This window comes from Zalophus californianus, chromosome 8 (assembly GCF_009762305.2).
Source record: "Zalophus californianus isolate mZalCal1 chromosome 8, mZalCal1.pri.v2, whole genome shotgun sequence".
Taxonomy (NCBI): domain Eukaryota; kingdom Metazoa; phylum Chordata; class Mammalia; order Carnivora; family Otariidae; genus Zalophus; species Zalophus californianus.
In genome coordinates this window covers 32,788,347-32,860,435 of record NC_045602.1, presented here as the reverse complement: position 1 = coordinate 32,860,435, position 72,089 = coordinate 32,788,347, and the positions used below count along the sequence as shown (strand labels likewise).

The 72,089-nt window shown below is 43.4% G+C and overlaps 1 protein-coding gene across 2 annotated transcripts; it reads right to left on the bottom strand.

Annotated features, from left to right (window-relative positions):
• Window positions 1-12,942: 12,942 nt before the first annotated feature.
• Window positions 12,943-60,240, bottom strand: TMEM178A (transmembrane protein 178A). Of its 2 annotated transcripts, none has more exons than XM_027622212.2 (4): window positions 59,746-60,240; window positions 24,765-24,878; window positions 22,206-22,343; window positions 12,943-13,920 (listed from the first exon to the last, which is right to left on the bottom strand). In XM_027622212.2, exons 1-4 carry the CDS (start codon window positions 60,143-60,145, stop codon window positions 13,679-13,681), a joined length of 894 nt encoding a protein of 297 aa, XP_027478013.1. In that variant the 5' UTR covers window positions 60,146-60,240; the 3' UTR covers window positions 12,943-13,678. The 2 variants fall into 2 exon arrangements, with proteins under 2 accessions (XP_027478013.1, XP_027478014.1); XM_027622213.2 differs by lacking the exon at window positions 59,746-60,240 and adding an exon at window positions 56,158-56,172.
• Between the last annotated feature and the right edge of the window lie 11,849 nt (window positions 60,241-72,089).

Sequence of the window (72,089 nt, the reverse complement as noted above, 5' to 3'; positions counted from 1 at the left end):
ATTATGTGGTAATTTCCCCAGATCCTGACTCTATGCCTGGAATGATACCCTCAGCAAATGCAGAATCTCCACAATGGCTTCCAAACCATGGAGTAAGGGTGTCTGTTATTGGAGGACCAAGATCCCATCTTCCCCAGGCTGGCCCCACACGCATCCTACCAAAATGGCCAAACAAAAGCAATAATTCCTTTGTAGGAACTGCAACCATTAGTGCTATTAAGAAAAAGGCACAGATGCTTGATGGAATTCCTTGGCATCAGAAGGCAATCTATGTCACCTTTGGGTTTGTTGCTCTGACTCATTTACTTTTAATGGAGGCTTATGCAAGGAGGGACTCTCCATCTGGTCCAGGCCCACTGTGAGCAGCTCTGCATTTTTGCCCTTATGACTCAGGGGATCTCATGGTGGCCCAGAATGTCTGTGAGCAATCTGGATGCTGTGTGGAGCCTGCAGCAAGTCCTAACAGGGGAAGTATAGCTGTAGCCTCTTCGCTTTTGGAGCAAAGCCAAGCTCTCCTGTACAAGTAATTATTCTCCTTTTAGAAAGAACTCTTGGCTGGCAGCTGAGGGCTTGACCACAGGACACCAGGTGACTGTGTGACCTAACTGCCCATCTGGAACTGAGAGTGATTTTATCCGTCAATGAGCCCAGGCCAACAGCACATTCTAATCAGGTGGAAGCCGTGTATATCAGCACTGAGCTCCACAGCTGATGGCCCTCATGAGCTACAAGAGCAGTCAGCACCTTATCCTGCAAAGTGCCTCCTGCCCGCCACACTCCTACCCTCCCCCGAGACCATGGCCCCACGGGGGATTTCCTGATGAGCAGCTCACCAAAGAGGAAAAAAGTCCAATCTGGCTTACAGATGGTTCTGCAAGTTTGGCTGGCACCTGCTGGAGTTTAACTGCTGGGGCTTTTCAGCCCCACTGGGGCCAAGGGACAATGAGGAAAGGAAATTTCCCAGGGAGCAGAACTTGGAGTAGTCCACATGGTCCACTTCGCCTGGAAGGAGAGACAGCCTGAGAGGTAGATGCTCACCCTGTCATGGCAGGCTACCAGTCTGAGAGGCTGGCCGGTGACATGAAAGGTCAGGGAAAAGAGGATTGGGGTGGACATCTCAGGACAGGGCCCAGTATGGGGGAGTACTTGTGTCCCACCAGAATGGTCAAGAGTAGTAACTCTTGTTCTAAGGTTCTAAGTACGCAGGTGGAAGTTTGCCCGCCCTGTGCCTTCCCTTTTCCCTAGCCACCCTTGCTCAGGGCCTCATGCACAAGGTGGCTGTGGTTTCAGGAAGGGAGATAATGTACTGGCCCAATGAAGGACGTGTCACCGAGTGCCGCTACCACCGCTGATTAACTTTCAGCAGCAGTGACCACCCCTGAGACTTGTTATGATACACATTCGGAAGGGAAATTATAGTGGGGACCCCTTCCCTTGTGGAGAGGGCGATGACTGGGCTTCTCTGGAATAACTACTCATTCTAGATTTGGATCCTCCAGGCCAGCAGCACCTTTCATGGACTTACCAAACTACCTTATCTGTGGTTGTTTATTTCATGCAACAGTGCTTCCCAGCAGAGCTCAGTTACAGTGACGGAAGTGAGACCATAGGCCTATGCTCATGGGCTTTCTCACCACGTACGCCATCCCCTGAACAGAAGGCCTTGGGCTAGCAGTGCCAATTCCCGGAGAGGCCGAGATGCCTCCCTGCAGGACGCTGTGTGCACTGTGATCCAGTGACCAACAGATGGCGCTCTTTCTCCCAAAATCAGAATAAAGAGACCAATGGGTGAGAGTGGGAAGGGTACTCGTTACCGTAGCACCTCTAATTAAGCAGGCAACCAAAATGGAACCTACTTTCTGGAAGGGTGGCAGAATAAGCGTCGGGTCTCAAGGGTCAGCAGGGACAGAGGGCAGCATTCAGGGTCCACCGTCAGTGGTGCAAGCTGAGGTGTGGGTGTCCAGCAGAGGCTGCCAGGGGTCATTGTGGCAACAATCCCGTCATAGGGTTTGCATGGTGTTCCCGGTTATATGGCCAACCAGACAAATTTTCTGGCCCTCTTGAGCACCTTACTGTATTTTAAAATGAACTCCTTTTCTTCTAAGCGACCTGAAGTGGACTGCTGATCGCATCTGGGAACCCGCACACCTAAGTTTCTAAGCACACTCATGTTGTGCGGGTACTGTCTGTGTCAATCTCACTGGAGGGTTTCCGTGTGGTTTGCATTTTCCCTTTCGCCTTATTTTCCAGGTCTCAATTTTAATGTTTTGGCCTCAATGATTTTGAACAATACGGTCTTTTTTACTCTGTGCTGAAGCCTTGCTTTCATCTTTCAGAGAAAAAAAATCACATGTGGGGGTGGACATCTTTGGGTGTGTCACCAAGATGCAGCAAATGACAGATAGAAAAATGTGTTTCTTCAGTGACTTGAATGACAACGGCAGAGATCATCAGATGCAGTGGTTCTAATTATCTTAGTGTATTTCACAAGAATTAAATCATGGTTTCGGGTTCTGCTAAAGCATCTTTAATATCAACTGCATAAGGCAATAAAGCTTTTTGAGGATTTTCCAAACTTTGAGGTTATCTTCTAGTTGGAGTATTTTATAGTATGTTCCCCCCTTTGGTACAGGGCGTGGCACATAAGAACGATTACTATTTCTTGAACTAATTTGCACTGGCTCCTGCTAGAGAGGAACAAATAAATGCTTGTGATTCTGAGGGCAGTGAATCAAAGGGACACTCAGAAAGCCATGCAAGAGACAGACAGCTGTCAGGGGATTACCTACTTCCTCTATGACCTAGAAAGCTAAGTCTCATCGGGGATTTAAAATATATTAACTTTCGGGACACCTGGGTGGCTCAGTCAGTTAAGCGTCTGCCTTTAGCTCAGGGCATGATCCCAGGGTCCTGCAATCGAGTCCTGCATTGAGTTCCCTGCTCATCGGGGAGCCTGCTTCTCCCTCTGCCTGCCACTCCCCCTGCTTGTGCGTGTTCTCTCTCTGACAAATAAATAAATAAAATCTTTAAAAATATATATAAATTTTCAAGAGGAACCACTCACTTGGATATAAGGTAAATATGATTGTTCAAAGAGTTATGCAGGAAAGCCTTTGGACTAAAATTAGGTGAGATGGGAAGTCTTCACAGAGAAATCCTGGTCATTAAGAAATCTCAAGTGAGTCTGTTTATGCATGTTATACCAACGCTATATCCTATAGTGTATGTAGTGTAGCTTTTTCTATTTTCCTATTCTTTCACTCTCTCATTTGCTCCTTCATTCACTGAGCTATCAAGCATTGACTGAGTACTTTGTGTCAGGCTCCGGGGATGCTCCTTGGTAGACTGGCCTTGCCTGAAATGCTGCCTTGACAGCTCTCAGGAAAGAGAGGCTGGGGCGTGGGGGGGGGGGGGGGGCAGGGGGGGACGCCAGCCAGAAGTCTGAGTATAGGAGAGAGAGGATTATCCCTGACCGCTGGAAATGGAGGGATGAAACCTCTCCTTGAAAAACTCGACCCAGAAAGATGAAGGAAGTCCAGGAAAATGTTTGAGTGACAAGCAATGGATTTGTTAGGAGTTTAAAGAAACAACTGAAAACATGCCTAGGTACAAGAGCTCAGCTTTCTTTGTCTTTCAGTTAAATTCCATGAATTTATTATGTTCAAGAGAATCAGGAGATTTGAAGCATAATTTTGCCATCTGAATGCCATAATCATTTAATATTGTCAGTTTTCATCAAGTTCCTTCAGCAAGTAACTACTTTCTCGGGGATGTAACAAAGGAGAGCAATTACTCCAGGCCCCCCTCCCTGCCATCCCCCTCTCTCTTACTCGTTATTTCTACCACTTCGTGGTTACACTTCCGACGCCCTTTTGTGACTCTGCCCTGCACACCTGAACACCTCCACAGTCTGAGAGATTGAGTTCATCTCGGAAGAGTGGGCATATTAACCATGTGTTCTGCCTGTATGCCCCAAATGCCCAGTACCAGCCTCTTGATATTGACATGGAAACCAAGGAAAATTAATTCACTGAGCCAGAAGTTTTTTGTTTTTATTTTTGTGTAAGTCAGATTATACCACTCTCCTGCTCAAAAGCCTCCAATGACGTTTCATTTGACCTGGCGTCCCGATCTGCCTTCTAACCTCATTTCTAACACTCTCTTGCGTTCTGCCTCCTTTGCTGACCCTGCAATATGCAAAGCCTCGTCCCATTTCAGGCCTTTACACTTCCATCCTCTCTCCGGGGACACTTCCTCCCACACCTGCATTGTTCAGGATCTCCACTCCAATGTCCCCTTATCAGTGAGGCCAACCCTGACCTCCCTAGCTCAGTGACCCACCACCTCACCCTACATTCTTCTCACCAGCTCGATTTCTCTTCATAGCACCTTCCTCCAGCACAAGAGACATGTTTGCTTGTTGTCTGTCTCTCCAGCTCCTGAAGGGAGTGGCTTTGTTGATTTGCTCACTGATGATCCCCCGCACCGAAGTCAGTCACTGGCACACACTAGTCACTCAATATAGATCTTACAAGCAAATAACCACACACAGGTTACTTTTCTTGGTCATCTGCCAACCAAGTGAACAAAGCCATAAAGTTCCCGGATGCTAGACCCGAGCGCTCCCCTTTGCTTCAACCAAATCCACACATTCCAATGTCACAAAGAAAAAAAGAAAAAATGTTGACTGTTATTCCCTGAAGGAAGATTTTTTTTTCCTTTTTTTCTTTGTGACATCGGGATGTATGGAATCATGCAACACAGAACCAGCTGCTCAGTCGTTCCTAGGTAAAAGCTTGACATTTTCTGTGACACCCTTCTTGATTATGTAGGCGTATCACAGACCCACAGGCTGACTGCTTTAAAAATAATGAAATTACACTAACTTCCATCTTAACCCATTGCATTCTTCACTCATCTGGCTCCCTGCAGTAACTGGTATTTTTGACAAGCCTGAGAGAAGAGGGCGTCCACATGTCTGCTTGGCGTGGTTCCACGTGGTTCTCGTGGCTCTGCCCTTCAACCCACCTCACTCCACCTCCCGCATTCTTCCCTCACTTGGCTCCCATTCTCTTGAAAACCATTCTCTACTCCTGTGAACACTCTTTAAATTGTTACTTTATTTGGAAAACCCTTTGTTTAAGAACCTGGCTCATCCTTTGACTCAATACTGCATTAATCACTCGTGTTATCTCCCCCAGATTACCTTTCACAGTTGGTTTAGTTTCAATTCCCAAGTCCATTTTATTTGAGAAACATGTTGGCATGATAGCGATTTACTGTATCACCACAGAGGCGTTTAAAGCAGAGAGGCTAGTGCCTCATCGACGTGTTTGCAGGAATACAGATACTTATACAGATATGTGGACCTCAAAACCTACAGAGCTCTCTTGCTGGGGACTTAGAACACCTTGCCAGAGACTGGCCGAGAGATGCTAGGTTTCCTCTACTGTCGACGGGGATGAGAGCCAGAGCCTCCACATACCTCCCAAGGCTGTCTTGACATTTTGTTGTGAAGTCACTGCACAGGGACCAACCTCTCAAAGAGAAACGGAACATGACGTGCCCTCCTTGATGCGCACTAAGAAGCTGGGAAGATATCCTTATATTGACTCGGTGTCAGATAGCTTCATTTCATTGTTTGTGTCCTGTGCTTTTAAAATCAGTTCACATTACAAAAGATGAGTTCACGTTCAACTTGGAAACGAATATAAAAGTCTGTGGAGGCGTTCAAACTATTTCATGGGCTTGTTACACATGCAGCATGGCCTACAGGAAAACCCATCAGCTCCCGCATGTCTCCGGAGGCCCAGGAGAGATGATTGACTTTCAGGAGCACACAGCTACATCGTCACGAAACAAGGACTAAACGAGTCTCGGAGTTCCTAGCCTGTCTCTAACCACAAGACTACCTAGCCTTCTTTTTGGAGTAATTGCTTTTGCTTTCACTGAGTAATTTTTAAAAAGCCACCGGGGATGCTTTCACAGGACAAAGTAAGGAGGATCTACCCACTTAAATATTAATCTTTGAGCAGCCCTGGTGACATGGGAATTTCTCAGAATGTTCTGTGGGGGCAGTGCCAGGAAGGTAATTAAAATTGCTGTCATACCTTTAGGCTCCTGCAGAGGACAGGAGCTCCTGAAGGTCAATCAGTAAGGAGAGGTTCTGTGCTTATAAAAATAGGTCTGGCATTCTTTACAGAATTACAAAGGGCAGTATGTGCTCGGGTTTAGAAATGCAGCTCCTTGATTAAAAAGCGCAGAGCAGGGGCGCCTGGCTGGCTCAGTTGGAAAAGCATGTGACTCTTGATCTCAGGGTTGTGAGTTCAAGCCCCGTGTTAGATGTAGAGATTTCTAAAAAAATAAATTAACTTAAAAAACTGCAGAGCAATAACTTCCAAGGGGAACCACGAAAACCATGGGGCAATGTTAATCTATCTAGATGTATATAACCTGGGGGTGGGGGGAGCTCAAATATGGTTAGAGAGGCAGGACTGGTGTTTGTGCCGGGTCTCCAGTAGGATGTGGATGCTGTGTGGGAAAGTAGAAAGAATCACGACTTTGGAGTGAGGAGGCCAGAATCCAAACCTTGGCTCTGCCACTTAGTATCTTAGGGGAAGGTTATTTAATCTCTATGAGCCTTAGTTTCTTCATCCATAAAGTAGAGGCAATGACAACGAGACAGAGTTCATGAAGAGCATGGCCCGGCACTGAGGAAATGCTGTCAGTCCTACACGTAGCATCTCATCAATGCCCAAGAGACAGGACTGGAGAGGATTCTGAGAGTCAGAGCTTTCTTTTCCACTTCTTATTTATAGCTAACATTTACAAGGATGTAGGAACCCTCGGAACTGACAGGAATGGGACTCCAGCACCATCCTTTTGGAATCAAGTGCTTGAAAGAGAGAGGTGGTTTTTTGAGCACCAAGAGAGTCCAGAAGTAATACAAGCTTTGGGAGAAATGAGCAAACCTCAATGATCTCTGCAGTTTTCTGGGTTCTTTTTGTGCTCTTATGCTTACCAGTGTCAACCGGTATGAGGAGATGGGGTGTGTTTGCCATGTGGGGCATGAGTTTGAAGCCCACCAAAGCCACTGCTGAGCAAAGTTCAGTTCAGGCAAGTTTCTAAAGCATTTAAGTGCTCATCACAGCCAACTTGACTGACAGGCAAAGCCATGAGGCTAAAAATAAAAGGTGTCGGATGACTCAAGAACTAAACACCCTGATCTTGACATCTGGCTGTGATTGTGAGGTACCTGTTGTGTTCTGGGAAGGTAGTCAAAGGAGTCCCAGACCCTTCTTGTCCAGATCTAGTGGGTCCTCCATGAACCTGTTCTAGCAAGTCTTCCGTGTCCTTTCCAGAATTCCCAGAGAATGTCACTCCACATCTATGCCAATATTGAGGGAATTTACCTGTAAGGTCCTGTGTAGATTGAGGACATGTCCTAAGAGCCTAAGGCTACAGTTCATCCATCCTCACAACCCACCCTCAAGGCAGTGGCATCATCAAAGTCTTGGTCATCCAAAATGAGCAGATCACGGGGCAGTGGTCTGTGCATCTTGTGAATGTTGGCAATGCCGGCCTTAAGACATGACAGGAAGCATGGCCATTAGTCTATCAGGTATGATGTGAACTGAGGAGGCCAGTGGGTGACATCTGTCTTTTCCACTAACCCACAGTCACTACATGCATTCCCCTTGTGGCTGAACCAAACACTTCGCGTCATCACTAACTGATAAAATCCACACTCAGACTGAATAGTGCAACTGGCATAGACAACTTCTGGAGTACAACTAGAAATTAAAGAGGTTGAAGCTGGCAGTTGGATCAGGGAGGAGGTGCATTGGGGACCATATTCTTACCTATAGCTTTTCAGGCCTGGGCTCTACTCAGTTAAGGATAACCACCATCCTATGTGACACTGGGTTTACCATGACACTTAGTATCTCTCCCCCCTTTCAAATCCTTACCCCCTTTTGTTTTGGTTGGGTTTTCTTTTTAAAGATTTTATTTATTTATTTGAGAGAGAGAGAGAAGGCACAAACAGGGGGAGTGGGAGAGGGAGAAGCAGGTTTCCTGCTGAGCAGGGAGGCCCCAATGCGGGGCTCGATCCCAGGACCCTGGGACCATGACCTGAGCCGAAGGCAGACACTCAACCAACTGAGCCATCTGGGCGTCCCCCTTATCCTCTTTTGATTTAAGAATCATAATTTCCTTAGTAAATAACCTAACTGTAAAAACTGCTTAGTTGTCTTCCTTGATAATGTCCCTTTCTTCCCCCCTCCATCCCCTTTACCAGCAGGTCTTGTCAGCTCCATCTCTGAAATATATCCACCCTCTCGTCTCCATCTTCACGGCCGCCTTCTTGGTCCAGGCCACCATTGTGTCTCCTGGACTCCTGCCACACTCTTCTCCTCAACTGGCTTTTCCACCTCCACTGGCTTCTTCCAATCCATCCTCCATCCAGCAGCAACACTGACATTTTAAAACGACAATCAGATCACATCACTGTGCTTCCTTAAACACTCTCAATGCTTTCCACAGCCGGAGTAAAACCCAGCCTCCTTCGGGCGGCCGACACAGCTCTGCCCTATCTCTACGATCTCACCAGCTCCACGGCCCCCTTGTTCTTGCCTTTCCAGGCCCGGCGTCTTCTCTCAGTTCCTGTCTGTGGAGAGGCCGAAGCACAGCCCGAGACAGCAGAAGAGCAGGCAGTATTTTACCATATATGCTGGTGGGGAGGAAAAATAGGAAATAAGACCAGAAAAGCATCTTATAGCCAACAAATTTGCTTTCCTTTTATGGAAGCTACAAGAAGATATATGCTAATAGGTTTTAGAATAAGTAGAAATCTTGCTTTGAAGGTTGGCAAAATATAGGTTGTATATGGGCAGGGAATATATTGACAGCCAAGTTCCCAGTGTGATGGGTTACCCTGAGCATCTGTAAGCACTTGTGGTTGTTCTGCAGCAAGGACAAATTCCTCTCCTTCCAATCTAAGGACGGGGTCCTGGAGAAACTCAAATAATACAATTTAAAAAGGGCTCCTGGTCAGTATAGCTATTTGCATTCAAAGGAAGTCATGTTTGAAGCATTCCTTTCAGAATTCCAATTAGAGATTTAAAACATACCCACACATAAATGGGAAAGCTTTAAATGGAGGTGTAGAACCATATTGAGGTTACTAACTTAATACTGCTTGAGCCATTAAATAAATGTTCCATAGTACTTAGTTCATAACACATTTCAAGTTATGTCTGGGCTAGTTCGGGTTAATAGTCCCTTTAATTATTCTAATTCTAATGAGGCTTACTTGCTTGCCAAGCTATATTCTCATTCCTTTTAGCCTATTATACTACCGTATATTTTTTGATGGGCTCCCTACAATTGGTGCTAAGGGAGTCACTTCTGTCTGGGGAAGATGAAAGTTTATCTTTGTGATCTGAACTCATGCATTTATTCCTCAAAGATTTATGAGCACCTACTGTGTTCCTAGGCTGAGCGCTGGAGACAAAACACACACAGGACACAGTTTATACCCAGGTAGGGGTGAACAAGTGATTACCACGCAGAGTGTAACCGGCAAGGGGCAGGCTTCAGGGGTGTTGTATGGAAGCCGAGACCCAAGGAAAAGTCAGCCTGAGCCAGGCAGAGTGGGAGTGGGAGTTCCCCAGCAGGGGAAGCAGCCTGAGCAAAGATGGACGCGTTAGCATCCCAGATGCACCGACCTTCACTGGGTGGTTCATCCTGACCTTATAGCCTTCCGAGTCTCTAGGATCCTAGGGTCCTCTTCATCTTTAGCTCACGTAACCTTAAAAGTCCAAGAACCTGGGTTCCTTAGCTCAGGTAATTGAGGTCTACCTGTGCAGTCCACCTTTGTTCTTCTCAGTTTAAAGTTCAAATGGGAAATCTTTGCGAGGCCACACCCCCCCAAGTTAAATGTACTTTTTATGTAACTGAGGATAGATTCAAATAAGAATGATATGAAGTGAAATGTACAGCCAATGAAAAGTATAATTCAAAAGAAACTTATTTTAATAACTGTATTGAATTACTTTAATCCTGGGCTTATGAAATCATTTGGGGCTTGAAAGGGTAACTTTAATTTTTACTTGTACTTTACTGTATTTTACTAGAATTTTACTTGTACTTTACTGCATCTTACTACCTGGGTATACATTGTGTCTTGTTTGTGTTTTGTTTCCCGAAACTTTGTTCTCCTTCACAGATGTTTCCTAAGGGCCTAGAATAGTGCTTGGCCCCTAGTAGGCACTCAATAAATATTTGTTGAAAGGTATAGTGACTTTTATGGAGAAATTACATTCTGTGTAAGTTTCCTACATCATGGACTCTTGACTATCAAGGGTCCATAGTACTCCAATGAAAGAGGGGTTGGGGTTCCCTCAGAGTGGCCTGAAATAGTTCTAACATTACAAACAAACCAAGGATGACATTATTAAAAGGTGGGGCCTGTGGGGCTTATGATGATCTCATTAAGGTTTTGGATAAAGCTCTCTTTTTGGTACATGTTGTCTATATGTGGCAGATAGACATGACCCTTAGTCTACAATCCCAAGTGTTCGGTAAATCCACTTCCTAGCCTTATCCTGCAGGAGTGGGGGGAAATTGGCCCCCATTCGTTATTGGGAACATTGACACACCAATGTGCCAATATCACTGACCAAGGTTCAGACTGGCTAACACTGAGAAGCCCATTGTTTCAAGGGCCTCCGTTTCCCTGGACGCCCCACACAGCTGTCCTCTCTGTGGTCCTGATACCTTTAGGGAGTGTGCTGCCCAGCTAATCACGTGGTTGCCGTAATTTTCTCTTTCGGTCTCTCGGATGCCCTTTGAGCACTGTTAGCCCACAACTTCAGTCCTCAGCCTGTCCTCCTTTCTGGATCCACCGCAGTCCTCACTTCAATGAGCTCAACCACCTCTGCTTTCTGCCCTGCAGAAAAATCCCCAAGGCAAAGAAATACAGTCTGGGCACGGCATGCAGGTAGAAGTGGGACAGAGAGAACTTAAGAAGAACAAACAGATCGTCTCAATAAATTATTCTGCTCCATGCTGTACTGAGTGGCCATTTCCATCATCCTTCATTCATAAGCCAATGAAGAAAACACCCCTTAGAGAAACCCAAGGACTGGGGACCCAATGCCTGACTTTGGCAACGTTTGCTCACTCTTCCATGACAGTAAATAGAAAGCAAGGAAGGTGGGGCATATCACTCCTTGCTCTGAGCCCACTTTGGCTGGAAGGCAGGAAAGCTCTGTTTTTGCCAGCATTCATTTGAATGTAACTGAACTCCCCTGGCTTCTGGGCATCTTTCTGGTGTGTGAACCCTTCAACCTTCTGTCACTCTGAGGCTTTCTTCCATTCTCACCTCAAATCCCTAGGAAGCTTCTCAGAAACTTCAAAAGTCACTCACTCAGACACTGCTTTGGTGGTTGGAATATAAATGTTGAAGAGTCTTGACATCCTCTACGGGGATCTTTAAAGAAGACTTCAAAGAAACAGCTCTCCTGCTTTGAGAATTTCCCACGTAAGTAATAAATGAAAATAATTCCCCTTTCTATATGTCTCTGATCTCATCCAGAGGGATGGGTTTATTAAACAAGCCTAAGAGATTGCCGGGGAATCTCTCCACAGCTCTTGGGAGCTTGTGTGATCAACGGAATCACTGAACTGCTCTGAAAAGTCTCACGTGACAATATGCGGACACTGTCATTTTCAAGTCAGGCTTTATGTGTGGGAGAGGGGCACGGGAAGGGGTGGGTTATCCTTTCACAAGTACCAAGTCAGTTTTTTATAATAAAGGAGAGGGGCGCCTGGGTGGCTCTGTCGTTAAGCGTCTGCCTTCGGCTCAGGTCATGATCCCAGGGTCCTGGGATCGAGCCCCGCATCGGGCTCCCTGCTCGGCCGGAAGCCTGCTTCTCCCTCTCCCACTGCCCCTGCTTGTGTTCCCTCTCTCGCTGTGTGTCTCTCTCTGTCAAGTGAATAAATGGAATCTTTAAAAAAAAGATTATAATAAAGGAGAAATGGATCTTTCACGAAATTAAAATCTGAAACAAAGTCTTACTTCTGGATGTGGCATCTCCCCTTATTCTACAGAGCATCTTCAGCACACCACGTGTGTAGGGAACAGGATAATGTTGGAGTTAAAAGGAGAAACTTGGAAGTTAGCTGGTGCCAACCCTTCTATCTAAAGATAAGGAAACACAATGGAAGGATTTTAACTTTTGTCCTATACCCCAACATAGGAAAAAGGACTGAGAGAAAATGAAGCAAACGTTCTGAGCCTGATCCTCAGCTTCCTTACCATAAAAAATGGAATCATTGTACATGTCTCATCGAGCTTGTGAGAAGGTTAAAGGAAATCATACCTGGAAAAAAACCATAGCCCAGTTACTGGCACACATGAAGTGCTAAATAAATGTTAACAGCTGAGGAGACTACTGCAGCTCAGGCCCCGAACAGTGGCTCTCAATCCCTGCTGCACAGCAGAACTTTCTGGGATGTTGTTTCAAAAATGCTCAAGCCTGGGCCCAGCTGCAGACATTCGGAGTCCACTGGCTTGAGGAGGGGCCCAGTTTAGGTGTGGTTGAGGAATTCACCAGGTGATTCTTAATGTGCAGCCAAAATTGAAACCCCCTGGCCCAGGAGATCCAGGGACAAAGGAGAGACCATGCATCCTTAGCACTAGCCTACTACCAAGCAGACGGTAAAGGAAGAAAGAGAAGAAAAAATACCAAGGTAAGTTTTCTAAAGAAGTTTGAAAATGACATCTTTTGTCAACAGCAGGTTAATCATCAACCTAATTGAAATGAAGCAATTAGTAAGGCTTAACAGGAGTCTTACGGAAACAGTAGAGTTTCCCTCTGTCCACAAGGCTAAGGAGACCCATTGCCACCCCTGAAAGAAGACACACCCAAGTTAACAAGAGGGCAGTCGTTTAATGCAGAAATCCAGTTAACAGAAAGAGACAGAGGTTACACAACAGGTAAGACATAGAACAATACTGCATAGTGTCACGGATTAGCTCTTACACGGTTGGTCTGTTTTCCTTAGGATTCGGATTCCAATACGAAGACAGTGAAGAGACTTTAGTTGAAAATAAATAAATAAATAAGGCAACAGAAGAGGAAATCTTCCTGTTGACAAGGAACATCCACAAATAATGCACAGATATCTGGTGCTGATACAACACACCCTTAGGACAAGTTCCAAAGATACCGCATTGAAAATTGAACAAGCATGGTACGATGACAAAATTATACTCGCTTTGTTATGAATCCTTTTGCAAATAGAAATGAATCTCAGGTAATTGTTATATACAAACTCTCTGAAATAAATGGCAATCATACAAATTTTTTCCATTGCAATTTCCTCTTTTTCCTAAACCTAGGAATGTTCCATGGCACTGCTCCCAATGTCTCACAGTCAAAGCATAAATAGTCATTAAAGCACTTGAATTCCCAATAGTCTTGTCCATAGAAAGGTATGGAGGTCTTGCATGATTTTTCTATCAGTCATCCAGAAAGGGCTGGCAAGCAACAGGTTGGAATGTAAAAGACCGTTTTGTGCTTGGGATCCCAACTTGAATTCCACTCTGTTCCTCTCAGGAGCCGTCCGCACCGTGGACAGGCCACCAAGCAGTGAACTTGAGTCTGGACAGTCATACCGTGGAGTCCCTGCCAGACTTTAGATGTGCAATCTTGGTCCGGCTAATAAATGGATAAGCGATGCAGAGACCTCCAGCTGCCACAATAAAGCCTAAACTGCACCAGGCGCAAAAGATGGACCAGCTGTAGCCATGTTCCACATCATCAGGCAGGCTATAAATTAGCTTCGGGAGCCGGTTCAAATCATAGGCGATACTGGCAGCATACGTGCAGAGGGAAATGGTGCAAAATATCCCTACAAATAAAGCAAAGGGAACAGAATGATTGGTTACAGTGTTGCCTGCTACAAGGCACAGGCCAGACAGGACTTTGTGAAAATCAGGTCAACTGATGAGGGGGTCACTCCAAATTAGTAAAGGATCTATAATTCTTGCACTGGAATTAACTTGAATTCGTTCAACAAACGTTGGCCCAAACTTTATGCGCCAGACTGTACAGTAGGTATTGGAGAGTAAAGAACACGGGAGAAGACTCTGATAACTTGAATTATTCAGGATTATCTTGCTGGGATGGTATGCATATTTGAATTTATTTTTGGTTTTTGTTCTTAAAACAACGAAATAAAAATTCTGTTTTTAAGGAAAAGATCTAGAATCACTCACACCTAATACAAAAGTCTTCATTTCCCCTTGTTCTATACCCGATTTGACACATTTTTATATAGTTGCAAGCATCATCCAATGTCTGTTTTCCTTTTCAGCTACCATTATCGTTAGTATTCATCATGTTCCCTGTAAACAATACTTTAAATGAATTTTTCATGGGCTAAATTATGTTTTAAGGTACAGAGCATGGCACATACTAGGGCCTCAACAAATCATTGTGGGTTTTTTCAATGAATGAATAAAAGCTTTTTAAAAAAATTTTTATTATTTATTTATTTATTTGAGAGAGACAGAGCACAAACAGTGGGAAAAGCAAACTCCCCACTGAGCGGGGAGCCCGACATGGGGCTCAATCCCAGGACCCCGAGATCATGACCTGAGCCTAAGGCAGACGCTTAACCAACTAAGCCACCCAGGAGCCCTGAATAAAAGCTTTTAAATGATACAAATTAAATCCAGGATGTTGGAATTGACATAAAATAGCTGAGTAAGGAGATCACATACTTCAATCATTCAGAATATAGGAGACAATTTGGGTGACATAAAGAAAGTGGACAGACCCCCAATTTTCCTTTTTTGTACCAACACAGATATGTATAATTAATTGTCCTTCCAGAACACTAAAACCAGGACTGAAAAAAATTTCCCAAACACAGTATTTTTAGTACTTAAGTGATGCTCCAAGGATATAGATGTTTCTGTTCCACCACAATGGATCCCTAAGGATGCTCCTTTGGGATGGGCAGGGGATCAGAATGAGGCTGTTGCAGGAGATGGGTAATGAAAACAGAAATGCACACCCAATGAAGTATTGGAACGTCCAGTTTGTTCCAAATCCTCTGCATCTCTTCTTCATACTTTGGTTTATCCCACATACAATGGAGGTTGCATCTATTGGCCGGAAAATTGCTTTGGGGATATATTGAACACCTCCATAGGTAACAGAGACACAGATTTGGGGAATAAAAAGAGAAGACCAGAAGTAACAGATTTCCCCTGATCTTTTAATAGAGCTCTAGGGATCAGAAACACTAGCAGAAAACCAAATTCAGAGCAGGCAGCAATTGGGAGGAAATAAAGATGACCTCAGTGCCATTTTAAGTGCCAGAATTCTGCCTGCACTCAAATCACCTAAGGGCACATTGCCTGAACCCTTTTCCAAATGTGCATTTCAAAAAGAAATGTTTCAAATTAAAAGGACACGATCTGCGATAATCTGATATTTCCTACCCTTTGTCTAATTCTGTTTTTTTAAAAATCTAAAGTGATTCTGTTTTTCCAAAAAGGATAAAATCTTATCTTCTGAATTCCTGCTCCAGATTATTATGGCAAACATATCACTTTGAGTTTTCCAAAGATCATGATGGAAATAACTCTTTCATAAAGGAATGGACTCGTCAAAAAATAATACTCCTCTGCTTTTTTTCAAACCTGTGAAGAGCAAATGATCCTACATTTACATGAATGTTTTCACTGGCACCACAACAAAGACAATGTTTATATATAACAAGGGCCTTCTAAGGAATGCTGGTAATAGAACAATAAGGCAGTTAGAAAAAAATTGATCTCTGGAGTATCAACAGGTAAAATATAATAATAGAACAATGACCCGATCACAGGAAAAACAACTCTGTCCTGCATTCAACTGTCTGCACAGAGCTGAATGCCTAAAAGCAAGGCTTTTTACGAGTAATGTAGTTTTAATGACCTCTGATAACTTGAGTTCAAACTAAGACTTTTAAGCATCCTTTGATGTCCAAATGCATTGAGCTGAGATGCAGGAAATGTGTATTCTGATCCCCAGATCTACTGCTAATCACTGTGCGACCTTGAAATTACCTAACCTCTCTGAGTCTTAGTTTCTCCATCTAGGGAAAAAAAAATGGGGGACTTGGTTACTGAAAACCCTTATATGTCAAATTCCTGTGATTCTGTTATTCCAAAATAAGGCATGGAGCAAGAACACACCCCCATCCCACCCCTCCCCCAAAAAGAAGAAGAAAGCCATGTATATACTATACATGCTCCCTTTGATTTTATACCAAACGTTGATTTTGTTAGCACCTCTCCCCTGCCAACTCCGTCAAGTTGCTTTTGGCGAAATGAATTTTAGCAGAACACCACCAGTTCACACGGAATAGAAAAGGATTATAAGAAATAAGCTAACCTGAGGACTTAACCAGAAGGATGATTTTCTCTGCCCTAGGTGTCATGAATGATTGTGCCTTTGTCTGTGGACCTCAGGGTCATTGTGCACGATGCCTGATAGAAACTTCTGTCTCTGATGGAGTTGCTCAAACTCCCTAAAGCTAATCAGTGGCCCACCATGAGCAAAAGTTGGGCACTTCATGTCATGCTTTTCGCTACTGATCTCACCCTTAGATCCATCTTGCCTCCCAAACCTCATTGCTCCTTTGTCTTATTTGTATCACTCATTTCTATTTATTTTATGGTGATATATATGTATCTCTGTGCCTTTAAGTTCTTTTTGGAAGAGGGCACTTGCCAAACCTTGACAAAAACCTGCCTTATCGTCTGTTGCCTTTACTCACTCTGCTTCAGGTTGGCAGGGGTATTATGAGCCCACAAACATGCCCCCATCTACCCTTCACCCTTCCCACAGATGCCCTCATGGGGGTGCCCTTTGGTGACATTTTTAATTCTTCCAAGACACTTTTGAAGTTCTTCTGAGAAAGAGGAAAGCAAGAAGTAACACAAAAGCATAATATGCAAGAGTTCCTCTCTCTTAGACCCTCACATGTCTCAGAGTTTGCACACAGAGCTGCCACAGCTATTATCTGTGGGATGGTCAGGCCTGTTTCTGATTATTACCAGGAAACATACTGAGAGGAGAGAAAGCATTGTTTCCAACTTGCTCAACAAGATTTTGTAAAAGAGGCCTAACCCACTCAAGATATTTTAAAAAGGAAAAAAAAAAAATCCTCACTTCAAAGACACCAAGTGTGGTTTAAAATAAGGAAAACATCTTTGCTGTAGCTGGATTATTAGTCTTAGGTCATTGTTGATACTGCAGAATTCTATTTTAGCTCCATATGCACATCTCGCAGTGCTCATGTGTTTGCTCAGGCTGCCGTCACAAAGCACCAGAACCTTAGGTGGCTGAAACAACTGAAATTTTCTCACGGTTATGGAGGCTAGAAGTCTGAGATCAAGCTACTGGCAGGGCTGGCTTCTTCTGAGTCCTCTCCTCTTGGCTTGTAAATGGTGGTTTTCTACTTGTCTCTTCACAGTGCCATCCCTCCATAACTGTGTCCAAATGTCCTCTTCTTGTAAGGACACTGGTCATATTATAGGATTAGGGCCCACCCTAATGACCTCATTGTACCTTAATCACCTCTTTAAAGACTCTGTCTCCGAAGATAGTCACATTATAAAGTACTGGGGTTTAGAACTTCAAGCACAGAAATTTGGGGAGGGACACAACTCAGCCCATAACATCGTATTTGTGTGCAATGTATGAAGTATATTTCTATTTCTTTTATAGGTCTTAGCAAGATTTTACTATTTTTAAATGTTATTTAATCAGTTATTCAGCAATTAGTTATCAAGCATCTACTACGTCCCACCCCGGGTTCTGATCATCTTAGAGGTGGTTTTAATCAGTCCTCATTGGTCACAGCTGTGATTGGTTTGACGTCGCTGTGATCAGGAACCCCAGGTGTTCTTTCCATTCCATTTCACCGAATGCATCTCAGGGCAAGGTAGTAGACACCCCCTAGACTAAAGTTCCACATGGATCCTAATAGTGCTGAGCACATGGAGTCAACAAACCTGCCAAACAAAACTTGAGTTCTACAACACATTGAGTTCTACCAACCTAAGGATCCAGTCATCCCAAAATACCCCATGTAGGACTTACCCAGGGAGCAAGTTATTGGCAGATAACAGAGCACATTTGTCAGTAGCAATCCAGTTAATGCAAGGTATGGGGCAGGGGTATGAAAAGATAAATAAGGTATCACCCCTACACTCAAAAAGTTCAACATCTAACTATCCTTCCTGAAGATCCACAAGGAGAGAAGTTGCCTCTCCTCCATTCTTCTCCTAGACTCTCCTTCCCTTCTGCTCACTCCCTGACCAGCCAGGAGCCCCTGCGGCCAGCACTGATACTCTTCAGCCCAGCTTGAATCCCAGGCTGGGTCATGGTTATTGCTGGTTAACATCTTCAAAAGAGTGAAGAGTTACTGGTTTTGAATTCTAATATTCAGAATTAGAAGATACAAGGATATTGCAGAATTATAGGGTTGGAAGGGATCTATCTTTTCGGATCAGGATGGAAGTAAATTTATGCAGCCATCCCAGATCATCAACCCAATTTCCTTCCCTGAACTCCTCGAGGTGCCCGTGGCCAACTGGCGAGCTGTAATTAGGGTAACTAGGCCCCCTCTTCTGACCATCATCCTTTGATGTGCTTAACAGTGTGAAAGGAGTGGGAGCTGCTTCACCCTGGTTAGCCTGCTTGATAAATAACGCAACTGCAACACCCAAAGGCATAAACATTGATTTTTTTTTTCACTCCTTCAAAAGATGGCCTGCCCATCATCCTGGTCTCTTTGCTCTTCCAGCAAAAATGCCTCATGCTACTTTCACACAGATTGCTCGAAAAGCCATTCCTAAGTTGTCTTCCCTAAATGAATAGGCAAGAAACAGACAAAACTTTAAAAAATAAAATAGAAGATCCACAATCTGAAATTATTAAATCCAAAAAACATCCCGACTTTCCCTGAAAGATCGCAGCAATCTTATTTAATGCAAAGCCTGACCTGATGTGACATGAGGCTATTTATAGTCCTTATTGATCCTGCTTCGTGTGAATATTCATATGTTTTGCTGCAGAAATGTTAATGGATTTGATTTCAGACCCTGCTGAGGGTGTTAGATAATATAAGATCTATGCACCATATTTACCTTTCTAAAATGAAACTTAAAAATCCTGAATTCCAAAACACACCTGGCTCCCAGTGTTTCAACTCAGGCACTCAGGAACTGTGGTTTTAGGTCATAATCAATGGATAACCTAGATAATTCCATATATCTGCTATAGTGGTTTTCTTGTGTTTTTTGTTCATTTTGGGTTTTTTGTTTGTTTTTTTAATGCATTGAAGCAAAGGAAGGGATAGCTGACCGTGGGTGTTGACCATCCCTGAGCTTTGCTGGGCAGCCTGGTTCCTTTGAGAGGCCCCACGGGAGAGGAAGGGGCGAGCACCAGCACTGCCGGTCCACTTGTGGGTAATCAAGAGCTGTCTGCAAGCAATAAGGCAGAAGGAGGAAGACTGCTTCAAAGTTTCCATTTTAACATCTCAAACTGTCACATCACTGATGCTCTGCATTGAAGGTTTGGCTAATAAGTTCAGGCGGAGAATGAAGATGCCAGCGCATTAGAAGCGGCTAAGTTTAGCATCAGAAATCTGTGGGAGAGATGCTGACAAGGGCTGCTGAAGACACTTCTGCTTAATTAAAATCAATTCTTTTAAACCTTCGTTGCTCTCCTCTGCGGCTACCACACGTGAACATCCTCCAGCTAATTTATCTCAGGCAATGGATTCTTGTAGTTACCCGGTGTTTACAAAGGAAAGGTAAAGGCAGTATTTAAAACAGCAAAAAATAAAACAAACCTCTCTAAACCCAACAGAAAGGGAACAGATGAGCACAACACAGCATATCCACTCCCTGCAAGAGCAAGCAGGTCTCCTCTGTGCCCACCCAGGACTCCAAAACCGCTCTCCTCTCATCTAAAACCAGACTGGCCCATGACCTTCTCAGGAACTCTCGCTAGCCCTGGCTTTTATGGCCAGTGATTTATTTTACCGCTAATAATTGTTTTATATCTAAGAGCATCCTAAATTATTTATGCATTACCCATATTAAAGTATGTTTTAAAACCATCCCTAAGGCTTTCTTGTCTATAGCCCCCTCATTTTCCTGACAAGGGGACGTGATGTAGGCCTTTCCAGGGTTGGGGGTCAGTGAATCTGCAGTTCTCTGATAAACACCAGGACACGAGTCAGGAAAATGGGGGCTCAGCTAGTAGGGGGCAGGAAGAAAATGGACAAGATTTCTAATGACTGTGATGCCCCAGCCGCGGCTTAAAGGAAACTTCTGGGCAGAAACAGGCCTCTCTGCTTCTTTGCTACCCTGACCCACTCATTCTGTCTTTTGGGTTTTAAATGAGGCACCCAATGGCTAGGGTCGAGGGTTCGAATCCTCCTCCAAAACCTCAGGAACCAGAATTTTAGCCTCCTTGTGCTACAGTCCTAGCGTAGTCACCAAAATGTGAAGAGCTTACGTTGGTTTTCTGCTGAGACTCTTCGGGGGCCATGTGATTTCTGAATGCTCTGTCAGGGTGCTTACAACGATGACCCATGTTACTCACAGGGCGAGAAAGGGGCCCATGGCAGTTAGAAGGAAGGGTCTCTGCCTGTGACTTGGGTTACTCAGGCCTCAGATTGGCTGACCAGAAAGCAAAGCGCCACCTACCTGTCAACCCTGAAAGACAGGCAGACAGAAAATGGTGTCAGCCAATGATGTCAGGTCTTGCTGCCTCCAGTTAACGTGGATGTGAGTGAGGGGCCATTAAGTGAGAAGTGCTAGCAAACCGAGTCATGGGCACTTGAAAAATGGAACTCCAAAGCAGCAGAAATAGGCTTGTTCAAAATGGCTACGTATCCAAAGTGATATTAGCTCTGATACTGAGTATGCTTGTGAAACTGTTCATTTGACATTCGCTAATCACCAGTACATTAATTTTTTTGGTGAAGGAGCAGAAGGAAAAAAGATTTCTTCCCTGTAGCCACCTTCAGTGTTAGCTGTCAGCTCAGCTCCTGACTCCTTCACTTGCTAATCAAAAAGACCACAGTCATGTCTCCACACACCACCCCCTTTCCAATCCCCTGCTTTAAGGTCAAGTCTCTCTTCTGCTTAAAACCTCTAGGTGGTTGGGGCGCCTGGGCGGCTCAGTGGGTTAAATGTCTGACTTTGGCTCAGGTCATGATCTCAAGATCCTGAGATCAAGCCCCACGTCAAGCCCAGCTCCGTGCTTAGCAGGGAGTCAGCTTGTCCCTCTGCCTCTCCCCCACCGCTCATTCGCTCTCTCCCAAATAAATAAATAAAATCTTTTTAAAACACCAGTGGCTTCCATTACCCTTAGATTGAAATCCAAGCCACTGTGCATCTCCCTGCCCTCCAGCCACACTGGTCTTCTTTCTGTGGCTCAAAATACACCAACCCATCCCTGCCCGTAGGGCTTGGCTCACCCCACAGCACACTCCCAAGGGCTGGTTGCTTTTCCCGATTTGGCAGGGAAATTGCCACCTCAGCAAGTGTTCCCCGAGCCCCCTAATCCACCTTGTTTGTTTTCCTCAAAGCTTTTATTACTATCACAAGTTCTTGTCTCCCCACGATGAAAATGGAGAAGGATTTTTGTCTGCCTTACTCATTGTATCTCTAGTACTTAAAGTAGTGCCTGGTACATAGTGAGTCCTCAAAATCTATCTGTGGAGTGAAATGAATGAATGTTTTGTGTGTAAAAATGACCCCAAAGACACCATCACTAAGAGAAGTACTTTGAGTTGACTTCCAGCCCAGGGGGTGGTTGTGCTGATCTCTCTCTCACTCTCTCTCTCTCTCTCTCTCTCATGGCGAGCTCCTGATAAACAATGGCCAGAGCTTGCCAAGAGTCCAGGCCAAGGCTAGGGCCAGAGTGGAGAAACCAGGCCCGTATTAGGAACACTGCTGTTCTCTTTAAATTCTGTATCACCCACCAAAGCCAAATGGCCCCTGGCTGCTTTTCTCACAAGTGAAAGCAAAATGAGCAGAGCGAAGCAGGCTGCATGCAGAGCAGCCTTCCCTTCTGCCCGGAGGGGGGGGTCTGAGGGGTCTTAGGTGTTCAGCGTACCTGTCATGAGGAAAAGGAGTCCGGCCACGTGTTGGGTCAAGCTTTCCTCCCAGAAGAAACTGACCGTGGCCACGATGCAGCCACAGAGCAGGACAGCCACCGCCATGCCCAGGAACCCGGCGGTGATTCTTCTCAGGTCTACTCTCGAAACACAGACATTCGGAATGGGAAGGAGAAACAGCAGAGTTACTGAAAACTAGAGAATGAAGAGCTTGGTGTACATGGTAAACACTAGTCAGTGGCACAAGCAGGCCTGGGGTCTGCAGGCTTGGGGTGGTCTAGGGAAGTCTCTCCCAGGTCTCCCACCAGAGGACAGATGCGGTCAGAGTCTACCTTCTCTGCGTGCACGGAGAAGTCTGGACCACGCAGAGAGCAGAGCAGAGCAGAGAACGGTGCCCAGATCAACTTGGGTCATGGATAGCAAGTTACTTAGGAAACAGAGAGTGAAATATCTTCTCTTTCCTCAAAAGAGCAACGGGAATGTCACCTACCACCGCTGCAAGTGGCTACACTTAATCTGGCTTCGGAGAAAGGGCCTACAAGGTATGCTGCAGTGAAATACGGTTTTACCCGAGCGCCATAGGTGCCAGTTATCTTATTTGTCTTTGTCACAAAGACACAATCACGATCTTTAGGCCAGAAGCCCAGCCCCTCCCCCAGCTCTGAGGCAAAACCAAGACATGGACCAACGACAGGGACCCGAACATATTTTCACTCTGATTGCTACCCTAAAGCAGCACTCTGATTGCCCACCCTCTGCTATTTAATTTCTTCTATTTTTCTATTTCCTTCCTTCCCTTTTTTTTTTTTAACAAATTGAATTTTAAAAATTGTTAGCTAAATGTCTACGACCCTTCTTAAAATAGTAGATCCCAAGCATAGCTTAGCTGCCCCAGAGGCCAGTCAACAGCTCTGGGCCCACATGGACCATTCCTTTCTTTTAAAGGGGCTTCTCATTTCCAGCTCAGAGCATCTAAATGAAAGCAGAGCATCGCTGCCTAGAAGAGGAGGCACCTCAGGCCAAGGGCCAGGGGCTGTGATCATTTAAAGGGGCTGAGTTTAATGTTAAGAGGATAAGTCATTTTGCGACATCCACATCTGAGCAGAGGAAACGTCAAAATAGGTCAGCCATTGTTGTCTCAACTTCGTAAATTCCCTGTGGTGTAAGTAGTAATTCTATTGTCTATGACCATGAAAAGGCACTAGGTTCAGATATAATCTAGATGGGATTTGCACTAGTACCAGACATGTTAAGCTTATCTGGTAAACCTGGTACAGATCCCCAAATGTGACTTTCTTAGAAAGAGCATATGCATGCAAATACTGAAAATGTCTTTCTGTAAGAACCTCAAAAAAGATAAAGAGAACGCTCAAATACTGTCTTGCTGGGCAACAGCAAGCCACAAACTCCTCCAGTAAAGAGGCAAGGTTCTTTCTCAGGCTCCTATATTGATCTTTTCTCACCAGACTTAAAACCAGTGACTACGGGGCTTTCTGGACTGTTGATTAAGACAAAGAACTCCAAAGATGCTCCTGAAGAGTTCAGACATAAGAACACTTACACAAAACTAACTCAGATCTGCTGAGAAATGCTTGTTAAGATCAGCCAACAAGAAAGAATTTTCAGGAAGTCATACCATTAAGAAATAAACCACATTTCAGGCAATGACTTTCCAAGTCCTAAATTTGCCAATCCTAATATGTATAGCATGAGACCACTGCTAAAGCAGTATCATAAGAGCTTTCATGTATATGTTTGAGATTCAAAACAGTCTTTTGATCTGCAGAGACTTCCTCACAAAATGAGATTCTGCTTGGTTTTCTGCAGCGGCTTTGGTCACCAAACAAGATCCCCAAAGTCCTTGCTGCTTATTTCATTGGAAAATGACAACGTCGACCTCTGACTAGGGTCTAGTTTTTTGCTTTCCTGAGTCATCTATCACCAGGCAGCATGAATCAACAATTTTCAGGTAAATATCGGCCCTCTTTAGTGTCACACTGCATGATCCTTTCTAGATTTTCACATTTTCCTGACAGTGAAAAAGAGCAGTTCCCATCATCGAGATATCCTCTAATGACAGACATCCTCTGAGAAAATTACAACATACACACTCATAAAGACATTTTAGCAGAAATACCAAGGCCTGAGATAGACATGGTGGCTAAAATGAATATTGTATAAACAAAACAAAACAGAGTACCTAAAGTATAATCTCCTTGGTTTACTAAGATAAGTGGCAGAGCAGGTCCTTGCACCCGATGACTTGGTAAAGAAAAGAAGCAGGAGGCCATTTGCGTACAGATGCCGCCAGGGCAGAAACACACACTGCCCTGTCTCACAAAGCCTCAGGACTGATATTCACACATTCCATCTGTAAACAAGTTTGACCGCAGCATAGTGAAATGACTCTCAGAGTCTCTGACCAAGTTGGATTGGGCCCACAGGCCCACAAAAGCTCAGCACAACATCTCTTGGTTCAAACCTGAGAGGGCTGGTGGGAATACTCTTTGTTCAGAAAGACACCATTTCCTCTCTGACCCCTTCCCAGAAATACTCACGAAGCAGGTGCCATTCATCTTGCTGAATTGTCTTGGTTAAATTGAAAGGAATGTTTCGTAAGCGGATTGGCTGAGAAAAGTGGTACTTGATAGCCGTGCATCTCTGTGCAATACCTTGAAGGAAATAAGAAATGCGATTTACTAGTCTGGGCATTTGTAATACAATTCTGGAGACCTACGGCAGAGTAATGTATCCTAAACTGGGTTGAATGGGGGAAGGGATAGGAATCTCTTAACCAACTGAGCCACCCAGGTGTCCCGGGATAGGAATCTCTTGATGACCCTCAGTAATACAGACAAATCAGAGCAGGAAACACCTAAAACATGACATAATTTTTTAAATCATGTTTCACTTTTGAATGTGTTAAAATTGATAAGGATCTAAACTCTCCTAATTGTTCTTCAACACTAAGTTTGTATTAACTAAACACAAAACTCCACAAGGAGAAATGGCCTTAAAGTATAGAGATGGTTGGGGGAAATCGATTTAAAATTTTAAGTTAACCCAGACAAATTACATGTGTCTGAACTCAATCCAATCTCAAGCTCTCAGACAGGTTGCATCAAAAAGTTCATCAGGAAGTATATTATTTGGAAACCGGAAGACATCATTCCATTAGGACAACCTTCTGGTTGGTGGTTTAGGTGGTGATTCAGTTACCAGACAAACCTCAAGAGCCTATTTAACCCCAGAGCAGCTGATGTATTTCCTTAATACGAATTTTGCTGACCTAAATTCTGGGCCCCAAGAGAAAGAATAATATTATAGGTGGAGAGGGGGAAAAATAAAAATAAAAGTAGAGAGGAGAAAGAAAAAAATTCTCTCTACCTTTTCTGGTTGCATGCCCAGGCCTATGTGCAATATTTTGAAATGGACAGGTGTACCCATTGCTTTATCTGGTACCTTCTCCCACCCTCCCTCCCAACCCATGCTTTTATTGCATAAATAAATATGGGCTTATTTTCCCCCTGAAATCTCCTGAGTCCCATGATTCAGCCTGAATCCTATGCATGGCAGTGGTTATGTGGTCTAAGGCATAGGAGTTAGGTGTTTATAAGACAGAAAATGCCTGTGCTTACAAAGAACAAACAATCTGTTCTGTGAGAATAATAGCAGATAACATGCTGCAAATGTATTAATAGCTTGCATTTGTATTTTTCAAAACTGTCATTCCACTTGATATTCATCTTCAGGCTGACCTGAGGCTCCATGTAAGCAGGGAGTGAAGGCTAAGGCAGAGTTTTAAAGACATGTCCAACAAACACACAGAGCCCATTAGCAAAGACTGGGACTTATAAGTTCCAGGCAGCTAAGGACATTTCTGTCCATTAGCTTCACACAAAGCTAGTCAAGCAGAGACTTCAGGGGCCACATATGACAAAGAATACAGACTTTATAGAATTAGTTAAAGAAAGACACTAAAAAACCAATGGCAGCAACACAAAACAATAACAAACCCTGGGGAGGAGGAAGAATCTAATTTCCAGAGTTGCTACATAATATTATTTTAAATACTCAGTTTTTGATAGAAAAGTACAAAACATACAAAGAAACAAGAACATATGGCCCATGCGTGAGGAAAAAAGCCAGCCAGTAGAAATTATCACTGAGGAAACCCAGATGTTGGACTTATCTTGACAAAGACAATAAATCAGCTGCTTAAAATATGTTCAGAGAACTAAAGGAAATCATATCCAAAGAACTACAGGTAAGCATGAGAATGATGTCTCATCAAAGAGAGAATATTAGTAAAGTGATAGAAAGTATACAAAGAAAAAAAAACAAATAGAAACTCTGAACCTGAAAAGAATAATAGCTGAAATGAAAAATCCACTAGAGGGGCAGAAGAAATAATCAGCAAACTTGAAGATAGGTCAGTTGAGATGATCCAGTCTGAAGAAAATGAGGAAAAAAGAGTGAGGAAAATAAACAGAGCTACAGAGATCTTCGACACCACCAAACCAACGTAAGTATAATGAGAATCCCAGAAAGGAGAAAAGAAAAAAAGGGGCAAAAAGAATATTTGATGAAATAAATATAAAATATTTGATGTAAACATACATTCTTACATCTAAGTTTGATGAACTACAAATAAGATAAACTCACAGCAAGCCACACCCAAATACATCATAATCAAACTCCTGAAAGCCAAAGAGAGAACTGTGAAGGAAGCAAGAAAAAAAGCAACTTATCACATACAGGGGTTCCTCGAAAGCGTAGAAGATGATTTCTCATGAGAAACTATGGAAGTAGAAGGGAGTGAGAGGATTTATTCAAAGCACTGAAAGAAAGATAATCAATCAGGAATTCTATATGCAGCAAAGTCATCCTTCAGAAATGAAGGAAAAATTGAGGTATAATAAATGTATTGTTTGTGTTTTTTGTAACTTTTTTTTCTCCTATCTGATTTAAAAGACACAAAGCATTAACCAGTAATTATAAATCTGTGTTGAGGGGCGCCTGGGTGGCTCAGTCGGTTAAGCATCTGCCTTTGGCTCAGGTCATGATCCCGGGGTCCTGGGATGGAGCCCCGCATTGGGCTCCCTGCTCAGCCGAGAGCCTGCTTCTCCCTCTCCCACTCCCCCCGCTTGTTCCCTCTCTTGCTGTCTCTCTCTCTCTCTCTGTCAATTAAATAAATAAATAAAATCTTTAAAAAAAAAAACTATGTTGAGGAACCATACAATGTAATTTGTATGATAACAACTGTGCAAAGGACAGGAGAGGGAATGGAGCTATAAACCAGCAAAGCTTTTATATACAAATGAAATTCAGTTGGTATTAACCCAAACTAGATTGTTATAAATTAAGATGTTAATTGTAATTCACAGGGTAACCATTAAGAAAATAACAGAAAATATAAATAGAAAATAAAACAAAAGGGAATTTATTTTTTTAATATATTTTTTAAGATTTTATTTATTTATTTGACAGAGAGCTAGAGAGAGCCAGACAGCACCAGCAGAGTGAATGGCAGAGGGAGAGGGAGAAGCAGGCTCCCCACTAAGCAGGGAGCCTGATGTGGGGCTCGATCCCAGGCTCCTGGGATCATGACCTGAGCCAAAGGCACAAACTTAACCAACTGAGCCACCAGGCACCCCAACAAAAGGGAATTTAAAAGATTACTAGAAAACATTTATTTAACACAAAAGAAAATAGTAATGGAAGAATAGAGGAACATACAGATAACAAATAGCAAAATGGCAGATGTAAGTCCTCCCTTACGAGTAATTACATTAAATCTAAACAGATCAAACATTCCAATCAAAAGACAGAGATTGGCATTATAAATAAAACAACATGATCCAAGTATATAATGTCCATAAAAGACACACTTTAGATTTAAAGACACAAATAGGTTGAAAATAAAAGTATAGAAAAAGATACACCATGCAATCACCAAAAGAGAGATAGGAACGGCTATCCTAACACCAGACAAAATAAACTTCAAGACAAAAATTTTTACTAGAGACAAAGGCATTTTAGAATGATAAAAGGGTCAATCCACTAGGAATTTATGAAACTGTAAACAGATGCACCTACCCACCAACAGAGCCCCCAAAATACGGGAAGCAAAAACTGAAGGGAGAAATAGATAATTCAACAATAATAGTTGGAGACTTCAATATCCCACCTTCAATCTGGTAGAACAACTAGACAGAAGACCAATATGGAAACAGAAGACTTGAACAACACTCTAAAACAAATAGACAAAATAGACATCTATAGAACACTCCAGCCAACCAGAGCAAAATACACATTCTTTTTGAGTGCACATAGAACATTCTCCAGGATAGACCACAAATCTCAATAAATTTAAAATTATTAAAGTCATATAGAGTATGTTCTCTGACCATCCTACAATGAACAGAAGAAAGTTTGAGAATTCACAAATTTGTGGAAATTAAGTAGCACATTCCTAAACAGCCAATGGGTCCAAAAATAAATCACAAGAGAAATTTCAAAGCACCTTAATGAAAACAAAAAACAAAATCACAACATACCAAAATTTATGGGATGACACTAACCTGCTTAGAGGAAAATTTATGGCTGCAAATGCCTACGTTAAAAAACAAGATGTCAAATCATTAACTGTCTACCTTAAGAAACTAAAGAAAGAAAAGCAAACTAAACCCTAAGCAGAAGAAAAGAGATTATATAATTACAGTAGAAATAAATGAAATGGAGAATAGCAAAATAAGCAAAACCAAAAATTGGCACTAAGATTAATAAAATCGACAAATCTTGGGTGCCCGGGTGGTTCAGATGGTTAAGCATCTACCTTCAGCTCAAGTCATGATTTCCGGGTCCTGGGATCGAGCCCCACATTGGGCTCCCAGCTCAGCAGAGAGTCTGCTTCTCCCTCTCCCCTCTGCCTCTCCCCCCAGCTCATGCTCTCTCTCTCTCTCTCAAATGAATAAAACCTTTAAAAAATAATAAACATAAAATTGACAAATCTTTAGTTAGACTAACCATGATAAAGAAAGGGAAGACTCAAGTTACTAAAATCAGGCATAAAACAGAGGACATTACCAATAATCTTATGGGGAAAAAAAGTTTAAGAGAATACTATGAAAAAATTATATGCCAACAAATTAGATTATACAGATGAAATGGAAAATTTGTAGAATGCCACAAACCACCATAACTGGCTCAAGAAAAATTAGAAAATCTGAATAGATCTATAATAGGTAGAGATTGAGTTAGTAAATAACTTATTAAAAATCTTGAATGTGGGGGCACCTGGCTGGCTTAGCCAGTAAAGCATGCCACTCTTGATCTAGGGGTTGTGAGTTTGAGGCCCACATTGGGCATAGAGATTATTTAAAAATAAAATCTTTCAAAAAGAAATCTTCCAAAGAAGAAAAGTCCAGGACCATATGTCTTCACTGGTAAATTTTACCAAATATTTAAAGAATTAACAATCATTCATAAAATCTTAAAAAATAGAATTCCCAAATCATGGTAGGAGGCCTGTATTACCCCAATACAAAAACCAAAATATCACAAGTAAAGAATAATTCAAAATATTCCTTATGAATAGGTACGTAAAAATCCTCAACAGACACTAGCAAAGTGAATTCAGCAACACAGAGAAAGGATTGTACATCATGACCAAGTGGGATTGATGTCATGAATGCCAGATTGCTTCAACGTACAAAAATCAATTCGTATAATAGACCTCACCAATAGAATAAAGCACAGAAACCACAAGCTCATCTCATAGATGCAGAAAAAACTTTTGACAAAATCTATCTGATATTCACCCACAACCCTACGAACCAGATTAAGAAAAATAAAGTATGATTCACTCCATTAAGTAGGTAGAAAACTCAGAAGTTCAGAGACGTTAAGCAACTAGCATAAGGCCACAGTGCAAAGTAGTAACCAAGCTTTAACACGTGAGCTGTTACCCAAATTTTGTATACTACTCAGTCAGGAAAATTAGAAATCCTCATCTTTTAGAAATGCATCTTAATTCTGTGGGCGGTTAGAACTGTAGTTATTAAGCAAACTATCAATGTGAAGTGAAAAACACATTTTTTCAGTTTAGTAACAACATACACTCTTCTGGAAACAAAGCTGATACGTAATCGAGGCTTCTGTCTATACATTATCCACACCTTTCAATAACGTTATTTGGAGACTGGCTTGGCTCTATGGCTGACTCAGTAACTTCATCCTACCTACATCTCACAGAAGCTGCTTATGGCTGGAAATGGGGTGTGGACCGGGGAGAAATTGATCTCTGAGAGTCCGAGGGGCTGGCCCCAGAACAAGTTCTGTGCTAGGGAAATGTATGGTTCCTTTTACATCGTTGCAGACATTCTCAGGGCTCCTCTCCTCTGCCCCTTGCTGGGAACAGGCATGATCCCAGGAGGAAGACAGCAGAAAAGGAGGTAGGCAGCCGGCCAACTCTCTCTTGCTTCCCCAGGGGGCATCCGGCATGTGCCAGGAGTGAGGTAAGCCGCACACACAGAGCCAAATTACCTTTCCTTCCCCACTAGGCTCCCAGGCTAAATTTAAACTGCCAAGAGCTCTGAAATGAGAAGAGAAAGGAGTGTGGAGAGTGGCAAGGTCTGAACTGGATGGTAACAAGCAGTCCTGCACAATCCCACAGATTGGGAGCCCGGTGGCGAGCCCAGAGCATCTCAGCTGAGTTGGCAAGAAAACAGTCTACAGCTCCTGCGCTTCACTCCCTTGGAAGATGATTAGAGGCTCCAGGCAGAATTAGAAGAGAAAGCGGGAGTGAAGGACAGATCAGCAGCAATGTCAAAGGCCTGCGCCGTTAGCCGTGTGAGTTCCTTGTTCTTAAGGACTCGTTCCGCTGCCATAGCAAAAAGTCGGACAGATTCGAAGGAGCAAGTATTTTATTAAGGTCTGGCTTCCTACAGCATACACTTTAAAGTGACAAAATGAAATTTGACAAAAATCACACAGGAAAAGACCTGCAGTTGCTTGACAGCTCGCCAAAGACAAATGAGGTCCTTTTGATGAAACGACAAGTGTACCCATATACAGGGATGATGGTAAAGACAGAGAAGTTCCATGCGGTGTTCTGTTCAAGAGTGATACTGTGAAAATCCACAAGGAGGCATTAGATTCAAATTTTTTCAAAGCCGTGCATGCAAACTTTGAAATCAACTGGCTTTCTGGGTAGAGAGAGCAATATATCTGGCTCCCTGAAAAGGAACACAAAAAAGCATGAGCTCATAGCACCAGATGGCATCACACAATGGGGGGAAGAAACATGCAGAGGGTTGAAAAGAACAAGTTGTGATCTATATTTAGTGATTAATTAGCTTCTTAAAGGGCCAAGTAGAACCATGTTAATGATGATATAAACCACAGAAGAAGACACATAAATATGCCGCACGGAGGTTAGGAATGGGGCTTATGGTCTGGTGAACTTCTATTGTTTCTGGTGCTTAGAGAGATGAATCGAATTCTATGCTAAGTTACAGAAACCCATACTTAGGTTAAATGAGGGAGAAACGTGAGAAACAGAAGATGCTCTAAAAAGTCATTGTGTACCAGTCAATGACAAGGCAATATGTGTGGTGGCTAACGGCCTTGCAGTCAGTCAGACTTGGATTTGAATCCCGGCTGTGTGACTTTTGGCAAATCACTTAACCTCTCTGAGCCTCTGTTCCCTCATCTGTAAAAGAGGGGAAAGAATGGCAGATACTTTATTCTGTTATTGTGAGGAAGGAAAGAGGTCATTCAAGGACTTAGCATGGGATGAAGCCAGTCCAAGCACTCAAGAAATGTCAGCATCTGGTTATGAAATATCTCTTGGCATCTGCTCACATTCACCATACAGAACTATTGCCACACGCTAGGAATCTGCACCCTAAATGTGCATCGCAGATTAACCCGAGGGTACAGAGAGAGAAACAGACACGTGCAACCCCTGCCTGAACAGGTGTATAACCAAGGGTTCTCGTGTGCCCTCTCCGCTCAAGCTCAGGGCAAGACTCCCATCACTTCACTCCTGAACAGGTGACCAACTGGCTTCCTTGCCACTGTTCTCTCCACCCTCCAACCCACCCTCGGGCCACTGTTGGAGAAATCTGCTGTGTGAAGATCTGGAGCCTCGGTTGCCCATCTGTAATGGAGAATATGAAAACCTTTAAGATGTTTGTTATATCCACCTATCATTTACAGTATCGTGCACTTCATATGTTCCTTTACATTGATCACTCGAAGTGGGACACAGTTTTACTTCCCATAAAGTAATTATGTATTTATTGTAGAATTATGTATTTATTTAAAAATAAAGTAGCCGGCACCTAGTAAATGCCCCATAACTGTTTATTAGATCGCTTCAATGCTGTGCCAATGTACCAACTTCCACACTGGAGCAAACAGAAGATGAGAAAATCTCTCGTGGTCCCTGAGAGCAATAAAGCCTGAGGTTTCCATCATCTGGCTCTGTCTTGCCTCAATCCAAGAACGTACCGTTGGCTTCCCTGTAATCAAACCCAGGTTCTAGACCCCTGTCATTTATCCCTGCCCCCAGCTCACTTGCGCTCCGTGCAACTGGTGCCCAGGGTTATTCCCACCCCTCCCAGACATATGCCTTGGCAGGGTTATGCCCATTTCTTTCTATAGCTATATGGCCATCACCTTGGAACAACCCCAAATCTCCTAAGCACCGCCCACCCCACCCCCACCCCCCAGGCTCAATGCCTTCATTCAAAATGCCTTCCAGAAGGAACACTGCAACCCATGAAGCTCACTCCGTTCTCTGGCTTTGTTGTGACGTCAGAGGCTGAGCCTCCCAATCTGGCTCTTGATTACTTAGTCTTTGTCATTTCCTAATAGATCAGAAACTCTGCCTCCCTCTGAGTGTCCCAGGTTCCTTCAGAGCCGAGGCTGTGACTTCTTTCTGGGTCCCTGATATTTCAGAGCTCCGTCAGCCACAGTTGCTGACAACAACAGTCTAATTGTTGCTTCAGGTTCTCCAGCAGATGAAAGGGTCAGTGAACAGTCTGCATTGTTTCCTAAAACATTTCAAAGCAACTTGGAATTCCAAAACTGGCCCATGGACAGAAAAACAAAGGACTCTTTCCCACCCGCTCTGCCCGCACGCATGCCGGTCTGAAAGGAAAGATCCCTCCTGGAGCCACAGGGCAGGGTGGCTGCCATATTATTGCCAGAGAGATTTAATTTCAAAGGGAATCAGGGGCCAACCAGACAAAAGAAAATGTTTTCCTCGTTACCTCCTTTAAGGGGTATGAACAGCCCTCACTTAGATAAATAAACCAGATACAGTGAGTTCAGGGGCTGTTGTGTGACTAATGCTGACTTTTAAGCCCCAAATAGCCAAAACCAGTCCTGAAGTCAAGCCCCAAGTGCAAACCCATCATCAGATCTCCAGAATTGAGAGGAGAGAGGTACAAAATTAGTGATGGGAGAGTGGCACTGTCCAGTAGAAATTTAGAGAATTTGCAAGTCATATAGAGAATTTTAAATTTTCTAATAGCCATGCTACAAAAACAAATGGGTAAGATTAATTGTATTATATTTTAATTTAACATACAATCAATATTTTGGAAATTATTAGTGAGGTTTTTTTAAGTTTATTTATTTTTTAGTAATCTCTACACCCAACGTGGGGCTTGAACCCACCACCCCAAGATCAAGAGTCCCATACTCTTCCGGCTGAGCCAGCCAGGCACCTCAATTAGTGAGATATTATACATACGTTTTTCACACTAAATCTTTGAAATCTGGTGTTTTCCACTTACAGCACAGCTCCTTCCATGTAAGTCTCATCCCAAACATTCAATAGTCTCACGTGGCTGATGGCCACTATACCGGAGCAGATGAAGGTGAATAAGATTCAAAGTAAAAGCAACTGAGAGCAAGTGTTTGATCTAGGAAGTGCCTGAAAGGTGTGAACGTTGTTCTGTGTTTAGACTCTCTCCACAATATACTATCTTGTTCTGCTATCTTTGTCTCTTATTAGTAATGGAGAATCAGCTTCTCACTTGTGTGAAATTGTATCAGTGTTCACGCCATATTCTCTTTGAAGCAAGACGGGCTGGATTTGCCTTCCGGCTTCACCACTCACTAGCTGCGTGTTCTTAGCAAGCTTCTTAACCTCTCCGGGCATCAGTTTCCTCAGCTGTAATATATGGACAGGGGTAGTCCATTTATCTCAGAGGAGAATTAAATGAGACACATCCTACTATTGGTGTTAGCTTCCATCATCATCGTCATTATTATAATAATTATTATTACTGCTGCTACTGCTACTTCATTTACCTGAACAAACCCTGACAACTGGACTCCTCCTTAAAGGCAAGACTCTGGTGAGTTCCGTGAACGGTAAACACATGATCTCTAGGGGCCAAAGAGGGAGGGTCCAATGACAAGCCTGACAGATTCAGCCTACTGCAGAGACAGTAAACATCATCACGGGAAGTTGAAAAGAGGAGGGGGCAGTAGGGCAAACCAGAAAACAGTGCTCCCACAAGCACGATCCTGTACACGGGTGGAAACTGTCATGGGGTTAAGGCAGTGCATGACCACCGGTTTGGCTGAATTCATTTTTTTAAATTTCCTTTAATGGAGTTATGATGTTATATCTACAGTAAAAAGTAATACAATTTTGAAAAATAAAAACCAGGGATTCTCAGCTTCTCAGAGCTATCATGGCATGCAGCTGGTGATTAGCTGGTAGGACAGGGATTCACGATTGGAGATTAAAGAGAGGTTGTGATTTTATGGGGCTTATGGGGGATTTCAGCCCAGCTCAGTGCACTCGGCTTCTCCCTCCCTGCTCTTTCTCTCCTCCTTCCCTTTACCTTCTCTCTGGCAGGAGGCAGGTTCTAGTCCTTCTTCTTCGCTCAGGGTTGCCAATGTGGGCAAGGGGGATACGATCATGCCACTGGCAAGAAGGCAGACACAGGCAAGAACCGACACCCTATCCCATATCTTGCTCCCCGGGCGCTGACTCATGTGAAACCAAACAGCCATTGGCTCAGTGGATGCTCCAACTTAGTACCCTGGGGTATTTTCCTTCCCCTGGGGGATACCGTGTTACAGGGACGGGCCGACAGTTGCTGCTGGTTACTCTTGGCTCTGGTTCTGACATGCTGACCTCAGAGAGATCAATACAGTCCGAACAAAACCTGTCTTAATTGTACACGAGTCTAAAGCTGTTGTTAATACACACCTGACGTTCAAATCTCCTGGATTCTGGGAGGCATCCAGTCAGTGTAGGAAGCAAACCTAAGCTTTATTTCCTCTCCAGTATGACTTTTTCAATTAGTATGGACATCAATAAATATGATTTTTTTCATTGGAAGTTAAACCTGTATATTCCCAAAGACTGGGAGAAACTTGGGAATATACAGGTTGGGTTTTGGGGTTTTTTTTTACACTTAATATGTGTGTCTTATAAGAAGCAGCATCCAAGAGTGTAAAGGAGAATATTGGCTTTGGAACCAGCTGTGTGACTTAGAGCAATAAATTCAACCACTCTGAGCCTCCATTTCCTCATTTGTAAAGTAGAGGTAATACAATCTCACAGACTTGTTATGAGGACCGAATGAGATCATATATATCAAGTGTCCTAACAGTGCCTAGTCCCTAGGGACACAGTCCATCCACTCCCTCTTCCTGCTCTCTTTCTACGAAGGACCAGTAAAGTGTGAGTCCTGACCTGCGGGACTGCAGCCGGTGTAACTTCATCCTCACATCTAGCATTTGGGAAAAAAATCAGGGGCCAAGTATCAATCATTACCTTTTGCCACCTAAGTCAATCACATCATCCTTTAATCTTTCTTTCACTCATTCATTTATTCATTTGTTCAACAAACATTTATTGAGCGAGTACCTTTTAGACAGAGGACCTACTTTCTGAATCTAGAATATTTCCACAAAATATGGTTTCCACAAAGAATTGTTCCACAAAAATGAAAAACTAACAACTTGCAACTAAACCATGAGTCTGAAACAGGGAGGGTGAAGGGAGGGATGGACAGAGAAGGAGAAAGAGAGGTCCCCCACCTGCCACATGGGGACCCATGAACTCTGATGGCTTGAGCGGTTTCCCAAAAACTCAGAAAAGAGCAACTTGCTGGAGAAAGATGGGCCATTCTGGAGTGGGCTGGCAGTGTTCCAGGGCAAATTATCCTTAAAAACAGTACACTCGTGGCCCCTTCCAGGTGGCTTGATAGACTCTTTCTAATTGAGCTACACTTTCAGAAGTTTGTTTCCTTTATGAAAATGAACCCCAGATCAAGCTGAATTGACTAATTACTAGTGTAGATGGAGATTAGGAAAGCAATGTTTGGTAGAGCTAATTTATGGCGGTAGAGACAAGGGTAATAGCTCTGCTCAAACTGTGAAAAAATTTAAACATATTTGCTACCATGAACAATGTTCTTGTGTCCCCTTCACCAGATGGGCTGCTGGATTTATGATGAGACGTGTCACAGATACATATCAAGATAAATGGAAACTGGGAGCCCTTTAGAGCCAGCCTTCAGGATCTATAGAGAGTGCCTGTTCTATTGCTGGCTCGATAATTGATAGAGTTGTCGTCCTGGACTTTGGTAGGCTATTGGAATCAATTTCAAAAAACAATATGAATTGATTTGAAACAATATTTTCAACTTTTTCTAAGTAATGATCATGCCTAAGCAATGATCAAGCAAAACTGACAAGTCCGATTTCATTTCCTTTCCCTCCTCCAGCCCCCTCATATTTAGGTGGCCTGGCAGACACCATAGACAAGAAGTGAAGGGGGATAAAATCTCCAAATTGAATGAATTATCAAGGATTCACGGCAAGGAGAGCAGAGGATGGCACTCACCACCTTCCAGCGGCAAGAACCCTATGGTATAGGAAAAAGCCAAATCCCAAAGCCGTTTGCGGCAGTGGGAGGAAGACGGCAGTCCAGGCAGGACCCTCTGTCTTCGGCAGCCTTTGCCACTATTCCCTGTGTGCGCTGGCTCCTCCAGCAGCTCCACAGGCATCCCTAAGTCAGGGCATAAATCTGTAGCCAGACAAGCACACTTGTGAGACCACCGAAATTGCTTTAGCGTGGTTATAGGAAAATGATCATCATGCTTTTATTTATTATGTAGCGTGTTATGCTGCGTTCAGAGCCTCGTCACACATCCTTGTAAGTTACATAAGGAAGACATTCTGTTCCTTTTACAAATAAGAAGAACAAGGCACAGACTCCTTACGTGGCCTGCCCATGGCCACATAACTAAATGGTTGTGATAATAATTTACTGAAGCCTTGTTATAAGCCTTGTTACATGCCTCTGGGCTCAGAGCTCTACTCACATTTCCCCCAGGAGACAGGTTCCATCATTACCTCTTTTTTACAGAGGAGGAAACTGAGGCTCAGTGAGCTTAGGTCATCTGTCTGCAGTCCCATGGTTAACAAGTGACAGAGCTGGTATTGAATTAGCATCTCCCTCCAAAGCCAATCTTAGATATCTTAACAGACTTTGTCAGGTGAGAATCACTACGACTACACCTGATCATGCCTAATCAGTCCTCTTAAAGGGACAAGCACAGAGCAGGCAGGCATGGGTTGACGTGTGGCATTGCGTTTATCACAATATTCTTTGTATATTTCCATCCCCTTGGCTCTCACACTGCACTCTACCCACAAGGAAACAGAAAGAAAGACTTGAGGAAACCACTGTCCAAACCTCTGCATGCGAAGATTTCTTTCCCTGCTTGCTGAGCACGTGGTCAGGTGCCTAAAACCCCAGACTAGGGCTGAGGAAAAACAGGAGGAGGGGCACAGGAGAGGCTGAGGAGAGAGATGAAGGTGGGGAAGGATGGGGGCGGGGGGTGGGGTGGTGGTGGCAGGAGGAGGACCACAAGGGGTAGAGAGCAGAGATCGTATCTCTCTGTAACCCAAGAGCCCTAGACACTACATGAGCCCCAGATTGACAGGGTGGCGCTCAATACCTAAAGCGAGGATCCGATCGGAAGGGAAAACCTTCCCCTTGACCAGGTGGAACTGCCGTCCATTTGGGAATCTCTGCGTGGGGAGGGCCCGCCGCACACTCCAAAGTGAAGTTCCCATTCTTCCTCCTACCAGAACCCACCCACCTACCCACACAGTTCCAACAGTCAAAACAACCATCAGGTGCTTGAGCCCGAAATATAAGCGTGCTTCCGGTCCAGCTCCAAGGACAGCGTGCAGCCGAGCTGCACTTCTCTTCTGACCCCCTGTGCTGATCCCATGCAGCCCTAAGAAGCCTCGGCGGGGACACGGGGGACATGAAGGGGACAAGATAACTCGCAGCTGCACCTCACCACTGTCCCCGTTGGACCTCATCACAACGCGCCCGCCACGTTCCAGCCCACATCTCATCAGAACATGCCCACACTATGTTTCCAGCCCTCATTTTACATCAAGCAGCATGAGTGACAGAGACAGCCAGACAGGAAAATTTAAAAAGGGCCAATAAGCAGTTTTGCTAAGCATCACTTCAATCCTCTATTTGAGAATACGGTGTTTACAACCGGGGAGCAGGCAGGGTCTATCAGAAATCACAAAAATTAAAAATTAATGCTCAGCACCCCTCCCCATTTCACCTGGTGGGGCCAGCCACCCTGCCCCCTTGGGCAGCGAAGCGGGGCGCCCTGCAGGCCCTGAGCCTCTTCTCTGCTCCCCACCCCGCCCCCAGGCCCTGTGCTCAGTGAGGCCTTTCCCTCCCGCTACCAGCTCAGCCCAGAGCCTCGGCCCATTAGCATTCCTGACACTCCCCACAACCCAAGGGGAAAACTTCCAGCTGCCTTGTACTTAAGCATCACCCTCGGCACCAGAAGCCTGCGCCTGTGCATAATTGACAAGGAATATGTTGATAAGGAATGGGACTGTTCCAAGTTTCTGAAGGATAACTAGGTAATTAAAAGGAAAACCTAATTTAAGAAAATCCTGGAGAAATTTTTTTTTTTTTTAACTCTCTGGCAACATCCTTTCTGGATTATTCTCCTTTGCCAGAAGACTTCTGTTTTGCCTTTGTTGGGTTTTCAAAGCCCGGGGCTAGATAGCCTATGTTCAGGATAGGGACCCCACAGTTCTTGGCCTCCTCAGGGCAGTGACTTTAAAAACCTTCGTACTAGAAGTAGAAGGGCCGCCTGTTTCCTTCAAGGGCTCCTGAGTACCTGTTTTCCCAGGCTTGGCACCTGGTGATTTCCTCCCCGGGACCGGGCACAGCGCCCTCTGAGGGCCCTGGCATCCCGGCCAGCAGCCGCTCCCACTTGTGTGGGGCAGTGCGAACGGACTGGGACGACACCATTCATTGCCAGGGGCTCAAACGCGCGGAGAGGAAATCGGCCTCTGCGGTGCTCCCTGCTTCCGGCGGCACGTCTTTGCGGCCCGACTGGTTTAATACTGCACGATGCGCCAGCGAGCTGCCAAAACGCAACCTGAGACACACAAAGAAACACGTGGGGCTCCACACAGCACACCAGGAGCTCCATCACTTCTTAGACCGGCCCTGTCCTTCATGCGACTTTGCCTCCCCCTCCTAGAGGTCAGCTTAACGTTAACTTATGGCCCTACCCCCTGCTATCTTTATGAAATCCTCGGAGTCGTAGTTAATCTGTAAAATGGGGCTGATAATATTGATTTCATAATGTCTTCCAAGGACGATAAAAGAGCGGGCACTTTTATACAGGGCCACCTTCAGTCACAGGTCCTGCACTGCCCGACAAGATCGCCTCTAACCGAACCAGTCTTCTCCAGCCCGATCTGTTGAAGAGTTTGTTTAACCTCAAGTGTTGGACACTGTGATCTTCCTCCTGTCCAATCCCACCTCTGTGAATGAAGACGAACAGAGGCCCTACCCTCAGAAAGCTTAGAGTCTACTGCAGGACACTGGCATTACTGAAATAAGAGCACAGGTAGATGCAAAATGCAAGCCTGACATAAAGGAGAACCCAGTGTTCTGGGACCATCGAACAGGATGCCTGAGCCATTGCCTGAGCCATGAGGAGAAGGTAGAGGCAGTCCAGGGAGGCTGAGGTCTCAAGGAGGGGCAGGAGTATCCTTGTGGGGCAGAAGGAAGGGCATGGACAGGGCTTTGAAGAGGAAGCTCTGTGGTACTGGGGTGCAGGGTGGGGGGTGGGGAGCTGTCACTAGAGAGGAAAGTGGGGCTAGACCATGGAAAGCCCGGAGGTGGGTTGAGACTTGCTCCTTATCATAAGCCTCAAAAGAAGTCTACCACAGATTAGAAATGATCAAAATTGATGACATGACCAGAATTGATTTTTTTGGTTTGTTTTTGAAACAAACAGGCATGAAACACGTCACTCTTGCCTTAGCGTGGGGAACGGATTGGGGGGGGGAGGGCCACATCATTTCTGTGATGCAAATACAAGCAAGCTGCTACAGAACCATCCCGAGAAACACATTCGTGGTGAGGGGGAGTCTGAGAGGCCCTCCTAGGGTGAATTTTAAAACTGGGTCCAAGTCAGCCCGGTCAAGGGTGGTGACATTGGGGGAGGAATGAGCATTCCAGACGGAAGAAGAGCAAAAAGCAAAAGTGCAGAGGTAAGGAGCGTTTCCAGGGGCTGATTGGACAGGAGGTTCGGTGTTACGGAGCGTAAAGTGTGAGACGGTGAGTGGGGAGGATAAGGAGCTTCCCCCACAGCCAGGCCTCATCTGAGAAGTTATCAGGAGCCACAGAAGGGTTTAAGCAGGCCCGCGATCTGATCAAGTTTTATTTCAGATGCATGATCCTGTCAGTTGGGCCAAAAAAAGGGATATGAGGACATATGAGAGTCGGAAAGAATAAATTAACTAGGAGGCCAGGCATCCACACGTTAAAATACTATGGAGATATTAAAAATGATGAAAATTGCAAAATGCTTGTGGCTTAATGCTGGATACAAAGCAGTATATATTGTGTTATCTCAAATATGTCTTTGTGTGTATATTTGCATAAATACTGGATGGAAAGAAATCAAACTTTCACAGGCTTACATGACTAAGTTGCAGGGTTATAAATGATTTTTGTTTTCCTCTTTTCAGATTTCTGCATTGTCTACAATGAGCATATGTTTATGGAAGTTCATAATGAGAAAAATGTAAAGATTTAAACAACATAAAGTCAGCATGGATGGTCCTATCAAACTGGTAGCAACAATTTACATTTTGCTAGTGCCTGATACCCAGTGACCCTAAATCTTCAGCCACAAGATAATATCATTCTCTCTGTGCTCACAGAGAGGAAAATGAAAAACAGGGAGGCAAAAATGATTCATTTGACGTGACACCAAGGGCTAGAGGTAGAGCAGATAGAAGCTAGGTAGATGGGTATACTCTCTTGAGCTGGTCCAATTCTTTTTGCTGAGAAATTATTTGAACAGAGCAGATCATGCACAATCCAATAATTAAGATAGCCAAAATAATTAGAAACAGTCCAACAGACTGCATGATTATCAGCCCAAATCAGTAAAGAAGACGTCAGTCTGAAGCCTTGGATAAATAAGGCCCCAGGCTATACTGTTCCAGGGATTGTCATTCCAGAATCCCGTGCTCCAGTATGACAGTATTTTTCTGGAAGTGAGGAGGGGCCAGCGTTAGTCGGGAAGAAAGCAGAAGGTGCTCCCACACCGTGCCCATCGTCACCCACGCTAGTTGTAAAAGAGGAAAAAGCTAACACAGGGGGTACACAATCGTGGGCCAAAAGGGATGGCCCAGGCAGTCCCATTTGTTTAAGACTGGTCATCTCAGGGCTTTTACTCCACACCTCCCTATCACACTCAGGAGTTAACATACACAAGATCCTGGATGAAGCCACCCATACAGATTTTAGACCTTCCTGCTTCCCTCCTGCCCAGGATGAGCTCCCGTCCTCCACCTGGGCAAGGGAGCTGTGGTCCCTTGTGGTGGATAACACCAAATCTGACTGCTTTTCTGACTGCACCCACAGATCACAGCAAAGAGAGCCCTAAGAGAGACTGACCTATGTGATGCTTATTAATTAATTAGTTAATTAATTTACATCAGAAAAGCTTTAAGAAACCCAGTGGTATTTTGTAATATGGCTCCTGTTGCCTAAAGCAACATTCTTGGCTTTGTTGGATGGGTGAGGTGAGATTATGGGGAGGGAGGGTGGGGGATATAGGAGCCTTCCCAAAATTGCCAAACTTGCAAGATTAAACAAGTGCAAATTAGCCAGTGTCCAAATTTATACCGAAATGGAAGATACTGTAATTTGCAAGCTAATAAAGTGGCATTTCCGTGTAAATGCGCAGCAAATGAATCACCAATTTACATTTTCTTAATCTACTACAAGTGGTCTTGAGGATCAATAGGGTGACAATTAACCAGAAGGTCGGCATCCATGGGTCCTAATTCAGCCTTGCCGCCACCAATCCCCTGTATCTGCTTTATCTAAAGGAGAAAGTAATGGGCTGTCACGGTGGAGAAGGGCGGGCAAGACAAGGCTGTGAACAGGATGACTGTGTGGGATGCCCTACCCATGAGACCCAGCCATGCCTGTCCGTCACCCAGACACGGTCACCGATCTGCCCATCTGCCCTCTCGGTGACCTCTTCCTATTTCTGAGCCCTCTTGGCATTCTTGCTCTCTCACCATTCTCGATTTCTCTGTAGGAAGAATGGTCACAAACTTGACATCGTTCCATAAATAGTATCTTCGTACTGTACTTACACAAGGCTTGCTTCTTGCCACACAGAAGAGGCCCCCCCCCAAAAGTCTCCCACAGTGACAATCACGTCCTGCAGAGTACCTCCTGAAACCTCACCTAAAGACTATTTGCTCTAACCTCAGACCTAATTCCTATGTGTTTCATCTACAGCCCCCTGTTCCTAGCCCATTAGAAGCAGCAGAGTGGAATATATAAAAGGACAGCTAGAAGCAGACCACAGAAGCAGAAGGAAGTGATATTTAGAAAGGCAGCTAAGCGTAAAAAAAAAAAAAAAAAATCAGAGCAACACAATTTTTTTAAAGAATAGTAGACTGTGTTATTTAGTTTTGAGGCACAGAGTTCTACACACCTCTACATTCCCTAAGGGTACCTAAGTATTACATCATCATTCATAAGGATGACCTGACTCATGATGCAAAGTTAAATTTGGTGCTCTCTGTTTCAGAAGGCAGGGATGTGCATCATGCATTGAATAAATACACCCCTCCATTGAGATGCACAGAAAGGTAGGTTTTAGCTATATGGAAAACTCACCCTGACTTCCTGATGCTCTAAATAAATCATAAAATGTAATAATTTGGAAAACTCTTAGAAATCATGAAGTCTGACCCTTCACTTTGAAAACGACCAGCAGAGATCTAGAGAGGTTTACATGACTTGTCAAGGTCCGACATGCAGCAGGAAGAGCCAGGGCTAGGCCAGGAGCTCCTGGTGCCCAGGTAGGTCTCTGCATCTTCCCCCCACCTCGCAGGCTGCACCCCCCACCCCTCACCTCATCCCCCCCCCCCACCATCACTGCATGAACACATCCCCCTCTGTATACAAATGATAATTACCAGCAGTTCCAATGTCATTCCCCTGGACCACCTAGCTTATTACTCAGGGAACATGTGTCCTTTTTCTCCTTGTGAAAAGCTGCTTTGAGTGATGTGGAAGGAATGTGCTATGTACCTTTAAGGTGCTTTTTTAATACTCCATGAGTATCACACTCCTCGTCATATGGCTACTACAGAAAAATTTCACTTACTTGTTCATAATCTCCCAGGGATTGTGTAAGACTCTTGTATAACTGTTTGTAAAAGGAAGCAAAAACAAAAATCCCAAAAGAGTGAGGAAACTTTCTAAGCAATATATTCCCAAACTAGGAGAGCAAAATTAAGACCGCTATGTGATGATGGCTCTCCTCTCCTTCTCTGTGGCCTTGCTTCTCTCCCATCTTCCCCACCACCACTCAGTGTAGGTTAGTTAACCTTCCTTGAACAGGTTTATTTTCCTCCTCTTAGATTATCTTCTAAGTAAGTCTTCCAATTAACCCAATGCTTATGACAGGGGCAAGGTGAGGTGTACTACCTCAATACCCTAGACTACATACAGTCTGTCTTCTGGAAGTCATGCTCTGGCTCCCTCAGTAAGAACCAGCCTGATCCTGGTGGAAACGTTGCAGATGATTGGCCTGCCTACTTAGTCTCTGGCTTGTGTGGAAAGATTTAAGTAAAAACAACTGATCCTATCAAGGATCGGAAGTTGGGTGCCAGATCAGCCATTATAATCACTGCAATGGATGACCAAAGAGGTTATCTAGGTATATCCTTTCCTCTGCAAAGGAGGAAACTTGGGGTCAACGAAAGTCATATCACGTTCAAATTTTCTGAATAAGGCTTTCGGTAAAATTAACTACTATGCCTGTTACAATATGTGGCAAGCCACTGAAAATATCATTTGAGGGGGAGAAAAAGAAATTGAAATGAATAATCAGAATTCATAATATGAATTAAATTAAAGTGATCAAATATAACTTCTAGGTATTTAACACAGTGGATTATTAAATTCAGAAAGCATATCTTTAAAACTTTTGAACAAAATGAAGCATCACACATAATTGTAGACTTCTCATTGACTTCACATGGATTATGAGTCTTAAATACTCTTCGAAGCAAAGAAGGAATAAAGCTAGAATTTTTCCTGTAGTAACAAAAAAGTATATGATTTTTTCCTTTCATCAAAATCTTTTCAAAACTTCCTCAGACATTTAAAAATGAGCGAGTAAGACAAAATTTAAATTATACTATGCAATGTTCTCAAGGGTACTCCTTTTTGTTCTCTATTGTAAACTCTGACTCAAGTCCCTAAAACCAGATCTACCTTATTATTACCAATTCCCTATGAAATCATCTAAGAAGAAAAAAAATTATACAGTTGAATTCTTCCAACCAAATGGCTAACATTGCTCCCACAGAAGAGAATTCCTAGAACAATATAGACAGTCCTGCTTTCTCCTTTGAAATCCTCAGGAAACGAAAAAGAAAATTAAGCACTAAGAAAGCCTGTCACATTCAAAAAGCAAAGAAAAGACATATGGGTGAACAATTTGAAAACAAGAAAAGGCTCTCAAATTTGGATTGTCCTAATGCTTGCTTACCTGCTTCTAGAAAGAACTGATCTTTTCCTCTCCTTAACACTTTGCAGAGTTAATTAAGCTGCTGTTTTCTGGGCATCCTATAATTATAGCCGGTTAACGCTGAAAGAGACCCAACAGGTTACGCTGATCCAATCTCTGTATTTACAAATAAGAAAATGAGGCTCTGGAGAGGTCAGGTGACTTGCCCAAGGTCACAGAATAAGTTAATAACAGAGAGAGAAGATGCCCCAAGTCTGCTGACTCCCACCCGTCTCCTCAGAAAACTGCAAAATAAACTTGCTGGGAGGGAGATCACTTCAGAACACCAGCAAAGCCACTGGTCTCTTGGAGAGCCACCTCTGCCAGAGAGCCCTGTGAGCACTCTTGTATCCCACGCGATTCTCCAGCGGACCGAGAGCCTCCCGAGGAATGAGCCCACTGCAGCAGAGCAGCTCCGGAAAGAGCCTGATGAAGGGCAGCAACCAAGAGTCTTTCTGCAGTACATTCCAGCTCTTCTGCCGTTTGGCCAAAGGAAGTAAATAACTGGACTTGCAACAGTTTTATTGAAAAAAAAGAGTATTTAATATACCAAAACTGTACAAAGAAATACTTGGAAAGAACTTTGCAAAACACTCTATGTGTGCTGAGTTCCTGGTATTTCTAAAGCCCCCTACTAGGTCCTGTGAGAGAATGGAGACACCAGAACAGATCCTTGAAGGAAGGGACTTCCTGTGGAGATAAGCAGGAAGACAAGAAAACTGCAATAATAATACAATTCTTTAGTTTGGAATTAAGAACATTTTATGAGGAAAATCCCACATAAAGAAACACCCTGTTAATTTTACACTGATTCTTTGAACACTTCAAAAATAAAAGCATAGCATAAATGCTTTTTTTTTTAACATCTACTACTCTCACTACTTTTTAAAAAATGCCAAGGATTTTGTCTTTTTTGAATTAATTATTAGAGTCCTATGCTTTGAAAACTGAGAATAATTCTCCCTTCTCCTTCTCCTTGAATTGAACAAAAAATGATGGAGTGGGCGAGAAGAAAATGAACCAGATAGGATGACCGTGATATGAGTCAAACCAATGCAATTTTTTCAGCAGCCATTCTATGGGAAGATCGCCATGTGCCAGATACTAATCAGGTGGCACCTGTCCCGGGCCTTAAGGTAGAGAGAAAAATGGACAAGGAAACAAGCCACAGTACAATGTAGGAAGTACTGTCATAGAGGATATATCAAGCATACTAGGGTCTCGGCTAATAAAGCAATTAACTTTGCAGAATGAGGGGCTGAGGCTAGGGTCAAGGAAATAACTAGGGCACAAAGCTTTCAAGGAAGAGAGCCCAGATGGACAAGAGGGCATGGTATTTCCAGCAGAGGAAACAGGATATGCAATGACACAGACGATGAAGGGCATATGTACTGAGGGAATAGCAAACGGGTTGGTGTAGCCTCATCCTAGATTTCACAGAGGAGTGGCCAGGTATATCACCAGAAAGGTAGTTGGAGCTACACGGTGAAGATAATTTTATGACTTTTTATGATCTACTGAGAAGTTTAGACTTACAGCTGTGAACAGTGGGAAACCATCCGAGATTTTTTTTTTTTTACCCTTTTAACCATTTTTAAGTGAACAATTCCATTTCATTTAGTACATGGTATAGCCATTTCCCCTTTTTTTCAGAATATTTTTATCAACCCAAAAGAAAACCCATTAAGCAGTCACTACCCCTTCCTCCCTCCTTGTTTTCTCTATGGGTTGGTTTATTCTGGATATTTCTATAAATGGAATCATGCAATACATTGCTTTTTGTGTCTGGCTTCTTCCACTTAGCATAATGGTTTCATGATTCATCTATATTGTGGCATGAATCAGCAAATCGTTCCTTTTTTATGGCTGAATAATATTTCATTATATAATATACCATATTTTGTTTATCTGTTCATCAATGGGTGGACATTTGGGTTGTGTCCACATTTTGGCTCATGTGGATAGTGCTGCTGTGAACATTTGCGTAGAAGATTTTGTTTGAGTCCCCGTTTCAATTCTTCTGGGTATATTCCTAGGAGTGGAATTGCTGGATCATTTGGTAATTCTCCGTTTAACTTATTGAGGAAGCCCTCAGACAGAGACTTTTAATAAAAGGAAAGACATGATAAGATTGTATTTTATTGGTTTTTTTTGGGGGGGGTTGTTTTTATTTTAGTTTATTATGTTATGTCACCATACAGTACATCATTAGTTTTTCAGGTAGTGTTCCAAAGATTGTATTTTAGAAAGATAAATGGACTAATAGATATTTAAAGAAACAAGATCCCCATAGATGGTCCTCCAAAGAGTCACCAAATAGCTGCTCATTTGTTCCTTCCTGCTTTCTTTTCTTTCCTGCCTGCTCTCTTGCTTTTTTTTTTTTTTTTTTGAACCTACAAATTGGCATGCAATCTGGTGGTCCAAATATATGTCCACCCACATACCTTGTGGCTCTACACCATCTTCTGAGGCTTCTGTGCTAAAATCCTGCTAGCTCAGCCCATCTGTAATGGTTCAGATTGTTTTCTCGCTTTGAAATTCCTGCTCTAAAGAGGTATCTTTAATAAATAGGACTCTCAGTTTCAAATGAGACACCCAAGAGGAGCATAGTAATTCCACCAGAAAATGTGAGGTGCACTGGAGTGGGTTGGCTTGAACATGCCTGATGAGATGACTGGGGTTCATCCTAACACAGTCTCCTTCCACCCCCTCCTCCAAACCCAAGATCACACACAGCCAAACAACTGCTTCCTCATGTGGCCTTCTGGGTTTACAATTTTGAAAGCAAACAGTTCTTCACAGAAATTTCTTGGCTTATCCAAGCCCTAAAAAGACACTAGTAACATGTCAAATTAGAATTGGTTAGTTTCTCAGGTTTTGAACATGGGCCTCTACCAACACATCAGGACATAGACAACAGCAGGGGGATTTGCTAATTCCCCTATCACTATAACAATTATATTGTTATATATTATTATATATATTATAGTGCATCACTATGATGCAATTATAGTGATAGATGCACTTGGTAGTTGTAATAATGGTCACTCGGTTATCCGTCCAGGGATGAGAATGAAACATGTGATTGTCACTGTTGTTTTCCTATTGGAAATGAAAATGAGTCATATTGTGGGGTGAACAGATTTTTATAAACCAACCTGGCTCGGGGTGGGGTCAGGCCTAGTCAGAATAATGATCTCCACATAGCTCTTCTCTGGTGTGCATGGAACTTCTGTGTGTGTTGCGGGTGAGGGGAACAAATGTTGTACAACCAGGAAGCACTGAAACACTGACCTCACCAAACCGGCGTGTATCAGATTTATAGCAACTGCACTATCAGATCTTAGGATACATCCAAATCCACTAAAATGCACAATTTTGGACATTTTGCATTCCATTTTTAAAAGTGTAATTGTCAATAGGCCTCCTTAGAAACAACCACAAAGTCTTTGGATCACTAGAGATTAAAGAATCACAACGGGCTCCTCACAAAGGCACCAGGCTTTCAAGGCACTTCCATGTGCCCAAGAAAGGTAGCAGAATATGCTACCCTAAAATATGCTACTTTTGCATAAGGATTACTGTGAGCTGAAGGCAATTGAGAAGAAGTAGATATAAGAAAAATTCTCTGCTCTCCTCCTTCCCCTTTCTACCAGGAAGGATAGAAGCTAATCACCAGAGAAAATTCTAGACCCTTATCAGTGCAGAGACAGTACCAGAGGAATCTACATTAAAAAAAAATAAAAATTGCTGAAACTAGTTCTTATCTATCCTTAGTTTCCCTCATATATTTGCCTTCCCACAATTTGTCAGTCCTAGAAACTCAAAGTCCTTTTCCTTTGTATGGTCTCTTCTAAAAAATGTATTATTCTTTTGTTATGTTACTATATAAGCCCAAGTTCTAACCACCACTTTGAGTTACTTATCTCTGAGTGCTCCCATGTATATGCACCATGCACATGTTAAACTTCTGTTTGTTTTTTGTTGTTAATCTGTCTTCTGTCAGTCTGATTTATAAGGTCCCAACCAGAGAAGCTAGGAGTGGAGAGGGGAAAAAGATGTTTTTCTTCCCCTATGCCCATCAGGGCAGAATGTGGAGAGACAATACAGCATATTTGGAAAAGCTAGCAGAAAATCCAGGTTCTCCTCTCAGTCCTGATCTACCTGCAGCATGACCACAGGCAGGACAGGACTGCCATTTGGAGTTCCCTGCTGTGGCAGGCACTATGATTGTATATACAACAGCCGCATTTCCTCAGCTGACAGAGACCAAATCTTGTTCACCTGTCAGGCAGCCAAATGCTTCCCTGGGGAAATTGGGCACTTCTCCAGGGCCAGGGGAAAACCTTATTGGTCTAAGGGAATTATGCTAATCTCATTCCACTTGCCAAGGATTGGTTTAGGAATGGCCATGTGACATTGGTCTCATCAATGAGACCAGTGAGAAGTCTGCTCGGAGACCTTTGAGAAATTACACTTATTATAAAAAAGGTTCACAAAACAGGGCATGGCCTCCCTTCCTTCCCAGCCTTTGAACTGTCGCTGTGTAAGGAAGTGACTCATGGTACAGCTGTGACCAGGAAGAGACAAGCCTGAAGGCAAAAATACCCATGTTGGGACTACTAAAGCCCAACAGCACTGAATCTTTAATCAGCCCGGGTACAGGCTTCCTCCAGACATCTTGTTATGGGAGATAATACATTTTCTTTGTAGGTTAAGCCATTTTTATTTGGGTTTTCTGTTATTTGGCACTAAGAGATCCTTAACTGATAAACCCACCTATGCAGGTAGATGTTTATCAAGCACTTTATTAATTGCATTTTTAAAAATTAGACCCACAGCTCAAATTATAATGTTTCATACCTAATCAGAAATGCTGCCATACCTGACCTTTTCAGAAATACAAACAACTCTAGAAAACTACATATATAGAATACTTGGCTAGGTGGCGGTGGGGGGGGGGGGGGTAGTGTGCCATTTTAACCTGTAGGTAGAACTAGAAGCGAGCTAAAACAAAAACACTGTCATAGTTTAGAAATAAAAACATGCTCTAAAAAGTACCCATGCCACAAATTTCCAAAATGAAAATCTGGTGCCTGTTTGTAAGAAGTGCTCAATTTCCCCCATGGCATAATCAAAATATTACTGTAGAATCATCTGTATGTATGGTTTAGAGACTAGGGAATGACTCTGTTTAATGCCTCTCAGGGGCTCTCAGACATATTTATTTCAGTAACTATGTCACATTTGGAGGGCATACAAAACTGTGACCTTCTATATGCTTTCTCCTGTCATTTTAAAAAATTTTTCCCAAATCAGGTGTGTTGGGACCAGTTCAGAAGATGAACAGGTAATGAGTTCTTTATACAGCTCCCAAGTTTCCAAATCAGTGGTGGTGTCTGGGGATGACTTTGGGGGATCAAAGCATCCATGCATACAATATCCATCAGTTCCCCTTACAACCCTCCACCCCTAAAAAATACTCAATGTAGATAAAACCTCCACCTCCACTGCCAGTCAGACTGGTGTCTCTAAGCTTCTTCTATACAAGACTGAAGGGCCTCCCTTATCTAAATGATAGACTCTGTTTTATAAACTAAAACAAATTCAAAATGATGCTGATTACAACATCCCCTCCCTCACAGGCATTCTGATAAGATGCTTTCAGAAAGAAAAGGAGGGAATTCGAGCTGGTCTGCTGGAAATTGATATGCACTGGTAGCACAGGTGAAAATCTTCTATCATGGGCATCACAGCGAAAAAAGAGGGTGAGGATCATTGCTCGAAGTTCCTTTCAATTGTATGGATCTTTGATTCTACATGTGCTCACCCATTTTCCTCCCACCAACCTGAGTTTCCTCCAGAAAGAAAAGGTAACTCTTGAGGTAAAAAAAAAAAAAAGGAAAGAATAACAACATGACTTTGATGCTTCTTCAGTGGACATCTTCCGGCTGGATTTTTACTGCTGAATAGCAAACACTTTCCCTGTGTCTTTTGTTTTGTTTTGTTTCCACACTTGAACAAAAGACACTATTTTGCAGAAACATTCATGTTAGCCGTCACTGTCAGTTTTCCTGCCACTCCTTACTTCAGCTTTTCTCATTATTCGTTGAATACTTGTGAGTTTCAGCTCCCTTCAACCAATATGTCCATTGCCTGAACACCCAGGTCTCTTACAATATGTTCCATGCGAAGAATGAAGTGAACTGGCCCAAAGGATTCTGAGGCATCAGTGGTATAAAAGAAATACTGAGCCCCAGCTGGCCTAGGATCAATTATATTTTTGGTTTATTTCCTAAGGTTGTCTCCTGCGACATCAAACTGTCACAGCGTTGATCGGTATCCTAATTTCTCAATCACATGACAAGTGATTACTTCTGTTGTCTTTCAGGGTAACTTCATTGAGTACCATTTAACAGGACACATGGACTTAAGATTCCATGACAACTGTAAACATCACTGTAAGCAGTTTTCAAAATCATGAGAATTAAGAAATGTCATTTAAAGTCAAATTCACCACCTACCCAGACCTCCTTCCTCTCTGCTCTGGGTATGGTTAGGGAAACACAACCCCACAATCCAGGAAGACATAGCACCCATATTTTTCACTAAGCAGCCTCTTATCTTCAAAAGCTTTTCTTTTCCAACACTCAGTAACATTTGTTGACTGATTGTTGAGTGAAGCAAATGCTCGCATCCCCTACACCAAATAAAAATTCCTTAAAATGTAAACAAAAGAGATCCGAGCCAAATATAGCCCTCCCCACTCCCCCACTCTCCCTAGCCTGCCTGTTCCACTGTGATAGACCCTAAGTCTCCATGTCAGTGCTTATTGGCAGATGGAAGCCTCAGTGTTGATTTGCAGTTGAGTGACCTGTTGCAAAGGGACAATTAAGCCTTCTGGAATTATCGATACATTCAGAATTTCCCACTTACATTTCTGGAACCTTTTCCCTGCATACCTACACAACATCAAATTACTCGGAAAAAACCAAAAGGGAACAAAGTATATCCTTTAGGTCCTTCGAGGAGACATTAGTTGATTGATTTTTACCTGTGAACAAAATATCAAAAAGTCTGAACACTGGGGGACGTCTAGCAAGTTATAGAAAATAATTCCATGCGTCCTCAGCAATTTGAGATAACAGAAACTAAAATATGGTTTGTATTGTTCCCCTTTTTTTTCACTTGCTAATGCATTCTCTGATGGGTGTCCCCATGACATTATTGTTAGGTCTGTAATCAGTTTATCTGGCTGAATTTCAAGAAAGATGGAGCGCTGCATATAGTTTCCAGTTACCCTGCAGCAAAGACTGTCCATCTCAGATGCTGACGCCAAGTCTCTCATGCTCCAAGTTCAGTTACATCCTTTTAGTTAAAACTTGCAATAAAATAGATTAATCACTGCAATCACTCTTAACCACAGGGAAACACTGTAAGAAAGTGAAAAAAATCAACTGTCATAAATTTTACCAGCTTTTGAAGATGAAGTCCACTTTCTATTTACAGATGCCTTTATTTCGATAAAAATCTTTACAACCAGTTATGCAAAGCTTTAGACAATGTCAATGCTGTGTTTGTTTTTTTTTAATAGTAACTGTAGGAAAACTAATTTTTTTTAAACCTGAAGCAAGTCTACATGGTTCAAATGATCTTAGTGGAACTGCCCCGAAATGGTGAGCTAATGTTTTACTCCAAAGGAGACACATCTGCTCTTTGAAGTATTTTGCCGATTCTCCAGTTTGGTTGTTTTCAACTTTTCCTTTCTATTTCACCAGTTGCTTTTGCAAGGGGGTGGCAAGTGAAGAGGATGACCAAATCTGATTATTTTTATTCTTTTAGCCAGCAAATAGTACCAGAAAATAGAACTCAGATGTCCACACAATTGAGTATGAAAGGACAGAGGAAGTTCCCTGAAAGAGAAGGTGGGCTGAGGGAATCAGGAGACAGCCACTCTGAGGTCACAGCTGGCTTGGCAGAGGTCACAGATCAATAACCTGGGGTACACTGACCTTCAGGTATAATAAAGATGAAAGGAAAGTTCATTCTTGGTTAATGGTTGGGAAACCCTATGACCTGCCTAAATTCCTTCAATGTTCCCACTCCTCGTGGGCTCCAGCTTAGCATCTGGAGTCTCCCTATCTCCTTCAATGGATCTTAACGTCCAGATGCTCCCTTAACAAAAGCTTATCTCCTAAGGCAATCAAGAACACTTGCAATTACCAGTAGTCGGCCTGATGGGGCTTGAGGGCTCTTTTTGAGCGAGGGAGAAGAAAATTCAGTAGCTAAGGAAAACAAAAATCACAGCAACTTGGATATAATTGGATGTGGACTTTCTATGACATAGCAAAAACTCTTCCTTTTTTCCCCTCAAAGCCATCGCTAAATGTTATCCATGAGACATGGTGGATACAAATGTCATTGGTTCTGGCAATTCTGATCCCAAACCACTTAAAACCCCATGCACTTTTGTGTTTATAAATCACTTTTAAAAGACAATTCCTATGTGCAGATGGAAAGAATTTAAGCAAGTATCTTTTTTTGAGAGCCCAGTGGCAAGTAAGAATTTTAATTTCTATTCAAGATAACCTTCAGGAGCGTTAGCAATAGAATGCATCGAATCATAAAGTACTATCCTTGGCTATGTTCAGCCTCAAAACATTTTGCAACAAAACCAAAAATCTAGTCATTAAGAGTTGTGTATTATGAACTGGAAGTTATTTAATCAAAAAGGGCTCATTTAATACTGCGCCTGGTGTCAGAAAAGATACAGAAATAAAATGCGTCTTCTCTCCCCTGTGCAAGATAAATGTGTGTGACATAACAGTGTGCTGGGAGACCCCCGTAAAGTTCAGCCAGGATAGGAAAAAACCCTCCTTTCTTGGCTCAGATGAAAAACTTGGCTCTGCTAACGAGCAGTGAGAGATGCACTCTTCAAAGTGGAGTGTGCACATGCCAGGGGTTATACAAGCAATCTTTTGGAACACAGGGTGAAAATAGTTGAACTTGTGTTGATATCTATTACCACCTCCCTTCAAAATTTGCTTTTGTCTATGTTTTATGATGCATATGCTTGGTATGGTCCATGAACATAATTTAAAAATGAATAAATAGAAATTATATAGAGTGATGCTCAAAACGATTTGAGAGACCACTTGCTTTCTGAGTAAAGAAAGAAAAAGAAAGTCTTAATGATATCTCCAGCACCCCCAAAACCAAGGAATCCCTTCGCCAGCAGCATCTTCTGGTCCAAGACAAGATCTGAAAACAATATGTGAGCCAATGGGTCAGAGAGGAGAAACAGTGTTGGCCTCTCAACCTTCCTAGATCATCTGCTCTTGGGAAATAATTATCCCAACACAAATGATACTATGGTCTACAAATGAGCTGAAGAAAAGCATCAATCTACTTCTGTGTCAGGTAGAACTTGGTGGGTCCTGTACAGACTATTAATTTCATGGAAAATAAGCAACAGGGGAAACAGATAAATCATTAGCAGAGTGAAGAACAGATCCAATGAATTCCTACCAATTTTCCTACCGTCTTTCTCTTGCAGAGAACAAAATGACAAAGTATATGTGTCCCACTGTCTTTGATATCTCTGTTTATCTCATTAGATGAAAAATGCTTCTGAAACCACAAGGACATGTTTTATTTCAAGTTTCAAGAATTCAATCCCAAATGATTTATGCAAGTTAACATTATGCATACAGAATTACCATCTTCATATTTCTGAAATTCTACCCCTTTAAATTTCATAAAAACAAAACACTGCCACATTAATTTTCCTTTTGTTTATTGCAGGCAATATGTAATATTAGAATCTGATTTATATCAACAAGGCACATATATTTGAAATGTAATGTTAATTGTTTTTAATGAAAAATTTTAATTAAAAAATTTTAGAAAATTAAAGTGAAGGCCAGTAAGAACAGTTGGAACTTTTGATAGAATTTCAATGACTAATTCCCATTCAAAATTAATTTCTCCAAAGTTCTATACAATGGATTCACAAGTCTCATCAACGTTTATTTATTAAAATCAGTGTTTTCAGTAACCGAAAGAAGCATTATATGATGTTTCCAACTGAGTCTCCTTCCACCTGTCCTCTTATTTGAATGTTCATCCAGTAGTTTAAACATAAGAGCTGTACTTGGAACAGAAGGGCCGGCATCCCCCAGAGGGCAGAGTACTCCATCACTCTGCACTGTCTCCTGCATCATTTGCCTACCAGTGCTAGCAGCCCTCCCCACGTGCTCTTCCCATAACCTACTAAGGGTGGTTCCTATATTACCCACTAGAAAATAACTCCACCACTTGATATGAACTCTTTGAGGACAGACATTTGTATCAATTTATGCACTCCTGTATCCTCTACACCTAGAGCAATACTAACACCCAATATGTATTTGTCGAGTGAATGGATCAGATGAATGAATGAATGAAGAACCTATCTTTAGGTCACCTCTTCTCATTTCTGGGGCTTCTTACAAAATCCATGCCATGTCCATCTGCTCTACTGGCTTTCTGTAACTTTTACATAGACAGGTTTCTTCCAAACCTCTAAGAGTCCCAGTGGCACGGAGGGGCCTGAAGCTCTACGTTTTAGGTCCATTCTCTCAAGTTCCTGCAACTAGGCTCTCTCAATTTTTATGTCCTTCTGATGGCTAAGCAGAGGATGCCTTCACTTGCATACAGTACTAACTGTGACCAGCACAGTTTCCTTAGCATCAAAAGTTAGCTGCAAGAAGGAACTATATGGAAGAATAATTTAGAATCAACTGACCAACTCAAACACAAAAGAACCCCACGTGTCACATCTTCCTCCATCTTCCTCATGACCTGGCACATAATAGGCTTTCAATGGGCATTTACTGCACTGGATAGTAAACTATGGAATATCGTGTGAACCTAATCTGTCTAAAGACTTTGCAGGTTATCCCAAAGGGCAAGAGAGTGAAATGTGGACTGGTCAATGCAATGCTAGGAAGAGAACTTGCAGCTGGAAAAACAATGTATTCAAACCGTGCTGGTGAATGGTCCTTTGTCAGCCTGGTAGAGTAGCACAGGGTTCTAGTCTTGGTTCTGAATGCATTTATCAATAACTTTACCACCATTCTTACTGAAGGTCCTGCTTGGAGGTCCAGTCTAGACCTTCTAGGGTCACTCTGGGCTAGAAGTGAACTAGAATCATAATGAAAGGTGACAATTAGAATTTGGTGATTTTTCCCAAATACTTGTCCCATCGAGATGGATGCTTTTCTGGCTCATGTGATTTCTCTTAAGTAGATTAAGAAGAGATAGTTTATTCATTTCATTTCTAAACTAATCTCTCATTGTTTATATGGACTGCTTCTGTCTCAACTACATCTCTCAGAAATAGTTGCCTGGCCTCCAGTAACATGAGATGCAAATAATTCCAACTGTGAGAATGTTTTCCATATGATCAACTCATACTTTCTTCTCTGCAACTTTTACTCACCTCCAGGCTTTGCCTTCTGAGTCCTATGAAGAACAGCTCATCTCTTTTTTTCTCAAAAGCTCACTAAATACCCCAGATGGTTCTGGGGCCCTTGCCCACCTCACCCCACTCTCCCCTCTGAGGTTATTTTTCTTCATTTCTGATGATTAGAATATATAAATGTTAAAACTCATAAACAATGTAATTTGGAGAAGAAAGTAAAAATAGACCATAAGACCCTAGTTATCTAAATTTTTAAATTAGATGTGATGTCAACCGCTAGATACTTATGACTCATTTAAGAAAGTCATACCACAGCCGCTAATGTCAGATGCCGAAACAAAGGTAATATTGTTTACCTAATACAGATGCCAAAATCAAATTATTTGTAGAAATATAGAATTTTAAAGCTGTTCATTTTGCCTATTCATTTCATAGGTAATGAAATGGAGATCCAGAAGAGTTATGTAACTAGTCCAAGGTAGGTTAATTACAATGTTAAAAGTACTTGAAGCATTTTTTGGCCATCTCCCAAACAACAAATTATGATTCTATCATGTACTGATACCTGTCATTTTCTCCAAACCCCTCATGTCGTAATAATGTCAGCTCATTAACTTCCCAGAAAGCTAAATTTACACTGTTGTTATTACAACAATGTTAAATTTTAGAACTAGAAAATTCCCTAAAGAAGAGTCAGCTTTCCTGGTACCATTGACAAGAAAACTGAAGGCCAATGAGGTCTGGACACTTCTTGGAGGATACAGAGCCCATGTCTTCTGGTTACAGCCTAGAACCCTTCACTGTTCTGCACGAAGGACTAGCTAAACACCATCAATATCACAGAGCTGATATTGTTTTAATCTAAAACACTGCATTCATGATGAGAAAAATATAATGATTTTAACTAGTATAGGAATCTTATGGAAGTGCTAGGCTGGACAAACATCGGCCAGAAAGACTGTAGAAGAAGGGATTTTGAACAATAGGTGGGAGACTGGATTCAGTGACCTCTAAAGTCCCTTTACCTTTAGGATTATTTGATCCTGGACTACCCCAGAGCTGGGCACCTCAGCTAGCCAGGGCACTTCCAGCGCTGGGGAATGTGCAGTATCCTGTGGGGGTCCCTCTCCCATTGGTGGGTTAGACTCTGCCCTGCTGTTTCAGGCATTCCTCTATAAGCAATTTGCATGCAATCAACTACCCTAGGCATAGAAAGTGTAAGGCAATGCAGCTCTGTCGTTTCCAAAGACAGACTACACTGCTTAGCTTTCAAAATTGCCTTGCCTAAATGAGCATTCCATAACTGAGCCTCCAAATCCAGCTTTTACAGTTTGTTCATGTACTATGCTACTATCAGAATTAATTATGCAGCATCTTCATGAGGTAAAATCAGATTTGGATGTGAGTTAGGAGAAGAAAGAAAAAGGTACACCTCCCAAAGGAAGGTTACTCTGTCTTATTCCTCCCCCAAAAGCGCTGGAGTCCTTCCACCCACAGACAGATTTCAGATGGCAGTCCCCAGCTGAGCTAGCCATGGGAAGGAGGAAGTTGACATGTATGAGAAATGAAGAATATGCCAACTAACAAGACTCTGAAGGCCAAAACGTTATTAACCCCCTCCTTTCTATGTAATCCCATTCCACACTGTAATTCCACACAAGTCTGTTCGTTAACTTTCCTAAATGGCTACTAAATACTAAAATGCAGTGATTTTAGACTTTTTCTTTTTTTTTTCCTTTTTTTTTTTTGCAATAATGAGTCTAAGGGAAAGGGTTTTTTTTTTTCATTTCAGAGAAAAATAATTTATATTAAGAGTGGAGCTCTGAAACTTAGAAGGAAACTTCACCAATGGGATTGTCACTTGAATATTTTTACATGAATGAGATTACAAAAAAAAAAAATCAAACTTCTGATTAACCGTGCATGGGAGCCAGGTGTTGCATAGATTTCAGAAGAGCAAACTGATGCTCTACAACTCAGGACTAAAACCACAACTACAACAAAAGCAACCTTACAAGGTATCACACACATGAGAGTCTCCGCCAAATCCCGAAAGAAGCACTTTAAAGGGCTTGGGCAGGTTCTCTCCTCCCCTCATTCACCCTGGTGTGCCTAGACGCTGAGGGTGGTGTGTGGAGTGACCAGGAAGGTTGGAAAAAAGTAGACGTCCTGTCTGTGTTCAACTGCCTCACCAATGAATTGAGGTCTATCTGAAGTCTGAGGTCTAATCTGAGGTCTAATCAACAGGAAACCCTGCACTTTGGTGTTGGGAAGAAGGTCTCGGGCCTCCTTAGCTTCCCATTAGCCTGCCAGGCTGGGATGGCCACACCAGTTCTGTCTAATGCCAACATCAGCACAATACAAGAAAAAGCCCCTTTCCGCCTCTTCTGAGGCTTGCACCACTTTTCTTCCAAAGGTATTTCTAAAAGGAAAGCACAACTTGAGAGGTGCCCGGTTGGGAAAGGTCGGGTCTTTTTTAATGTTAACCCTCCGTAGGGGAGCAGCGTCGAGAAAAATCTACACCTGCATTCCAAGTCAGGCAGGTGTACAAAGACAGCGAAGAAAGGAAAGGAAGAAGGGAAAAGGAGGCAAAGGAAGGAAAGAAGCAGATGGGGGGGGGGGCGGGCTAAACCACAGACGTGAAGAAAGGATGAGAGGGAGAGCAGGATGAGAAAGAAAGAAGAGAGTCATGGAAAGAAAGAAGAGCAAGAGAGAGAAGGGAGGAAGGGGGTGGTCAAGAAAGGGAGAGAAATGAAGAAAGGAGGCGGCCGGGAAGGACGAAAGACTGCCGGGGAGCGGAGCGCGGGGACGCGGCGGGGAGGTGGCCGCGGGGACCGGCGCGCCCCTGGGGATCCGCGGGCTGCGCTCCCCGCGCGGGCGCCCAAGGCGCAGGGCGCACCCGCCGCTCACCTTTCAGGATGAGGGTGTCGATGTCCCGGTCGATGCCCAGGAAGTAGCACTTCCTCCAGAGGCCCGAGTAGGTGGCGAAGAGCGGCCGGCCGCACTCGGCGTCCAGCCCGCCGAGCCCCAGCAGCGAGCGCCAGGACTCGGGGTCGGCGCGCCCCGGGCCCCCCGGGAGCAGCCGGCGCCCCAGCGGGGGCGAGTCCCGCAGCGGCAGGTGCGACAGCGGCATCAGGCGGTTCTTCTGGTCCGGGGGGTCCGCGCCCGCGCGGCTGCGCTCGCAGCTCTCCTTGTGGCGCCGGGGGTCGGTCTCGTACCAGTGGTCGGTGAAGATGGCCGTGACGAGCAGCCCCAGGGAACAGAGGCTGAGGCCGAGGCTGAGCGCCGTGACGAGCGCCCGCGGCTCCATGGCTTCCCGCCCCGCCGCAGCAGCCGGTGGGCTCGCGCGCCGCCGCCAGACACAATGCACTTGGCCTCGGCTCTCCTCCGCGCTCCCTCCCTCGTTCCCCCACCTGCCCCCCACCTCCCTCCCGCGGCCTCCCCGCCCTCGGCTCCCGGCCCGGCTCGCTCCCGGTGCCCCCTTCCCGGCTCGGTTCCCACCGCCCTCCCGGCCCCCCGGCTCCCCGCCGCCCCCCACCCCCACCCCGCGCGGCTCGCACTTTCTAGCCCTCCTCCTCCTCCCCAGCCCCTCGCCTGCCTCTCGGCACCCCCCACCCGCTGGGTCCCCTCGCCTCCTCTCCACCTCCCGAGCCTGCCGTCCGCCCTTCTCTCCAGCGATCCCCCTTCCCTTTTAATCCCTCCCAGCCGCCCTCACTTTTCTCTCCTAGCCTCCTCTCTCCCCTAACCCTGTCCCCACTTCCCCCTACTTTTCTTCAACTCTTCCTCTCTCTCTTCCCCACTCGTTTTGTCTCCCTGTTTGCCAACTCCGTATCCCTTTATAGCCCTGCCCTGGACTCGAAGCTTCTCTCCACCTACCCCTGAGCACACTGCCTCCGGTCCTCTCCCCTCCAACGACCTTAAAAGACATCCACCGACATCAGACTCAGGCTTGTCACTTGTCCAAGTTGATTTTGATCAGTGTCCCGTTTTGTACCCAGAAGCAACTCCCATCCAGATCGGGCTGCGTGGTAAAATTTAACTCTTTGGAATCGTGATCTGGAGCTGAAGACCCTTTCTCTCCACGCCTGAAGGATGCAGCCTCTTAGACCCCTTGGCAGCCCTCTGTCGGTGCTCTCTCCCTCTCCCTTGCCCACTGCAACCTCTAAGCGTTCTCTCTCCTCCAGCCCCTCTTCTGGGGGGCGGGGGAGCGGAAAGGCACCGAGTGTCACTGGAGCGTTAGAACGGTGGCAGGGGATTTTCTCCCACTTCCCTTCAGCCTGCTCAGAGACTGAGGTTTTTTTTCTTGACCATGTCTATCTCAGGGCAGAGTGACGGCCTCCTGGAATTTCTAGAAGAGCATAGGATCAATAAACCCTTGAAATGGCACCTGCTCTGTGAGGTGATTATTGCATTTGAATAAAGAAAGCCCCTGGTTATAAATCAAAGTAATGATTTTCTCCCATGTAAGTTCTTGGATGGAATGGGAGGGTCAACAAGACAGTAAAGCTACACAACAAAGTCCACATCTCAGCTCCCTTCTATTCTTCCAGGGCGCTGTGCAGTCCATAGCTGTTAATTAGGAGGATGACAGATTCACATTCACTAAAATGAGGAAATGTTAGAACCCAGGGTTACTGAAAGATTCCACTGCTTTGTGTAGTCTTACAACAGAGGTGCAATACCCTTGTGCCACTTAATGCCCTTGGAGCCAAGTCAGAGACAGAAAACCATGCTGCACAAGCCCAGGGATGCCAGTTCTGTGTTCTTATGCTATAAAATATTAATGATCAAGAGATTATGAGCATTCATTAGATGCTAAATGTCATTACTCCATGATTTAATGGGACTTATTAATTAGTGCCCCACATCAATTGGTATTAATGGGATTTATATACTTCCCCTGGAATGACATCTGTAAAGGTGGAATGAGAATCTTGCTGGGATTTATTTTCATTGCTGTTTGTGCTCAGCATCTTCAGAGCGTATATTTCCAACCAAGGCTGTATACTTCTGAGCTGTTTAGTTCACAGGTCACCTAAGCAAATCCTACCGTCATATTGGACCCCTGTGCCCATATCTGCTGACCTGACAATGTGAATTATTGCTTGGATTTTCTCACAGCTTCAGCAAGATCTATGGGGAGCTCTAGTCTAATTAAGGAAGACAAAGAATTATAATTTTAGTGTTTCTCTCACCTATAAGCTTTTCCTTAACAGGAAACGCTAAGCTCATCAAAAGAGTCTTATCTGGATTTACACAAAAATGATGAGACTTAGAAGCCTTCTTTTATTTATTCTCTATAATGTGTTTAAAATCCTAGATCTTTATGGATATGCAGAGAGAAATACCTTTAACTGTAAGCCTACAGTTGATATCTGAAATTCACTCAAGTTGTCATGTGTCCTTTCATTTAAAAAAACAAACAAAGCCGCCTCTTGAGAGAAGGTGATTACAAACCTTGCAATCCCCAAGGGTGATCAAACCTTTGGCGAGGCCTCACCCCATTTTCATACACTGATGCCCTACCAGACATAAACAGCCTGCCACATTTCAGAGCCACCTGATTATCTTCACACAATAACCCTGTCCCCAACTGAAGTAGACGGAAGAAAACCTCTATTTCAGGCACTTTTTGTTTAACTTTAAAGAGCATAATGTTCTGCTTTATTTTCCTAGCCACAACCCTTTGATCATACCCTTCTTAGAAAAGAGCGTTATTTTTGAAGTTCATTTATGTCTATGTTTAAGACCAGTCTCAGCATATAATCCAAAGGTTACTGTATGATGGATTACCCTTGATAGTATTTCATAAAAAATGTCACACATTACAAAGATGGGCCAGCAGCATGTAATGAGAGTGCTGCCTCTGCTGGTGCAGCATTAACAGCATCAGCAGGGATATGACATATGATGTGTACACAGGCTTTGCTACGACAACCACACGTTGCACCATCCATGTTCTTAAAATTTCTCTTTTGGATAGTTTCAACAATGAGGTGTCACCCACTAACCGCCCCCCACTCTGTTAGGGGAGTGGGGATGCGAAGATGAATGGATAGTTCCCATCTTCAAGATGCTCCGGGTCTAGTGGCCAAAGACAGTCACATCAACTGCTCCATGGGCTCTAGCAGAAATGAGAACAAAGTGTTGTGGGAACATGGACAATGAAAAAACTAACTGCCCCGGGGAGGCAGGCAGGCTATTTAGAGACTTCCAGGTTAGTTCCAAAGGATGAGTTAAACTTTACCAAGAGGATTAGATCAGAGATATTGGCATTACAGTCAGAATATACTTCTTTGATTTACATATCTACCTCACAAGCTCGGAGGCTGTAATATTGGGGGCCACTGTAAAGTAAGAACTTTTTTCTACATTTTTAAATCATAAAGCTGACATGTTCTAATGCCTGACGACAAGCTAAATGCTTGCAGATGACAAGAAGAAGAGGTGGAAGCCAGAATACAGTCAGCGTATGAGGGCATTTAGCCCGGCAGAGAGTCAGGACGATAGGAGATCAGATATCCCACCAGAGCGGTGTGGCGTGTCTCAGCAGTGGCTATGCTGCGACCTCGATGTTTTCCAACTTAGCTGGTTCTTCGCCTGTCTTAAATTTCCTCTTTGCCATCTCCAGATCTGATATCCCCAGCGCGTCCCTCAGAGAACCACAATGTCCGAAAATGACAGGGATAGAGCCAGGGACTGGCCATTGGGGTGTCTCACCGCATTCCTGAATCCCGCGTGTCCAAAGGCAAACTCTCCTATTTCCCTGTGTCCAGCTGCCCCTCCCCACTTCTCCTTCCTTGGTGTTGACAAGTCATTCAAGTCACTCCAACTCGGTATTTTAGAACTGTCTATCACCTTCACAAAAATCATAGGGATTTTTCCTTTGAAATGTCTTTCATAGCCAGTCCTTCCTCTACATTTCTATCACTTGCCATGACTATGCCTCCATCACCTTACAGGGGATTATTATTACAGCTTCCGCCTTGGCCCCCATGGTTCCAGGAGCAGCCCTGCCTGCAGTTATCCTGGATACTGTTGCCAAATGCCTCTTTCTTAAATGTTACTTTGATTATGTCATCCTTCAGCTTCCAACTCTCCTTTCTAGGCTGGAGAAAATTATTCGCGATACAACTCTGGAGTCCTTCTTTATTCCCATAACATTTAAACATCCCAAGTGACGTGTTGGCCATCTTTAAATATCTAGAAAATAAGATACTTTTGTCTTCTGCAAACACACTTATCATAATATCTAGGGGCTTTGTGACATTCATTGTATTTCTCTTGACAGTCAAGAAGTTCTTAAATATTTCCTTATAAAATGTCCGTGCGCATGCGTGCGCGCGCGCACACACACGCACACACGCAGACACACATCTCCAATAATCAAAGAGCTATGGCAATGATTTATTGACATACCTATACTCAGCTACCCATGCCAACCATGAATATTCTTTTTTGCCCCAATGCTGAGACCAAAAGCAATATCCTTCCTCATTTCAAACATTGAGATTCCACAGGATTTAGACCATGCAGTTTAACCAAAACCACGCCCTGGCTTTTGTATTGAATGAGGATTTTTTTTATAAAATCACACTTTTTTTAGCCTTTAACATAAGGACAGAGTCAATTATGTTGTTAATCTACAATATGTCATTTCTACAAATAACTGAGGTATTTTGGGTTAAAGTCACCATCCTACATTGTTTCCCTGAAACAATTTGATTTTCATTCAACAACATATATTGAGTACCTCCAAAGTGAGTTATTGTGCTAGGTCCCACTGGATTATGCAGAGATGAAAAACACCACAGCCTGTACCCTCCGGGAAAGTTATAGGTCAGTGGAGGAGAAAGAGATGCAAGAGGCTGCAAGGAAGGATCGCCTGGATGAGTGCCATCACAGAGGTTCACACAGGAAAATCTAGTACAGAGGGATTCATTTCCATTGGGAAGAACATAGGTAAGCCAAGTAGAATAGATGCTTTCTCAGTTAGGCCTTGGAGGAGAAGGGGTATTTTCTATATGTGTGTCAACTCAGTCCAGGGCAAAGCCAAAAGTAAATTTTAGAAGCAGTGCCTACCACAGTGCTCTTCTCCTACCCCACGTATGTGGTAAGTCATCTTGGCAGTGCCATTTTGTCACTAACTCGAAGCCTGGAACCATAGAATACCACAAAACCCCCAAAATAGATGGTGCCTGATAAGTTTCTCATTTCAGTGACACACCACAGAATGTCACCATTCTTTTTCACATTCTGGATTAAGCTGTTTCCTTTTTGGAGCCTTTAAACACATATGGTGGGAAAAACGCACACACACACACATTCAAAGAAACCCATAACCATGTTAAATCCCACTCGGAGTGGGATGTTTTAGCAGATGGTGGCTTATTAATTGCCATACGTAACTGTATTCCCTGCCTTATCTGTGTGTGTGGATACTGGGTTTCAAAGTTGAGGTCTAATGCAGCTCATTTAGGCCATGTTTGACAACCAACATAGACTTGGATATAGCTAAGATACTCAGTCTCTCCAATTCACAGCAGCCTGAGCCGCTGCCTGTGTGAGCAAAAGAGCTAGTGTTTCCAGGTGTCTCCCCTTTTTCTTACCCTTGAACATCCTCTCTCAACTGTGTCTGCTCTAAGGCACCAGGATCTGGGAAGCACACAGAGGCGCTCAAGTCAGACCACCTATAAATTCCAGACAACTGCTTCCTACCTGCTCACTCTCAACCAGTTACCTAACCTCCCCAAATCACCTAAGTTTGGAAAAACAAGGATATCAACATCTACTCCACAGGATTCAGGATTACCACATGTTAAATACGTTTTCAGGAGAAACCCGCACCCCCCACTCCCTTCTCCTCCCTACTCCATTCATGTAAACGTATAAACAAGCTTCAGAAAACCCCATAGCCTAATTATATTAAATTCATATCATTTATATGTCATAAATACAAATGGCTAAATAAGTTATTAATGATGTGATTTTTTTTCATATTATGTATATTATTCTTGTAGGGAAGGCAATCTACTGTTCCCATTTGTTCAGTTAACATTTATTGAGCACCTATGGGCCAGGGAGAGAACATTCCAGGTAGAGGAAACAGCCAGGGCAAAGGTCCTGAGGCATGAAAGAGCTTTATACCACTGAGGCAGAGAAAAAAGCCCACTAGAGCTAGAGAGCCGGGAGTGAGGCTGTGAGTGGTATGAGATTCAGTGGCAGGGTTAGTCAAGGGCCAGGTTATATGTGGTCTTATGGGCCATGCTATGGAGTTTGGACTTTAATCAAAAGAAAGCCTTTGAAGAGTTCTAAGCAGGGAGGAGCAGGAGTTAATTCACGTTTTAAATGTCACTCAGAAGACTATGTGAAAAAGGAATTGAGGCTGGGGGTGGCAGGTGTGAAAGCAGGGAAACCAGTCAGGGATGGCACATGCAGAAGCAGGGATACCAATCAGGAGTCTATTACAATAGTCTACACAAGGGGTATTAGTAGCTTAGACTAAAGAGACAGCAGCAGAAACAGAGAAGTGGGTAAAGGTCGAAGTCACAGAATTACTGTGAGTCCAGATGAGGGAAAGGAGAAATCAAGAGCCATGCCTCCATTTCTGGTCTGTTCGAACCGTGGTATCATGTATGGGATGTCAGGCATATTTGGGGAGAAGTAAAAATTCTGTTTTGGATTTGTTAGGTATGAGATGCCATTTAGAAATCTCAGTTGGCTGTATGAGCCTGAGAGGAAGGGAAGGAGTCTGGAACGAAGGTTTAGATTTAGAGATGTCAGCATATAGGTGTGATATGTATGTTGATATTTAAATTCTCAGGACTGGATAAGATTGCTTAGAGGGAAGTGTAGCTAGCTAGAAGAACTGAGAGAGTCGGGTCAAGGCCTCCTTGTAGGCACTCAAGCATCAAGACAATGCATGTCTCCCAGCCAAGGCAGGGCAGTCCAATGATATGCTATGGTGACACATAGAGAGACAATAGAGTCTGGGATGTGGAGTCAGAAAGTCTTGGGTTCAAGTTCTAGCATGGTTTTTTTATGGGGAAGAGAGATTTACATAGCCTCTCCAAACCTCTGTTTCCTCATCTGTGCAGTGGGGATCCAAGTAGTAATATTCTTCTTAGGGTTGCTATAGGAATCAAATCCACTGTGAAAATAAAACACTTAGTGACATAGTATAAAGGCTGACCTATGGTAAGTGCTCCAGACATGAATGGCAGCTCTTGCCATTTATCATCTCCAACAAGAATATTTGGTTACTGCTCACATTTGCAAGCCATAATCCTAGTTACAGTACAGGATCGTACTGTACTGTAACTCCCAAGGATTGTGCCCTAATGAAAAGCACGGAGGCCTACCATAAGGCCCCTAAAAACATAATCATCTATAGTATTGGTGGAATGATGGGCACTCAAAAGTATAAGAAACCATTATGCTCTTTCAATAGGCCCTTCTGTTATGAGCCCATAAAAGAGGTTTAATGCTATTTTGTGAATAGGCAAAATAAGCTGCGGGAGTACGATAAGGTATCTCCATTTCTCAAGGTCTTTAAATGGACCAGATAGAAATGCCTCTGTAGGAATGACTGCCCATAGTTATTGCATTTCATGGGTACCAATCATGTTAGGAGAATACGGGGAGTGCCTGGACCTTCCCCTCCCTGTGCAGGGGGCCGAGGAAGCCCTGATAGGGCAAGGGGACACTAAGCCAGCTGTGGATAGCATCTGGAGAAGAGAAGTAAATGAGACAGACAGATTCCTTATAAGGACAGGGAGAAAAGAGTAAAGACTCAAGAAGGACTCAAGATTCAGCCAAAATGCAGCTGCTAGAAGTCAGAGGGAAGTTCTCCACAAATGATGAGAAATCCAGACTTGGCCCACATAAGCTCGGTCAACGTTCCAGATTCAGACTCTCAAGACCAGGAGACAAGGATTGAGTCAGATGTGCCTGAAAAGGGTGAAATCAACACAGGTCTGCAAGCACCTGCCACCACCTCAGAGAGGTCACCATCCTGGACAGCTCTGTTTTTACCTTCCATTCTTGGTTTGGATAACCCTCTTGAAAAAGTTATTTGGGTCCAGGTAATCGTTAGCCAGTACGTGAAGAGCTATCAGGAAGGAGATCCTCAGGAGAATACATAACAATGTGTTGTATTCTTTAGGGCTGTCAGCATGCCAAGGATTTCATCCGGCACTGCAGAGTGTAATCATCTGATGTGCACAGCTCTTGGAGAACCATCCTGTGCTTTTGGAAGGAGTAACCAGGTTGGCAGGACTTGGCACACACCTCCTCATAGCCACACCTGAGCCCCTGTAATGAATGGGTGCCACGTGGCATTGAGGGTCACTCGAGTGGAGAAGCAAATGAAAGCTTGAGGACAAATTACCATCTCACCTCCGACTATTGGTATGGAGAGGTAGGACCTTGTCAGGGTCAGATTTATGAGGCTGATTAAAAAAGAGAGAGAGGAAATGCACCAATGGCCAAAAAGGAATCCAAGTAGGTGGCTTTGATGTATGAGTTCCATCTGCCTAATTTATTTAGGGTCTGCAATCTGTATGTGATCAAGAGCCTTGGACTGTGTGAATGGCAAGTCAGGGAGGGGGGTTGACAGTAGGGGAGATGTCTCTTAGTGTTTTCCAGCCAGGTTACCATGTGCACTTATGAATCCCGCGGAGACAAAGACACAACAGAAAGGGATTCTCTCCTAAGCACTCCAGTATTTAGCTAAAAGAAATCCCTGAAGTTTTTTAAACATTGAAGCTTAATCCCAATTTCAAGGGGTTGCTTTCTGGATATGTAGGGAAATTCTTTCATTTCTCAATTTCCTTTACTATCTGATTTTTTTTTTTTTTGGTTCCGAATTTTGTGGGAAGAGTTTTCATTACTTACTTTTCCCACTCTCACTCAGCACTTTACCCTTTTCCATTTCATATCAGCCACTTTAGCCAAGAAGCTCGGGTTCTTTGTGTCAATAAAACGAGAACGTAAAATGGCTCTCACAGCAGAATTGGTAACTGGATTTGTACAGCACCCTTTTAAATGTTAATATTTGATAGCAATGACAGCAAACTAGATATGGAATCTGAAAAGGGGGAGATCAACCCTGAATATAGCCAGCGTCAGAGCTAAGGCTGTCTAAGGTTCCTGGCAATTCAAAGGAAGTTTGGAGAAGAACTACAGAAATTGCTCTCAAGAAACAAAGGAAAAAGAGGCAGTGATAGCAAATAGTAATAGCAAATAGCAAATCAAGAAATGTTACCTATGTACTATTATTCTATAAATCTATAGTAAAAGCTGCACAAAATAAGCAACATACCAAGTAGACACAGGTCAGAGTGGATTGGAACAATAATTCCCAAACCTGGGTCATTGTGGGTTTGGGTGCTTCAAGAGTTGGATGGCTCATGCTTAGGAGAATGGCCATTTCCACAATTCCCTGATCTTCTTGCCTACTACTTTTTTTTTTTTAAGATTTTATTTATTTATTTTGGAGGTGTGGGAGGGGCAGAGGGAGAGAGAGAATCTTAAGCAGATTCCCAGCTGAGCTCGGAGCTGACTTGCTGCTCAATCTCATGACCCTGACATCATGACCTAAGCTGAAATCAAGTGGTGGGACGTTTAACCAGCTATGCCACCCAGGCACCCCTAAAGATGTAAATTTGGAAGCCGACAGGATCCACATACCAATGGTACTTTAAACTATGAGACTGGATGATGTCACCAAGGGAGGGAGTGTTGGTAGAAAAGACAAGAGGGACAAGGATTAAGACAGGGAAGACTGCTACAAGCTGAGGTCTAGGAGCTGAGTAGGAGCCAGCAAAGGAGACTGAAGGGAGTGGCAAGAGAAACAGGAAGAGTGTGGTGTCCTGGAAGCCAAGTGAAGAAAGTTTCAAATAGGGGACAGTCATCAAGGTCTCAAAGCTTCTGATTGGTCAAGCAAGATGAGAAAAGAGAATTGAGCATTGGATTTAGCAAAATGGAGGCCTTTGGTGACCTTAATAAGAGCATTTTTAGCAGAGGGATTAAGAGAGGGTTTGTTTGTTTCATTGAGGATGAGAAGACAACAGCCTGTTTGCCTACTGATGGGAATGATCCAGGAGGGATGGAGAAATTGATACAGAAAAAAGCAGCAGAATTGCTGGAGCAAAGTCAGTGAATGGCCAAGAGTAGATAAGGGGAGAGGTTGTCTTAGGTAGGTGAATGCCAGGTTCATCCCTAGTAACAGTGGAAGGAATTGAGGACATGATGACATTTGCAGGAAGATGGGTGGGTGGATGATTGGACCTTATGGAAGTTCTCTGCTGATCTATATTATGCTCAGAAAATGTTAATGTGTTCAGAGGAAGGAGAAATCTTATAAATAGAGATGGCCAAAGAAGTACTGATGAGGAAATTGGGACTTGAGCTTTGAAAGATCTATGGGAGTAAATTGGTGGAGAGGAAGAGAATATTTCAGGGATGGAAAACCACGTGCACCCAGATATAGTAACAAACAAGGTTATGTTTCTGGGACAGTGAGCATCCTGGTCCTGCTAAAATGGAAAGTTTGTGATGAAAAGTTTAGGATAAATTTGGAAATATTGATTAGATTCAGACTGTAGAGGCTTTAAATACTAAGATCTTAGGCAATGAAGAAAAGAATGATTGATGGAAAGAGGGAGATTGGGAATTACTCTAGCACTGGCAGTGAAGTAAATGTGAGAAGGACTTCAGATCCCCCAGGACTGTGTGGTAAGAGTCATGATGGTGGCACTGGACACAAAGGAAGAGATGACAGAAACATTTTGAATGAAAATGGTAAATAAGTCAACCAAAGGGGAAAAAAGAGACACAAATGCTGGAGATTCAAGCCAAGATGACTAGGACGATAATGGATCTGTTGACTAAAATAAATAAACAACATTTAAATAAGTAAGTAGGTAAATAAATCAGGAGGGAGAATGGATTTAGAGGCTTAAGCTCTGGCCATTTGAGTTTGAGAGGACAGAAAGACATCTGTATGGAAATGTCCACTGGCTAGCTAGACAAGCAGATTTCGCAGGTATCCACCTAGAGCCGACTACACTGAGAAATCTGTGGGAGGTGGTGTAGAAAAGGAGAGCAGAGGCTGTGTATGGAGGCCAGGGAGAGGCAGAGGACAAGGAACCAGGGTCTGGCAGCCTGCTGTGAGTGAGTCAGGAGAGCCACACAAGCCAAGGACAGGGGGTTTCAAGAAGGGCCTGGTCAGTGGTATCGAGAATTGCAGGCACATCCAGCAGTCAGTAGAGGGAGAGAAAGGGCCTCTGTGACATGATCCGGGGCCTTCAGCAGGTCAGTATCAATAGAGAGGTTAAGGCAGGAATGAAACTTCTGGGGTCTGAGGGACGAACAGAAGTTGGAAAAGTTGACAGGGAAAAAAGGTAACACATGTTGATTAATTTTTGTAGAACTTTGGCAGTCAAAGGAGGGAGAAGAATCATTCTATAACTAGAGGTCAGAAAGATTAAAGTCTTTGAAGGCAGAGAATGCTCATGTATGTATAAAGGAAAAACATGGAGAAGGAGAGACCAAAGTTACCCCTAAGATGGAAATTAAAGTGATAATTTGAATAAAGAAAAAGTATGATATCATTAATATTATTATTGCTTGCCTTTTAATAAAATTTCATTTGTCACAGACTGATTTGATGTCAAATAGGGAATTAAAAAAAAAAAATCTATGAACATCCCATTAGATCTGAGGGAGACCAAAAAAAAGGTAGATCTAAAGGTAGAAGCTTCCTTTTTCTACCTCAGTGAGGACATAAACTTTGTGGTTGTGGTAGGGCAGAATAATTCCTCTCCCCGCTCTTGAACCTAAGAATGTGTTACCTTATATGGTGAAAAGGACTTTGCAGATGGGATTAAGGATCTTGAAATGGGGAGATTATCCTGGATTATCCAAGTGAGTCCAATCTAATCACCTGCATTCTTAAAACCAGAGAGAGAGAGAGAGAGAGAGGTGTACAATGAGAGTAGTGTTAGAGAAATGTATTGTTGCTGGCTTTGAACACAGAGGAAGTGGGCCACAAGCCAAAGAACGCAGGAAGCCTCTGGAAGCTGAAAAAGGCAAGGAAACAGACTCCCCCCTAGAGCTTTTAGAAAGGAACGCAGCCCTGCCAACACCTTGGCGTTAGCCTGGCAAGACTAATTCTGGATGTCTGACCTGCAGAAATGTAAGATAATAAATTGTCGTTTGAAGTCCTTAAGGTGGCGGTAACTTGTTATAGC

What these genes read in the sequence shown, in the direction of transcription:
- TMEM178A (XM_027622212.2), bottom strand. Translation starts at nt 60,145, where the DNA reads ATGGAGCCGCGGGCGCTCGTCACGGCGCTCAGCCTCGGCCTCAGCCTC. An exon ending in AGATGAATGGCACCTGCTTC is followed by an intron (nt 22,344 to 24,764) that starts GTGAGTATTTCT and finishes TTTCGAGAGTAG; the next exon opens with ACCTGAGAAGAATCACCGCC. An exon ending in ACTCCTTTTCCTCATGACAG is followed by an intron (nt 13,921 to 22,205) that starts GTACGCTGAACA and finishes CTTTATTTGTAG; the next exon opens with GGATATTTTGCACCATTTCC.